The sequence below is a fragment of the Pteronotus mesoamericanus genome, unplaced genomic scaffold (assembly GCF_021234165.1).
Source record: "Pteronotus mesoamericanus isolate MK-2021 breed Mesoamerican mustached bat unplaced genomic scaffold, CSHL_Meso_final scaffold_167, whole genome shotgun sequence".
NCBI classification, from domain to species: domain Eukaryota; kingdom Metazoa; phylum Chordata; class Mammalia; order Chiroptera; family Mormoopidae; genus Pteronotus; species Pteronotus mesoamericanus.
In genome coordinates, this window is record NW_026555308.1 from 1,989,033 (window position 1) to 2,046,623 (window position 57,591).

General features: G+C 51.8%; 5 protein-coding genes across 8 annotated transcripts; 3 read left to right on the plus strand and 2 right to left on the minus strand.

Moving 5' to 3' along the window:
- The first annotated feature begins 231 nt into the window (after positions 1–231).
- On the plus strand, positions 232–23,576 carry FLYWCH1 (FLYWCH-type zinc finger 1). 3 transcript variants are annotated; one of them, XM_054589464.1, is made up of 13 exons: positions 232–376; positions 7,594–7,697; positions 7,805–7,922; positions 9,776–9,920; positions 10,846–11,017; positions 11,415–11,850; positions 12,114–12,572; positions 13,518–13,949; positions 14,082–14,345; positions 17,628–17,891; positions 18,892–19,164; positions 20,056–20,128; positions 22,471–23,576. In XM_054589464.1, exons 6-13 carry the CDS (start codon positions 11,517–11,519, stop codon positions 22,508–22,510), a joined length of 2,139 nt encoding a protein of 712 aa, XP_054445439.1. In that variant the 5' UTR covers positions 232–376; positions 7,594–7,697; positions 7,805–7,922; positions 9,776–9,920; positions 10,846–11,017; positions 11,415–11,516; the 3' UTR covers positions 22,511–23,576. The 3 variants fall into 3 exon arrangements, with proteins under 3 accessions (XP_054445439.1, XP_054445442.1, XP_054445440.1); XM_054589465.1 differs by lacking the exons at positions 232–376; positions 9,776–9,920 and having other exon boundaries at positions 6,844–7,697; XM_054589467.1 differs by lacking the exons at positions 7,594–7,697; positions 7,805–7,922; positions 9,776–9,920.
- A 2,752-nt stretch (positions 23,577–26,328) lies between these two features.
- Positions 26,329–29,702, plus strand: KREMEN2 (kringle containing transmembrane protein 2). Its single transcript, XM_054589468.1, has 9 exons — positions 26,329–26,425; positions 26,665–26,839; positions 27,532–27,623; positions 27,724–27,848; positions 28,168–28,204; positions 28,561–28,893; positions 28,961–29,086; positions 29,170–29,248; positions 29,492–29,702. The coding sequence occupies exons 1-9, from the start codon at positions 26,329–26,331 to the stop codon at positions 29,700–29,702; spliced, it is 1,275 nt and encodes a 424-aa protein (XP_054445443.1).
- A 1,303-nt stretch (positions 29,703–31,005) lies between these two features.
- PAQR4 (progestin and adipoQ receptor family member 4) lies at positions 31,006–35,863 on the plus strand. Of its 2 annotated transcripts, none has more exons than XM_054589469.1 (3): positions 31,006–31,465; positions 32,806–33,027; positions 33,182–35,863. In XM_054589469.1, exons 1-3 carry the CDS (start codon positions 31,300–31,302, stop codon positions 33,613–33,615), a joined length of 822 nt encoding a protein of 273 aa, XP_054445444.1. In that variant the 5' UTR covers positions 31,006–31,299; the 3' UTR covers positions 33,616–35,863. The 2 variants fall into 2 exon arrangements, with proteins under 2 accessions (XP_054445444.1, XP_054445445.1); XM_054589470.1 differs by having other exon boundaries at positions 31,335–31,465; positions 32,732–33,027.
- Positions 34,619–39,251, minus strand: PKMYT1 (protein kinase, membrane associated tyrosine/threonine 1). Its single transcript, XM_054589472.1, has 6 exons — positions 38,615–39,251; positions 37,139–37,632; positions 36,330–36,436; positions 35,776–36,193; positions 34,811–34,888; positions 34,619–34,730 (listed from the first exon to the last, which is right to left on the minus strand). The coding sequence occupies exons 1-6, from the start codon at positions 38,963–38,965 to the stop codon at positions 34,619–34,621; spliced, it is 1,560 nt and encodes a 519-aa protein (XP_054445447.1). The 5' UTR covers positions 38,966–39,251.
- Positions 39,252–43,111: 3,860 nt separating this feature from the next.
- Positions 43,112–43,330, minus strand: LOC129083626 (iron-sulfur cluster assembly 2 homolog, mitochondrial-like). Its single transcript, XM_054589471.1, has one exon. It carries the CDS (start codon positions 43,297–43,299, stop codon positions 43,117–43,119), a length of 183 nt encoding a protein of 60 aa, XP_054445446.1. The 5' UTR covers positions 43,300–43,330; the 3' UTR covers positions 43,112–43,116.
- Between the last annotated feature and the right edge of the window lie 14,261 nt (positions 43,331–57,591).

Here is a 57,591-nt window from a genome sequence, read left to right on the forward strand (position 1 = left end):
GCATTCCCCGCCTCTTTTGCGAGCCCTAGCCCCACCTCCCCGCGCCAATTGGTTGGGCTGCTAGCTCTGCGCCGCGCAGCGAAGACCCGGAGAAGCGGATTTCGTCCCCCAAAGTGGGCTCTGCTGCGCTTGAAAACCAGGAGCTCGCTTAGGCGTTCCCAAAGGCCGGCTCCCCCGAGGGGTGGCGCCCGGGCACGGGGCTCGCTCCCGAGTGTTGTGTGGGGGCGGGGATCCGGAGATCGCGTTGCAGTGGCCTGAGGGGCCTGGGCCGCAAGGTCGACGCCTGTGGCTGCAGTGGCCGAGGCCAAAGGACCTGCCGCAGCTCGGTCGCCGGGGAGGGAGGGCCCCGCCGCAGTCGCCTTCTGGCCGGTGCCCGGTGAGGACGGGTCCCAGCGGGTCGGGGAGGGTTCCAGTTCCCATGACGTGGACACGACTCTGCCGGCGGTCCCAACGGTTGCTGATGCTGGGAGAAGGGGGGTTCCCATGCTCTGGGTTCTGGCGCTGAGGCCGCCCCCTTGTCCTTCACCCGGGATTCACCACCTCACCCCTCCTTACCCCACCCACCCCACTGTGGGACTGATCCCTGACATCCCAAATGAGGGAGCCCCACATTCGCCTGTTTTACCCGGCGGTGTCCACTCCACCACATACTGCCTCCACCCTGGCACCCATCTTTGCAGCTCTGGAGGTACCAGTGACCTTGCACTTTTTGCTGTTCTTACATACGTCCTTCCACTTCTGACTATGTGGATTGTCCTCTGTGGCTTTCAAACTTTTTTTTTTTCAACTTACACTGAGAAATATATTTTACATGCAAATCCTGTGCTTGTAGATGCAGAATAATGAAAGATAACTTTAAATAATAGTGAGACATTACCATAACTTCACATTCTGTTCTAGTCTAGCCTAGACTAGCCTATTCTATTCTGTTCTTTCCATTTCAAAAGACTATTGCTAAACCATGGAATTGATTTCAGGACCCAGTCGGTGTGACCATAGTTCAAAACGCTTGCTTCAGCCATCAGTTTTTCGCTTCCTTTACTCCTTGCCTTTGGTGGATGCTGAGCTTCAACAATCAGAGACATGTAACCTTCAAAAGGGTATATTTTTATTATTTTGACATTTCTGTGTTTCAGGCCCAAGACCGTTTCCAGGACTTGATTTGAATTTTCTGGTTTGATTTGGTCAGATTTCTCTTGTTCCTTGTCCAAAATCCCATAGTCAGACTGGAGGAAGAGAAAGTCTGTAAGACTGGAGCTAGATTGTGGAGGTGTGTGTGTAGCTTTTATAACAGAGACAGAGATGGTTTTTATTGGAGAGAGATGATTAAAGTTGAACTTTAGGAAGATTAACCTGTCAGCACTGAGCTGCGTAGGGACAATTGGAAGGACCGACTTAGAGGGGAAGACCATGAAGGACATGGGGGGATTGTTCCATGTGCAGTGGAAGGCGTGGAAGATGGCTGGATCTGGAGTAAAAAGAATGAGATTTGAGGACACATTAGGCCTGGTAAGGGAGGAGTAAAAATAGCTAAGATTCTGATGGGGAACTGGGGATTTAGGATGGGCAGTACCCTTGGCTGTAATCTCTCTTTCTATAGTGCATCTCAGGGGACATTAACAATGTTGGTCATCAGGATTTTGGGGATGCTTCTGGCATCTAGCAGGTAGAGGCCATGGATGATGCTAAACATCCTTCATTGCACAGGACATCCCCCACAACAAAGAATTATCTGGTGCAAAGTGCCAGTGGTGCTGAGTTTGCGAAGCCCTGCTGTAGAATAGTAGTTCTGAATCTTGATCACTGCCACCGTCAAGCTCTCCCAAGAATAATGCCTGTATACACACTCAGAGCCTGGTGCGTATATAGAAGGATTCACAGGCTGGTCAGTGTGCATCTTTAGCCCACATAGCTCATTAATGGGGGAGGATAGCGGATCATCCAGGAGCTTTTTTAATTTCTTTTTTTATTTATTGATTTTAGGGAGGAAGGGAGAGAGAAAAAAAATCAATTAGTTGTTCCACTTATTTACGTACTCGTTGGTTGATTCTTTAAAAAAAAAGATTTTATTTATTTATTTATTTTTAGAGGAGGGAAGGGAGGGGGAGAGAGAGAGAAACATCAATGTGTGGTTGCATCTCATGCGCCCCCCTGCTGGGGACCTGGCCTGCAACCCAGGCATATGACCTACACTGGGAATCGAACTGGCAAACCCTTTGGATCGCAGGCTGGTGCTCAATCCGCTGAGCCACACCAGCCACGGCCATTTGTTGATTCTTGCATGTGCCCTCACCTGGGATTGAACCCAACCTTGGTGTTGCTCAGCAAGGGAGGATGCTCTAACCAACTGAACTACCCCGCCAGGGCTCATCTGGGAGCTTTTTCAAACATTAGGACCTCTCCTCCCCTGCATTCTTTAGGACCCCGGTTGGGTCATAGAGAAGGAACTCCTTGTTTTTGTGTAGTGATTTACAGTTTGTAGAAGAATTTCACATGTATCTCAATTGTCACTTTTCCTGTTTCAATGGTGAAACCAGCCCAGAGAAGTGATGGGATTTGCCCCAGGTCTCCCACCTAGCAAGCCAAAGCTAAGGACCTAGGGGTTGGCACCTGATGGTGGTGGTTGTCCCTTTCTTTGTGAAGGAAATTTTGTTGATCCACCATCAGTTGCTGAGCCAGGCTCTGCCTTCCAAGATCTTACTGATTAGGGCTTGGACTCAGGGATGTCTCCTGGGTGTTAGGCTTACACTGAGTCCTTTGTAACCACCAGAAGACAGCATTATCAGAGCAGACTGTTTGAATACTGCTCTTGGATTGCTCTGTACTTCAGTTTTGGGGGAGGGGAAGAGAGTATAAAAGAGTGAGCAACCAAAACTGTGAAGCTCTTGAACTTTCCTTTTACATCTGGCTGACTTAAAAACACTCCAGGTACTCAAGAAATCTGTATTGAGTCAAAATTAAATGTTACAAAATAAACACATTAGGACCCAAGAATTTACCTCAAAACAATGACCATCCAAAATAAAATATTTAAATCCACCTAGAATAAATATACATATGTATAACAAATAACAGTTTCATATGATAATACTCACTTTTATTACATGCAGTAGAGATTGGTATAGCTGAAGCAATTTTTTAAATTGTGACTGGAACCCAAAGATGGTAGAACAATGACCAGGACGATTTGAAAAGCAGAGCCTTAGACCAAAACGAAATAAAACTCATCATTTCATACAGATATAAAATGAACATGTGTGAAAGCTTTTACTCAATTCATGAACCAAGAAACCAGTAAGATCTTACAATCAGTTTGCGAGAGAGCCCAAGGAAGATTTTAGAAGACTAGATCAAGAATATTGAAATGAATATGCAGATGGAAGCAAAATTGTCTTCTTCCCCAGTCAGAAGAATCATTTACGTGTCTATATTTATTTACACGGGGAGAGAGAATTTATTGTCTATAGACTAAATTATTTTGCATTGTTATCAGTTCTTAGTTCTCATTATTCTCTATAATGTACAGAGTTGTAAAAATAGCTCAAAGGTGCGGAAAGGCTAGATTCATAAAACTTGGAAGGGTATGTTTTAGAAAATGCATAGTTTTCCATTGAAGAACATATTTTCCCTACAGTTTCATAATCTTAATGAAAGATATTTTTTGTCATGAAATAAGGCTTGTCTCATTAGTTTTGGCCTGATTATTTGCCTAGGTGCAGCAAGTGTGTTAATTCACCATGTAGGCTTTCTTGAGTTTGCTTTGCTGGAAGTCTTCATAAGGAATATAATGAATTTTCAAAAGTCTGGTGTTTGCTCTCCTGAGGTATAGAAGAGATGCCCAGTAAACTCCACCAGATTTTACCTGCAGTGCCTATAAACGTCTCAAGTTCCTCTCTGCTTGCGGTCCCCACAACACCCCAAAGTATCTGAAAACTTGTTAAATTGTTAAAGGATCATTTTTAAAAAGATGAAATCATGACACTCCCACTGATAAAAAATAAAGAGATGTTAATGATTTTATTTAACACATTAATGAGGGAACCTGTACAGTGTGACAGATTTAAATGATATAATATATGTAAAACATCTCATGTAGTACCTGGCACAAAGAAAACCTCAGATCCTTCTTAAGTTGGTCACTTAGCTGTGGCCCACCGGTTTCTCAAGGGCATTTATTTCAGTGTGTCTCAAAGCACAGTTCATGGTCCACTAGTACTAAAGCCTCATGGGGTACTTGTTAAAAATCCAGATTCTTGAATCACTCTCCAGAATTTTAGATGTGAAATTCCACCTACATTTTTATCATGTGCCCTGGGTAATTCTTATGGAGACCAGAATTGCACATACAAATGATTAAAATAAAAGCTTCATGAAAACTATACTTAGCTTCATTACATGGATGCCCTCTTTATATTCTATTTCATATTTTTAAAAGAATTTTATTAATAGTTTTTGCAAGTTAGATTTTTTTTTTAGATTTTATTTATTTTTAGAGAGAGGGGAAGGGAGGGAGAAAAAGAGGGAGAGAAATATCCATGGGTCACAACCAACTGGGACCCAGCCTGCAACCCAGGCCTGTGCCCTGAATGGGTATCAAACCAATGACCTTTTGGTTTGCAGGCCAGTACTCAATCCACTGAGCCACACCAGCCAGGGCAAAGAACAGTAGAATTTAATTGATGAGGTTATTTGGAAGATAATGTGAAATAATGCATTGCAAGTCCTTAGTTTAGTGCAGCACATAGCTGCTGTTTGGTAAATATTAAATGTTGTCACAGTCCTTTAGACTCTTGAAGGATATCTGTCAGAATCCCACTGGGAAAACAGAAACTACTGTAAGATTTCAACTGGGAATTTCATTGCTCTTCCTGGTGGTAGAAAAGCTCAGAAGCCCAACGAGAATGGTGAGCACCCCAGAGATTTAAGAGTGGCTAGGAGCTGCACCGCAGCCAGGCCGGGGATCCAGGGTTCCCTGCAAAGCTGCAGCGGACCGCACTGGTGCGGCCATGCCAGGCAGGTAACTGGAGACACCCTCCTTGCTCTTCCCTCCCGTCTCCCACAGTAACTCCCATGAGGCAGATCAGCTGGAAGCCACTATGATAAACCACAAAATAGTTGGTCTGTAGGGATGTGTCAATGCAGCTGACAATTTACTCTGAAGATATGGCTGCAGCTCTATGCATGTTTCCTCTATAACTGGCATTTCTCACTTCAATCCTCTCTCTTTCTGTCCCTTCCACTCAGGAAGTCTCTGAGTCACTTACTTTCTCTGCCAAGTGTCATTGTGTCTATAAGTTTGAAACTTGGGTTTTCAAAACCCTTTTATTTTTAGTTAATTTTAGGCTTTTTAAAAATTGCAAAAATAGTACAAAGAATTCCCCTATACCCATCACCCAGTATTCCTGAATGTCAACATCTTACCTAACAATGTACAGTGATCAAATCCAGGAAATCAACATCAGCATAATACTATGAACCTAAACTATTGACCTTACTCAGATTTCACCCACTTCTCATCTTTTCTGCTCTGGGATCCCACGTTGCATTTAGTTGTCATGTCTCCTCAGTCCCCTGCTGTCTGTGACAGGTACTCAGCCTTTTCTTGTCCTCAATGACCTTGACAGTTTTTAAGTGTCCTGGTCAGTTGTTTTGTAGACTGTCCCTCCATGTGGCTTGTTTGACTAGAATAGGGGTGCATGTTTTGAGCAGAAATATCATGGAGATGCTGTTGTGTCCTCAGTGCCTTTTTTCAAAGAGGTCATTGAGTTAATTTGCCTTTTTACTGGTGAAATTGACCTTGCTCACTTAAGGGGGTGTCTGTGGGATTCCTTCACTGTCAAGTTACTATCTTTCCCTATATAGTTAGTATGTTGTGGGAAATATCTTTGAGGCTATGCAAATACCACAGCAAAGATTTTAATATGCTTGATTTTTATTCATTTCTCTGTTCTGTTGTTTATACTATTTATTTTCTTGTATGACATCGTGTCACATAGGAATGTTCCCTGCTTTTTCTATGAGTTCAGAGTTAAAGAAAAAAAATTACCAAGCAAGAAGATACAGCTTATCTTTAAAGCATTTAATATTTCCCACTGTAAAAAGAGCTTATGCACATTGTAAACAATTTTGAAAAAAACAAAAAAAAAGTATAAGGAAAAAATAAATCACCTTACTACTTTTAACATTTTGAGATATTTCTTCCTAATTATTTAAGGGTTTTTTTGTCATGAGTACATAAAATAAAAGTAGTCAGTAAATAAAAGATATGACCAGAATCAAGAAGAGAGAGAAGAAAAGTGGATGGATAATGTTAGTGTCTGAGTGATAGTGTGGCCTTTTGTTTTTTTTAAACTTAGTTTAGAAAAAATAGTCTTTGTTGAATTTGTTAATGGATTCTGCTTCTTAACTAATAAGTTTTGTAAATACAAACATTTTCAGAATTCTCGAATTATTTTTGTGACACGTTCAAACTCCCAAATTCTTGTTTTGGAAACATTGTGCTGTGCATTTAATTTTTTACCAGGGATGTAGTAGGTTCATTTTTTTAAGGAGCGACATCACCATCTTGTGGCCTTCCAGAGTATTGCTGCCGAGGACTTAGATTGGTGTTCTCATAACCGTTATGGGCCTCTGTTAGTTAGATAATGCCCTGAGACTCCATCTGGTCCCCAGGTGGCAGCTTACCACTTTAACATGCAGTAAAATAGCAAACAGCATGTTGAACACAATGTGTGTGCAACAGAAAATAAAGAGTTATTAAAGGTACAAATACAAGAATATAAACAGCTGTGCATTGGAGTGGCAGGATTTTGGGTGATTTACTAATATTTTGTCCTTAACACTTAAAAAATGTTTTCTTTATAGTTCTTACGATATATTATTAACACCTTACAAAATATCTCAATACATAATTCATACTACCCCTCTCCTTTGACGAGGAAATCGAGCCCAGGAGCGAGAAGCCTGTCTATGGTATAGAACACTGGTTTCTATCCAAGTGACCCTATGGACCTCAGTCATACCTATAAGGATTTTTTCAATAGCATTATTGAGATATGATTTATATACCATACAATTTCCCCATCTAAAGTGTATGTTTCAACGTTTTTATTGTATTCACAGAGTTATACAACCATCACCACAATTAATTTTACATTTTCATTATCCCCAAAAGAACCCCCACAGCCCTTGGCCTCACTCCCTAATCTCCCCCACCCCCACAGTGCTATGCAACCTCTAATCTGCTTTCTGTCTCTGTGAATTTGCCTTTTCTGGACATTTCATATGAATGAATTACACAATATGTGGCCTTTTGTGTCTGTTTTTTTTTCACTGAGCATCCTATTTTCGAGGCTCATCCACATTGTAACATGTGTCAGAACTTCATTCCTATCTTCCTGAATAAATGCCATTGTAGAGCTAGACCACATACAGGCACGAGCAAGTGTTTCAGAGGGAAAGCGTCGTTTATGGACCGATTCTGGATGGTGGCCAAAGAGGAGAGTGGTGTCTGCAGATGACCAGGGTGAGAAGGACGGGGTGTGGGCTATTCTTGCATAATTAAACCATTAAGGGAAGAAGGGGTTTTGTTAGGTTTTGTTTCAGTAAACAAGAGACCTGAAAACCTCGGTGGCCCAAATGCAGAGAACCAGTGGAGGCAGAGACTTTTGGTGACCAGAGAGAACAGGACATGAATGGTAGAGACAGGGCTCCCCTGGGGGGAAGGGAGATGTGCCCAAGGGAAATGGATGAAGACATTTTATTTTCCAAATCAGGATAAAATATGTATGCCTTCTTTATCCAGAAAGTGAGGAGTTGTAAGCGCTTATGAAGATATCTATCCCAAATGGATAAATTGTGAAACAGATGAAATTGTAAAATTCTGAATCATGGAGGGATACCTTTTGCTAATCAGATGTTAGGTAAGTGGGGCATTATTCATATAGTTTGTTACAGGTTGTTTTTGCATGTGTGGTAAAATATACACAAAAATTTGCAACTTAAATAATTTTTAAGCATACAGTTCAGTGTTAAGTATATTCACAGTGTTGTACAACCATCGTCACCATTCACCTTGTCATCAGCCTAAACATTACTCTGTATCCATTACACAACAACTGCGCATGCCCCTCCCCAGCCCATCAACCACCATTTGACCTTCTGTCTCTATGAATTTGATCACTCCAGCTACATCGTATAAGTGGAACCATACAGTATTTATCCTTTTGTGACTAGTTGTTTCATGTTACAGGTTTTTCTTGTTTAATTTTATTATTGTTATTACTTTAGAGAGAGGGGAAGGGAAAGAGAAAGAGGGAGAGAAACATAGATGTGAGAGAGGAACATCTCGTATGTGCCCCAACAGGGGACCGAACCTGCAACCTAGGCATGTGCCCTGAACAGGAATCCAACTGGTGACCTTTCACTTTGAGGGGCGGTGTTCCAACTCACTGAGCCACACCAGTCAGGCCTCATGTTACGTACTTTTTAATACATAATTCTCATTTGCTATCCTTTATACTTAATATGTTTATTTAAGTATATTACTTAATATACTAAATATTTTTCCTTAATATACTTAATATTTTAACGGCCCTTTAAGTGCAATCATCGGAGGGATTTAATATCTGTGTAGCATGGCACCTGGATTTCAAAAGCACTTTGATGTTGGATATTGCAGAACCATTAGTGTTATTTCATTCATCAAAAAGCCAGAACCCACAAGGTTTGGTCACTTGCCAAGAACGGCTGTGTAATGAATGTAAATGATCCCCCTGATCTTAGTGGCTTAAGTAACAGTAGTTTATTATTGATCAGGGTTTCATGGGGTGGCTGGACTTTCTCAGGCCTTCTTGTGGCTACATCCAGCTGGAGGGTCTGCTGGGCTGCACAGTGCACGATGGTCTTCATTCCTTGCAGTGCTCCTGTCCCCTGCATGTGGCCTCTCATGCGGCTTCCTTCCCTGTCAGTCTCGGGACCATGTCCCAACAGGGCAAGACTCCAAAGCCCCACAGTGTATTTCTGTTGTGCTCATCAAGTCTCAACAGCAAGGGACCAATCTGGGCAGGAGGCCAGGCCAGATTGAAGACCATAGTGTGAAGGGGCCTGCATCCTTTACAGGAGACTTTGGGGTCATTACACAATCTACACTTTAAGGCCCTTCAGTGGTTGAGAATAGGACCTGTCAATCAAATCCAAATTCTAGCCCATTGAGGTACCCAGAACTTCCCAGAGGGTGGTCAGCCATAGTTCAACGTCCCGTTATACTGGAACATTTTCCAGTACATGGGTCGTGACTTTAAACAGCAGTTTTAGTTGGGAGGCTTGCAGTGTCTCCTGACTCGGTTGTGCACAGTTTCACGGGAATTTTGGGTTTTTGCCATGCTGACCCGTGTTGGTCATGGTTGGTCCTGCCAACCCCAGCTGAGCTGGAGAAGGCTGGGCGTCAGCATCTGATGTCTGAGGCCCAGGGGGTTGGTTTGTGTTGGGGGTGTGGTGGCGGGGGTTGGGGGACAGTCCCTGCAGCCTCCACTCCTGTCAGCTGAGTGGCGGGACCGACTGCCTGGTAGTGTAGGAACAGTGCATGCTGGCTGAGCAGTGACCACAGCTTTTGGGTGGCCCGAGTGGTCTGAAAGGCCTCTGTGGAAGGGAAGGCCGGCTTCTCTATGCTTTTTCTTCCTGTTGGTGGAAGTCACGGGGAAGAAAGGAGCACGGGCAACTCGTGGGGGCGCGGGGAAGGCACAGCATAGGGGACCCACCATTTTCTTTTGTCCAGGGACCTCGGAGAGCCTGGAAGCCAGCGAGGCAGATTTGCTAGTGGAGGGACATGTGCTGGAGGCCAATCAACGTGAGAAGCCAGGTGGCCTGTATTTGGGGCCTCAACTGTAACCCTTTCCTGCCAGAGGGACCCTGCCTTGGAGGTGCAGGAGGTGTCTGCTGCTGCCAGCATTGTCCCCGGGGTCCCCGCCCGCCTCCTCCGGTTGCGGTGGAAAGGGCAGGGCCGAGAAAGACAGTGCGAGAACCAGGGATTAGCTAGTCCAGGAGCTGGACTGGGGTGAGGGGGGCATGGCACAGGAGGTCAGGCGGGGACTCCCAACCAGAGGTCTCAGTACCTGGAATATGTATTTCCCTGGCTCTCCCCCTTCAGGACTGGGCTTTGCTGCTGCCTGAGGCTGGAGGAGCATGTAGGGCAGGGACTGCTGGGGATGCTGTGGGATATGCAGAAACCCTGGGGCCCAGCGCTTGGGCTAACCAGGCCTTGGGGAGCTAAATGTGGGCACCAGCCTGGGGAACTGCTAAGTAGGAATGGGGAACCAGGAGGAATTGGAACTGCAGAACTTGGGATGGAGGTGACAGGTCACAGTGAAGAAACTGAAATATGAGGGGAAGCAGCTGTCTTGTTTCTGGGCTTTTAGTGAGAGATGGGAAAGACCTCACAATTCACCCACTGCCCATCCCCCAAGAAGACAAGAAGACAGAAAGTCCATTCCACACTGATGCCTTGGGCCAAGTCTCCATTACACCTTGGCCCCCGTACATCATTCTTTCTGCTTCTCCAGGCCAGGGAGCCCTCAGTGACCACAGATTCTCTGGACAACTCCATACCCTGTCCCCGCCTATCCCAGCCAGCACCAGCTCAGGCACGAGGTTGCTGCCTTCATGGAGCCCCGGCACCTCCCGAGCTCTGGGTGGCCCCAGGCCTCCTGCCTGGGCCGGGGACGGGATCTAGTTGTGAGTCCAGAGAGTCCTACCCTCCCAGGGCCAGGAGCTCTGGTCTGCAGAGTGTCAGGGTGAAAAGAGGCTGGGAATTCTGGAAGGGCCAATGACCTGAGCTCACGTCCCCAGGGCTTGTCTCGGATGCTTGGTGCTCAGGAACACCAGTGACGTAGCCTGGACAAGGTACGCCGGGTGTCGTGTGAAGCTGGGCTCCGGATCTTCCCCAGCTGGACTCCCAGCTCTGCTGCTTCATGGCTGATAGTGGCCCTGGCACGGCTCAGTGTCCTCATCTGTAAACGGGGTCAGTAAGAATGGTAAACGTTTACCACACGGGGGCTGAAAGGTTAAATGGAAAAACCTGTGAAACACTTCGCCCCGTGTTTCACACGGGCCTCGATTTGCGGGCCTCGATTTGTAGGAACTCGGTTATCAGCATCTCAGTCCCCCAGCAGCCCCCTCCCCGCGCCAAGAGCCCTGTGTTTGGCACATTTCACATGGCGGGGGGGGGAGTGAGGTTTGGATGGGGGAGGCGACACACTCACTGCTGCCCAGAGAGGAACTGGCCGAGCAGAAGCAGGGGCCCAGGCTTCTCCGTTCAGGTCCCTGCCCACCCTGGTGCCCCATCTGCCCGATCGGCACCCCAGCTCCGCTCCCCTGAGCCCCAGGCTTCACTAATGGGGGGCTGTATCCTCTCTTAGGACAGAGCCCCTGGACTGCCGGTTCCCTTGCCAGGGAGGAGGAGTAGAAATCCACCCACGGGGGCCTCAGCGCGGCCTGGGGGACAGGCTGTCGGTCCCAGAATGCCCCTGCCTGAGCCCAGCGAGCAGGAGAGTGAGAGTGTGAAGGCCGGTCAGGAGCTGTCCCCTGAGTCCCCTGAGACTGGCACAGATGTTGTCCCCACAGCCCCTGTGAAATCCAAAGAGTTCTCCAATCTGGTTCTGCTAATGGCCTCCACTGAGAACGGGGATGGGGTGGGCTCTCTGCCCAAGGAAGTACACTGCGTCATGTCACTGGAGATGTCTGGCCCCAACACCCTGGCCAGGACCCTCCAGATCCTGCCAGGAGAGGAGCAGGGAGGGCCAGCCCAGCCAAGCCCCCAGGCCCTTGAGCAGAAATACAGCAAGGCAGACACAGGTGAGTTCCGGGCCTGCCACCCCTGGCCCTGCATGCTCAGACTTGGGCCCTCGTGAATACCCGCCCTCTTTCCAGTGCAGTGACTTTGGATGTCCCATCCCCGCTCTGAGCCGAGCCTCCTTGTCTCTAATTACAAACCTATCCCAGGCTGGTGTGACAATCCTCATCCCTGTCCACTTCTTTCTCTCATCCCTCTGGTCCATGTCCCTGGCCTCCTGTTTGCTCCATATCCGCTAACCCAGCCCTCTCCTTGGTCTCGGCAGCCCCCAAGCCCCTGGAGTTCCTGAGGACCCCATTTGGGGGCCGCCTCCTGGTGCTCGAGTCCTTCCTGTACAAGCAGGAGAAGGCTGTGGGGGACAAGGTGTACTGGAAGTGCCGAGAGCACACTGAGCTGGGCTGCCGGGGCCGGGCCATCACCCGTGGCCCTCGGGCCACAGTCATGCGGGGCCACTGCCACTCCCCCGACGAGAAGGGCCTGGAGGCACGGCGCCAGAGGCAGAAGCTGCCCAGCCCAGCCCTGCCGGAAGGCTTGGGGAGTCCTGAGGTCCCCCGAGGCCAGGTGGAGGAGCCACTCAAAGGAGCGGGCCCATGGCTGTGCCCTGAGGAGCCAGAGCCTGCGCCTGGGCTGGTGCCAAGCAAGCCTGCCCCACAGGAGGATGAAGGGCTGCGAGCCCTGTCGGTTCTGAGCTTGCCCTTCAAGAAACGCCGGACACTGGGGACCGGTGAGTGCGTTTCGGCTGCACGTTCCCCAAACAGGGATCAAGCCCACATCCCAGGCATGTGCCCTAACCAGGAATCAGGCCAGCAACTTTTTGGTTATAGGACGATGCTCCAGCCAACTGAGCTACATTGTCCAGGGCCCTTCTAGAATTTTCTGATACAGCAGAGTCTGGTATGGGGCTCAGAAACGTGAGTTTTAATATCTCCATGTAATTCTACCAACCCATGGAGTTTGGGAAGGTTGGCCTGGTGGGAGAATTTTGAACTTTGGGTCCCAGGTTCAAGTTCCAGCCCAACCTCATAGAGCTGGGTAGCCTTAGAACATTTGCTGAATTTCTGCAATTTTGGGAGCTTTGCCCTAAGAAGGGTGATAGCCTAAATGTCAGGGAGGTTAGATGTTTGACATGTGGGAACTGCTCAGCACTGGCCCAGCATGTGGTAGCACTGAGTAAGATGTAGACAGAATTTTTGTGCAGCTTTTATGACCCGTAACTGGGAGGTGGGCTTTGTCCCAAAGGCTGGGTGCCTCCTGACCTGGAAAGGATTCGAGGACTCAAGGATTAACAGATTAAAGGCAGCTGCTGTGCTGGGTACCTGGGGCAGGATGAGGGAGAAGGACTTGTTTTACATTGTGTATCTTGGTACCACCTGTATTGTATGACACATGAGAGTATTACTCAAAAATTAGATAGCGTTTTCAAACAAACTGAAGAAAGGATAGGCTGGGGTGACTGAGCATATAAGGTGTGGTCCTTTCAGGTGTATGATCTTGGACGTGGCCTCTCTGACCACCAGAGGGAAACTGCAAACACCACTTGGGTTGCTGGATGGGGGAGGGGGAGTCAGTGGGGCGCATTTGGACCAAGCACACCTGGCCGCACATTCCGCTTGCCCCACTGCCCAGCCTCCTCCCCTTCTGCCAGTGTGACTGCCAGTTCCTCCTCCAGGAGAGCGCCCGTCCTTGGAGTTCCTGAGGACCTGTTATGGGGGTAGCTTCCTGGTGCACAAGTCATTCCTATACAAGCGAGAGAAAGCTGTGGGAGATAAGGTGTACTGGACGTGCCGAGACCACACTCTGCATGGCTGCCGTAGCCGGGCCATCACCCAGGGCCAGCGAGTGACCATGATGCGTGGCCACTGCCACCCACCTGACATGGAGGGCCTACAGGCCCGGCGGCAGCAGGAGAAGGCCATGAAGACGCTGCAGGCCAGACCAGGTGGCCCCGGGGGCCAAGTGGACAAGCTGCTCCAAGGTGTGGATAGCCTGCTCTACCGCAGGGGGCCCGGCGCCACGACTGTCACCAGGCCCCGTCCCAGAAAGCACACGAAGCCCCAGGCCCTGCAGGGATCCCCTGCCGACGACCAGGACAAGAGCCTGGGTGAGTCCTCCTTACCCACTGGCCAGAGATGGGCCCCCCTCAAGTCTTACTACCTGAGGGCCTGGGAGGTGGAATGGGGTGGCATCAAGCCTGGCCCAGTCTTTACTGACCACCTTCCCCATTTTTCCTAAGGAGGCCCCGAGTTCTTGAGGACCCCTCTGGGGGGCAGCTTCCTGGTGCACGAGTCCTTCCTCTACAGGCGGGAAAAGGCTGCCGGCGAGAAGGTGTACTGGACGTGCCGAGACCAGGCGCGCATGGGCTGCCGCAGCCGGGCCATCACCCAGGGCCAGCGGGTGACTGTGATGCGAGGCCACTGCCACCCACCTGACCTGGTGGGTCTGGAGGCCCTGAGGCAGCGGGAGAAACGCCCTGGTGCGGCCCAGCGGGGAATTTCAGGTAAGACGGATGGGCGGCAGGCCTGGGAAAAGGCAGAAGGCCCAGGCAGCCTTTCCTGCTTGACCCTCCCTGTCCCCTAGCAAGCACCCTCCTGTTCCTTGCTAAGAGCACCCTGGAAGAAGTTACAGCCCTCTCCTTGCTCTTCCCTTTCCTCACCTCCACTCCTCGACAATCACCTCACTACATTCCCCGACTGGGCTCGACCAGACTCAGGGTGACTCAGGGTAGTCCTGCTTACCCAGGTGGTTGTCCTCACCGTCCTGCTCAGACCAGCCGAGCTACCCTGAAATCTCTACAGCATCTGATCACCCCAGGCTCCCTTTTCTCTTCTTTCTCCTTTTTTTTTCCCCCTTAAGAATTTATAGGATGTATAAAGGAAGCTAATTGCACATGGCCAGTTCCTCATTTTTACAGAGTGGATAATACTTTTTTACAGAGTGAGTGGATGATACAGTGCCTAGAAACAGCATATCCTACAGACCTAGTGGTTAAAGAGCGGAAGGTGATATTTTCATGTAATTAATCAACTACTTCTTCCTCCAGCTTTTCTCCATCAATATCTATCATCAGCCCTAAGGAGCCATTGATGAGAGTCACAGCCCCTCTCTTTTCATCTTTGTCTACCTGGTCAGCCCCACAGGGCTTGGTGTTTGGACTCTCACGGTCACAATAATGTAAATGTTCCTGTCCTCATCTTGCTAAGAAGAGCAACTTTGGCCCAGTTCTTTATTCATGTCCGAGAGACATCTGCCTCTCCATCAGGGGTTGCCAGTTATATAATTTTCTGAGTCAACTGAGCCACCTTTGGAGTCTTTTTGGCCCTAAAGTTCTCTGAAGCTCACGATCTCTGATTGTATTTTTTTCTTTCTTTTTAAGATTGTATTTATTTATTTTTAGAAAGATGGAAAGGGAGGGAAAAAGAGAGGGAGAGAAACATCAATGTGTGGTTGCCTCTCACAAGCCCCCTACTGGAGACCTTGCCCCCAACCCAGGTGTGTGCCCTGACTGGGAATCGAACTAGGAACCCTTTGGTTCACAGGCTGGCACTCAATCTACTGTGCCACACCAGCCAGGGCTGATTGTATTTCTTTCTGACTCTCTTTTTATTCCATTTCCTTGTAACTTCTGTGTACATGGAAACAAAGCTACACTGCACATGGCAGCCCTGCCCCATTCTCACCCCCATTTCCCGCCCCAAATAACCACTCTGAGCTCTTTCTCTTGTTTCTTAGCGTATCTGCTGCCCTATTTCTTGAAATGTGCTTCTACCACTATGACTGCTTTTTAAACCTCTTGTTAGCTTCCGATGAAAGAAAGTATTGGTTTAAAAAAGAGAAAATAAGGATTCAGCTGTTACCTGCTGCCGCCATCCTTTCAATGCAGTTACTGCCGTTTTTGTTTTTGCTTTATTATATAAACCTGTTCGTGCTTAGCTGGGAATGCACTGCTATTGTTTCCTCCTCACACAGCTCTCCGTTTTCTAGGCAGTTCAGCAGCCACTTTATTTGTCGGCCTAGTGTTCTGCCGTGCCCATCACTTCTCTTCTTCATACATGACTTCCCTCCCTCATCCAGCGGCAGGCAGCTCCCGTTTTTTTGCTCCAGTCGGACTGGGGTCCTGCCTCACCATCTCCCTCGGGCCCCCTAGCTGGACCCTCATCTCTAGGTCTCTCTTACTCTTGCTTGGTTTACCCCCTTGACATTTGAAGTCCCTCCCCTGGTCACTACCCTTGCAAGAGTTCCTGGGGGCCATACTGTTCAGGCCGTGCATGTTTTAGGTGTCTTGATGGAGAGCATGGCTGTCTGAGGAACTCCAGATTATATAAATCCTTCTGTGGTTGTATGGTCTCTGTTCTTCAATGACCCAGTTTTCTGAGAACTGATCCTGTGCAAGTAGTAATGGGTTTTGGTTTGAAGTTTTAGGGTTGTGCCTCCATCTCTGGGCTGATCAGTATCCACAGCAAGAACTTCCCACAGTGGTCTTTGACTGGCTGTGGGCATTCTGGGAGTTGGGCAGGGAAAATAAGTGAGAAGTGTCACGCTCCAGCTGCACACTTCCACTTCCTCCTTCCCCACTCTGAAGACTCTTTCTTCCCCAGGCTCAGACACCCTTATATCATTGCTTTTCATATAACTCACACCCAGGCCCCCTGTGTAGCACTGCCCTAGGCCCCACCTTCTGAGAGACCTCAGACCTCCCAGACCTGCCCACTGGACTCCACTGTTCTCAGTGGCTTCCCCTCCAGGCTGGCTTGCCAAGTCTGTAACCACACGGCCTTGCCCCCGCCCCCCAACACCCCAGCCTTTCCCATTCTGTCAGCATCTCTGCTCTGCTGCTCTCTCTCCTCCCCTCTCCAGATTTCTGGCCTGGTGCTCTGTGCCTTCGTTCCTCAGCAGACGTTTTCACTGGGTGTGGTGCCAGAAGAACAAAAATATGCCCTGAGGTCCACTAGCTCCATTCCACACCCAGATACCCTCACCCAACCCCCACCTTCTCCAGGGTGTTCTCACACACACACCGCCCCCCGCCCCCCATGGCTTCTGCTGTTCCCTGCTGTGGCGAGACAGGTTTTCCAGTTTGTCTCCAGCTCTTCTATGTGTTCCCTCGATGCAGGGAAGGGAGTCCTTTGGGCAGAAGGGCTCAGCCATCTCCCTCTCAGTGCATTCAAGACATGGCTCACACTGTTTCTTACCTCCTCCTGCTGCCCTCAGGTCAAATCCCCACCCAGCCTGGCTCCTTGGAGAGTCGACTCTTCTATAGCCCATCTCGCAGCTGCATTGGAGGCAGAAGGCACCGCACACAATGCTCATATCACTGCTGATTACTTGTTCCCCAGAGGAGCTGTCCACTTATTCCTCCAGCTCGGCAGGGACCACACGGCCCGGTGTGCATCCCATTGCAGGCACCTGGGATAAGCGAGTGGATGTAGCAAAAATACCCCCTTCCTGTAGCACATAAGATGAGGGGACAGCCCTCTGCCTTCCGGGTCCTCTACCTCACCAGTCTCCCATCTCCCCTCCCTGCCAGGCTCTGTAAAGGAGCCCCCAGGAACTGAGGCTAAGCTGGATTTGATGCTTGTAGTGGGTGGGTGGCTGTGTCCTGGGCTCTAGGGCCTTCTTGCTGTGAGGAGGTGGGTGCAAAAGGGATAGGGCTTGTGGAAGTCACTCGAGGAGCCAAGCTTCTCTGGCTCTGAGAGTAGGGCGGCCACCACTTCATTGCTCTGCTCCAAGGCCTGGGCTCTGGGCTTTCCCTCCCATAACTGCTTCCCCTGTTTCTCCCCAGGAGGCCCTGAGTTCCTGAGGACCCCTCTGGGGGGCAGCTTCCTGGTGCACGAGTCCTTCCTCTACAGGCGGGAAAAGGCTGCCGGCGAGAAGGTGTACTGGACGTGCCGAGACCAGGCGCGCATGGGCTGCCGCAGCCGGGCCATCACCCAGGGCCAGCGGGTGATGGTAATGCGCAGGCACTGCCACCCGCCGGACCTGGGGGGCCTGGAGGCCCTGAGGCAGCGCGAGCAGTTCCCCAGCCCAGCCCAGAGGGAAGGTTCAGGTGTGGGTAGGCGCTGGGCTCTGGTCCTTCCTGCTGGCCTGGCTACCCCTGGGGCCAGTTCCAAAACACAGGCTGAAGGCTGCCTGCTAGGACCTTCCATACGTGGCCCATGTCCAGTGGGGTCCAGCCAGGCTCGTCAGTATGCCCGTGTGGGCTGAGAGTTTCCTGAGGGCAGAGGCTGCATCTGGGCTCCTCACTCACGGTGCTGGTCCCAGGCCAGGACGGGCTGTCAGTGGGAGAAACCCACTCAGGCCATTGGAGAAAAAGGGGGAGGGCCAGGGTGGCATTACTGGCAGGTACAGGAAGTGCTTGGCACCCATTTATGAGGCAATGAGCCTGGACCTTGGGGGCCCTTTGTCTCCGCTCTCTGGGTCTCTCTTAGGTCTGTTTTCCTCTGTCTCTTCTCTCCCTTCCCCTGCCACTCTCCCTACAGTTGTGTCTGGCCACCCCAACCCCAACATTGCATGACCTTTCAGTTAAGGTTCTTAAAAGTCTCATGAGAGAGAGAGTTGATTGGTTGCCAACTGGCCAAGGGGAAGGTGGACAGGGAGCTGGGAGGCCCCTGGTACACATGGTTCAGACCAGCCATGGGCCTCTCAGAATGTTCCAGCTCAGCCCCTGACCTGGGGTGCCTGCCAGGAAGTGTAGAGTCACAGCCAAGTCAGGAGAGGCTGGCAGGAAACTCAGGGTTTGGATGGCTGCAGAGCCAACCTCCCCAGGCAGCTCTAGAGCCCTTAGAGACAGTCAGTCTCCACTTGAGGTTGTCAGGGCAAGGGGCCCTGGGCTGATGACCTGAGCTTCAGTCCCCAGGGCCCTGAGGCACAGACAGGGGTAGTGACCAGAGTGAATCCTACTGGGGTGGGGGTGAGGGTGACAGTTTTCCTGTTGGAGGAGGCTGGTGGGAAAAAGGCAACAGGCTCCAGCTCTAGCACCTAGGCTCCTTCCCCTGCTTGCAAGGCCTGACCCAGACACTCCACTCACAGCATTGTGTTCCTTCCAGGAATCCTCCAGCCTCTGGAGTTCCTGAGGACTTCCCTCGGGGGGAGGTTCCTGGTACACGAGTCCTTCCTCTACAGGAAGGAGAAGGCCGCTGGCGAGAAGGTGTATTGGATGTGCCGGGACCAGGCCCGGCTGGGCTGCCGCAGCCGGGCCATCACCCAGGGCCAGCAGGTGACTGTGATGCGCGGCCACTGCCACCTGCCTGACCTGGTGGGCCTGGAGGCCCTGAGGCAGCGGGAGCAGCTTCCCAATGCAGCCCAGCAGGAGGACCCAGGTACAGACAGGGATGTGGGGCAAAGGAGGGGTACAAGAGCCTGTGGGATCTAGGTCTCCATCAGCCCAAGGTTCAGATACCCCAGGGGATAGGCACTATCTGGGGACCTTTGTGCCCTGGCCTTTCTGTCTTTCTAGAACCTTCTGTCTGTCCTCTCAACTGGCTTCTCCTGAACCTGAAAACACACCTAAATCTGTCACATCCTTAAAAACAAACTACCATTTTCTCTATCTTTTATTCTAAGAGGTCTTAACTTTTTAATGATTGTAGTCTCTTTTAAAAATCTAATAAAAAAATATAGACCACCCAGAACAATTGTACTAATGTGTGTGCCCATGCACATGCAAACACTCATGTAAATTTTGCAAATAATTAACTGTGTTGAACTGGAAAGGTTTCTCTTCACGTAAACAGAATATAAAACCAGTCTTTAGAAAGCAGTGTGTGTCTTATATGAATGCATGTAAATATTAAGAGCCCTATCTTATAAAATACAGAAATGAATCCAAGTTGTATAAAACAACCAAAAGAAACTTGATTTCTGCTTAAAACATAAAAGATGATTTCCAAGAGAAAGCCACTGTTTGGTTTAAATAGGAAGTAGGAGGTGCAGAGGGCCTTTGACATGGTAAAGGGCAGATAATCTTCGATATCTGGTTGATTCCCGATATTTTTGATGACAACGGCAGCAGACTGACTCTTGAGATCTCCTATAACTTACTTTACCAGGCACAGGTAGTTTGGGGCTTTCAATGACTCCCTAAATCAGCATGATTCGACCTGGTTTTCTTTATCCTTAGGCCTTGAGGTCTTCATTATAAGGTATGTGTCATTAGCTCTAGCCACTTCAACAAGAATTATTAATCCAGGTTTTCCATTTTTTTTCTTCAGAAAAGATAAAACTCCTGCCTACAGTTCAACTGTGCTTCAAGACTTGTTCTCCTGAAAGCCAGCAGATTAATGGGTAATCATATTAGTTATCTAATGCTGTGTCACAGATTATCACAAAATTTAATGACTTAAAATGACAAATATTTACTGGCTCACACAGTTTCTGTAGGTTAAGATTTCAGGAGTGGTCGGGCTGGGTGCTTCTGAATCAGAGTCTCTCATAAAGTTAAAGAAAAGATGTCAGCCGGGGCTGGAGTCCTCTTAAGGCTTGAGTGGGGCTAGAGGAACTAGTTCCAAAATGGTCCATTCACTTACATGACTGTGGGCTGGAAGACTCAGTGTCTTACCATACAGACCCTTCCATAAGGCTGCTTGAGTGTCCTTAAACATGACAGTTATCTTTCCCCAAAATGAGTGAAACAGCAGAGCAAGAAAAAAACTGCCAAAAATAGCAGAGTCCATATTCTTCTCAAGCACATTCTCTAGAAAATGATAGGACATTCTCTAGAATAGACCATATCTGAGCCATAAAACAAGACTCCATAAACTTAAGAGGACTGAAATCATATGAAGTATTTTATCTGACCACCATGGAATAAAGCCAGAAATCAGTAACGGAAAGAAATTTGGAAAACTCACAAATATGTGAAAATTAAACAACACACTTCTAAATAATCAATGACTCTAAGAAATCACAAGGATAATTAAAAAACACTTCAAAATGAACAAAATGGAGACACAGCATACCAAACTTCTGGGATGCAGCCAACCAGTGCTTAGAGGGAAATTTATAACTGTAAATACTTATATTAAAAAGATCTCAAACCTATGACTTAAACTTACATGTTAAGACACTAGAAAAAGAACAAAGTAAAATAAAGTAGAAGGAAGGAAATCATAAAGGTAAAGATAGAAATTAATGAAATGAAGAAGAGAAAATTAACAAAACCAAAAGTTGTTTCTTTGAAAGGATAAAAAAATTGACAGACATTTAGTTAAATTGACCCAAGTATATATATAATAAGAAGGAGAAAAATATCAGTGTGTGGTTGCCTCTCACATGCCCCCTACTGGGAATCTGGCCTGGAACCCAGGCATGTGCCCTGACTGGGAATCGAACTGGCAACTCTTTGGTTTGCAGGCCAGCACTCAATCCACTGAGTCACACCAGCCAGGGCATATATATTTTTTAAATATAGAGAAAACTCAAATTGTTAAAGTCATGAATGAAAGATGGGACATCACCACCTACCTCATAGGAAAGAAAAATGATGATAAGGGAATACTATGAACAATGGCATGCCAACAAATTAGATAACTTAGATGAAATGAAAAAAATTTCTAGAAAGACAAGCTCAAGGAGAAATAGAGCCCTGACTGGTGTGGCTCACTTTGGTGTTGTCCTGAAAAAGCAAAAGGTTGCCAGTTTGATTCCCAGTCAGGGCACATTCCTGGGTTGTGGGTTCAGTCCCCGGTCTAGGCACATACAAGAGACCACCAATTAATGTTTCCCTCCCTCTTTTTCTCCCTCCTTTCCCCACTTTCTAGAAAAAAAAAAAAATAATAAATAAATAAATAAATAAATTTTTAAAAATAAGAAGAAATAGAAAATCTTGTTATAGACCTATAACAAGAGTTGCATTAGTAGTTTTAAATTTTCCCACAAAGAAAAGCCCAGACCCAGATGAATAACTTCATTGGTGACCTCTAAAAACATTTTGAATAATGAACAGCAATTCTTCACAAACTCTTCCGGAAAATAGAAGAGGAGAGAGAGGACTTTGGGGGTTGTGAAAATGTTCTAAAAGTAATTGTTGTGATGGATGCACAACCCCATGAATATACTAAAACCATCAAATTCTATGCTTTAAGTGGGTGAACTATATGGTATGTGAATTATATCTCAATAAAGCTATTTAGAAAAATAAAAGGAAAAAAGCCATGATGGCTTTATGACCACTGTCACACCACTTAACTCTTGCTTTACTCTGGTCATTAGAAACCAGTCATGACACCCAAGGGAGAGGAATTACACTCTTCCACTTGGAGTCAAAAATATCAAGGAATTAGCAAACATTTTCTAAACCTATCACAGTAACAGAGAATTTTGTTTTCTGACAAAGAAACTTAAAAAGGCTTGGCAACTTCCAAAGCAGTACATGGAACTTTGTAGACATGTTGGTGTTTCCTCCCAGGACATTCTAGTAAAAGTCAAGAATTCCCAAGTTTTATGGCAATGGAGCAATCTCATGTTTGAAAGGAATTGATATGATGTTGTATATATGTGTGTATAAAAATGTTCTAGCTGATGGTTTTCTCTAGGGAAAACTTATTGCAGGAATCCTTAACTTTCTCTTTTACCTATTTCTGCTATTTTTGTATTTTTATGATGAATATGTGTTTCTTTGTAATCAGAAAAGTCAAAGCTATAAAACCCAACAGTGATTCTCAGTGAGGCCATCTCCTCTCCAACTCAGAGGAACCTCATGTGTCGCCAGCTTCAAGGATGCTCCACGTCTACGTGGGACCCCAGCATTTCCCACCCACTTAGCTTCTGCTGGACAAAAGCTCTTTTTCACTCTTTGAAAGCATCAACAGCCTTCACACTTCCTCAAGAGGCCTTCCAAGAGGAATGCTCTGATGTTTCCTTTGCACAGGGAAAGAAAAGTGCCAGGAGCCGGCAGCTGGCAGGTGTGCATGATGTGGGGAAGGCCTGAGCTCTGCAAGGTCTGAAGAAGCATCTTTTGACAAAGTCACTCTTCCCTGTCTGCCACCCCAAGCCACAAATACCCATCTGTTTTCAGAGCACGAGACTTTGCCAAGGACTTCCGAGTTGGGTGTGGCCCTGCTTGGGCCAAGGAACATTTGGGGAACTTCTGCTTTTTGGAGCTGAGCTGAGCTGCCCTACCTAGCTCCAGCCACTCAGGTGTTTTCTAGACAGGGGCCAGGTGGCCCTTTGTGCCCCCTGGCCGCCTGCTGCTGGGGTGCAGTGATCACTTACAGTAATAGAGCAGGCCAAACAAGAGGCCCCATTGCACACACTGCCCAACTTTCTTTCCCTCACTGTTTTCCAGCTTAAACCCAGTGTCCATGATCCCCACAGCAGGTGTTCCTGGCAGTGGGAGCCAGCCTGGATGTCTGCAGAAAGCCAGCATGGACCACATTTTACCTAGCTGAGGCCAGAAGTGTCCCGGGTAGCCCACGTTTGTCTCACGCAGGAGGAGAGGCAGACGTGGATGGCAGCGGAGGTGCAGTTCTTTCTCCAGCCTGGTAATGCAGCAGAGAGCTACCCTAGCAGGTCCAGGGACACAGGCTGATGTCCCCCTGGCAACTCCAGAGGCTGCTGCTTGCTAACAAGCCTTGTCTTCAACAGTGAGGCTACTTTCCCTCATTCTATAATTGCAGAGGGAGCACACCCAGCAGGCTCTTTCTCTCCTGGCAAGCTGGCCATGGAGCTTGCCTACCCGCTATAGGACAGTGACATCTTGGGTGCCCCTCACTGTCCCTCTGCTTGTTCCTTTCCCTCAATAAACCTTATTTTATATCTCACTATGTAGACCTAGTGTGTGTGTCCACATCCCCTTTGCAACAACAGCTGGCCATCACAAAGCCACACACTCCAGATGTCTCAGTGGCACATGGTGGGAAAATGGAACTTGGCTTAGTTCCCTGAGGATGGAGAACCTGACACAGGCCATTGTCCCATCAGTTGTCAGTGTCCACCAGTGCCACCCTCCCCAGTTCTTTTTTTTTTTTCTTTAAGTTAAAGCTTTATTGAGATATAGTCCACATACCATACAACTTACCCAATAGGTTATAGCAGATGTAATTAGTTAGGATGAGGTCATCCTGGAGAAGAGAGAGCCCTAATCCAGTATGAGTGGCATCCTTATAAAAGGGGGGAATTTGGACACAGACATGCACACAGGAAGAAGATGGAGGCAGAGATCTGGGTCGTTGACACTTCTGCCAAGGAATGGCAATGATGGCCACCAAACCACCAAACCCAATCCAGAGGCATGGAACAGATTGTGCCTCACGGCTCTCAGAAGGGGCCATCCCTGACTGTGAAACAATACATTTTTGTTATTTAATTCCCCGGTCTAAGGGTCCCCTCAGCAGAAGGCAAGGACCCTGGCTTCCTTAGTTGGAGGTTCCATGAGCCACCGAGGACTGGAGCTTGCAGTGGGGACACTGCCCTTCCTCTCAGTGCCTGCATCCTGGAACTGAGCACCCCCTCCCTCTCTACCAACACCCCCTTTGCAGGAGTCTGAGGCAGTGGGGAGTAGGGAATGGAAGTGTTGTGGACTCAAAATACAGTCCTTTTTGGTCCAAACCCCCTCTAGGGAAGGGGCCAGTTCCTCCTCTATTCCCCACAGTGACCCCCATTGTGCACGTGGGATCCTGGTTGTCCCTGTCCCCCACCTTACCCTTTCCTTGGCAGTCTGTGACTCTAGGCTGCAAGGTTGCCCATGCGCCCCCACTGTCCAGACCCTGGCCCAGGCCTGTGGCCCTGGGATGCTCTCCGTGATCCCATGGAGCCTCTGCAGTGATGGTGCTCACTGGCAGAAGGGAGAAGGGGGACCAGTCCATGGGTGGCTACCCAGTTGCCAGTTGAAACTCTCAGTCAGGTCCTCCACACAGCCAGGAAACTGGGAGGTGAGCTTTGGGCCAGCCTGGCTACTGATTGAGCTCCCCCAGGAGGCGACTCCAGCTCCATCCTTGAGTCTCAGCAAGCCCTCCTCCTTCCAATGCTCCTCTGCCCGCCACCCTATCTACCTACCCAAGAGCCTGCATGTGAATTACTAACTATGAGGTCTTTTCTGGCCATCATGGCCAGAAGTACCTTGGCCTTTGTAGAATCCTCCCTACCCCACCTATCTTGGGCAGGGTTGGGGGTTTTGTGCTGTCTTCCCAGGCTGGCCAGCCTAATTTGGGCCTGGTAAGTGGTTAGGCTGGACTGAGGGGCAAGGGATCTGGGCGAAACGGGTCGGTTTTGGGCCTCTGGCCACCACCCATCTTCTCCCTGGGTCCCCTCCCTCGCCCTCCAACACACCTGCGCTGGCCTCCCCCCAAGCCCTGGGGGCAGCCGGCGGGCGGCTCTGGGAGATCAGAGAACTCAGTGGAGTCGGGCCCAGGGGGAGGGGGCGGGGAAATTCCCCCCACGCCTGCCTAGGCCTGTTAACCTCCCCCTTCCTCGCCGGGGGAAGGGGGGTACCGCTGGGGGAATTCCATCGCGCTGCGATGGCTCCGGGGAGCCTGGACTAGGGGTCTTAGGGAGAGAAGGGGGAGGAGAGGGAGGGATAGGCTGGGACCAGGGGCGCAGCTGCCTTCATCCCCAGACACCAGCTGCCTCTGCCTGTCCAGAACTGAGCGTCCACCATTCCCGCCTGTCTCTAGGGTGCGGGGGGGGGGGGGGGGGGGGGCTGGGGTGCAAGGAGTGGCACTCCCTCTGTCAGGCCAGAGGCATCCGGACCTGTGGAGCGAAGGGAATGAGGATCTGAAAGAGGGTTTGTGTGTGAGTGTCTGACAACGAATAGGTGACTGACTGGAAGCGCAGGCGTGCGTGCATTTCATTCAAGATTCCTTGTGAGTAGTGTCGCGGGGGCGTCTGGCCTCGGGAGAGGGTCCTGTATCCCCCGCATTAGGGTCTTTCTTCACACAACGCACTAGAACCTGCGCCGACCCTGAGAAGGTGAGGGGGCGGAGAGGCCCGCACCAGGACTCTGAGGGTCCCGGGGCGAGTGGGAGAGGCGCCTGGACCTGCTGCTTTCGCTCCAGTCTCAGGCGGGGCTTCCCGGCCTCAGGGGTGGGAGGTGGGGAGGAAGGGACTCAAGGGGGAGGGACTCAAGGGGGAGGGGCCCGCAGAAGGACGTGAGGGGGGCAGGAGCCAGCTCATTAGAAACCTGGACTAGGGAAACCCTTAGAACCGGGCTCAGCCGGAGGGGTCAGGTGCGGAGGCCGAGGCAAGACCACGACCACCGAGAAGCAGACATGGAGAAGTTCCTGGCCAGAGATCCCTTGGGAGACCTCCAGTAGGGACGAGACAGAGAGACGCCTTCAGGGGCAGAAACCCAGGGAGGCGAATACCCCCGGAAGATATTTGCCCACCCCAGACTGAGAGAGCTGCCCAGAGTGGGACGAGGATTCACGGGCAAAGGACAACGCCCCCCTTCCCCCATCGCCTCAGGTCTCCTGAAGACCCCGGAGAGACTCTGGGGGTGGAACGGGCCCTGTGTGTCGGCCAGGGCAACCTCTCCTAGGTTGGAGGCAATGGGGACACGCGCCCCTCAGAGCCTCCTCTTTCTCCTACTCTTCCTCCCCACGCTGCCGCTATGGGGGGCCTCCGCGGGGAGCCTGCATAGCCCAGGTGAGTCTTGGCTCAGCGACTGGGCCTTGGTCACTACTCCCTCCTCCGTCTTCGTGCCTAAGAACCGAGTCCCAAGCCTGGGGACGGGGCAAGGCAGGTGGCAGGAGCAATTGAGCAGCCCCAGGGTCCTGCGAGCACCAGGGGAACTAGCTGGGAGACGGGAAGGAGTTGGGGTGGGTAGTGGGTGAGGATGTCGGGCGAGGCTCCGAACCTCCGAAGGCCCTGGCATTGCCGTGCAGGCCTATCCGAGTGCTTCCAGGTGAATGGCGCCGACTACCGTGGCCACCAGAACCGCACGGGCCCGCGCGGGGCAGGCCGCCCTTGCCTCTTCTGGAACCAAACGCAGCAGCACAGCTACAGCAGCGCCAGAGACCCCCAAGGTCGCTGGGGGCTGGGAGCACACAACTTCTGTCGGTGAGGGGCGGGGCCAGGGCGTGGTCTATTGGAGGAGGAGCCTTTCGGGCTGGGCCTTGTTGGAGGCGGGACTGGGTGTACCTTTGCGCTCCTGGGCCTGAGGCAGGGGCTCCGGGTGAGAGGAGCAGAGGGCCTGAGGCGGCGGTGGGGGCGGGGTGGGGGGGGGTAGGTCAGGCCTTAGCCGGCGCTGGGGGTGGGGATGGGCACTCAAAACTTTTTCTGACGTGGGTCCGGCCTTAAGTGCCCAACTTCTTCTGTACAATCTCAGGTCAGGCCTGGGCACTCAAAGGGACCCTTGTGGGAGGGGGTCAGAGAGTCATCTATGAAATGAGGGGCCGGTTCAGAGACACAACTGTTGTTTGGAGCAGCAGGGACGAGCTGAGCGGGAGGACACTTCTTTGTTTATAGAAGTCACCACTTTTGCTTTAAAGCAGGGTTCTGAAACAAGGCACAAGGCTGAGGTTCAGGGCGGGTTGGGCGGCAAACACTACAGAGAACACTCAAAGTCTTCCGCTGAATACCTAAAATCAGCCCTGAGGTCCCTTTAATGACTTCCCACTGTCCACTCGCGAGTTGACATGCAGGACAGAGAGTTGCTGTACCACTCTCAGTGGCCATTTTGAGGATAAACCCTGGGATGGCGCCTGGAATTTGCAGGTAGCAGGATCCGGACAACTTCTCCTCGCCCGCAGGAATCCAGATGGTGATGTGCAGCCATGGTGCTACGTTGCCGAGACGGAGGAGGGCATCTATTGGCGCTACTGTGACATTCCCACATGTCACAGTGAGTGGGCCCAGCTGGACAAGGGTGGGAGCGTTGGGCTACCTGAGTGGAGTTTACTTTTGGAAGCACCGGACGGGCACTGACTCCCCTTCCCCCTCAGTGCCCGGGTATCTGGGCTGCTTCGTGGACTCAGGGGCACCCCCTGCCCTCAGCGGCCCCAGTGGCACCTCAACGAAACTCACGGTCCAGGTGTGCCTTCGCTTCTGCCGCATGAAGGGCTACCAGGTACTGCCCACAGGCCCAGACCAGTGACCCCTGACCCTGACCAAAATCGGGACTGAAAACAACTCCCAACTCTGACGCCAAACCTTGGCACTGATTTCTGAACCTCCAGTCCGATTCCCACTTCCAAGCCCGACCCCTGGCTCCCACTCCCCCATCCTTACCCCAGACCCTGCCCTTGGCGTCACGCTGTCTATGTTCCCAGCTGGCGGGTGTGGAAGCTGGCTACGCCTGCTTCTGTGGCTCTGAAAGCGACCTGGCCCGGGGACGCCCGGCCCCGGCCACCGACTGTGACCAGATCTGCTTTGGCCATCCGGGCCAGCTGTGTGGCGGCGATGGGCGCCTGGGCATCTACGAAGGTAAGGCAAGGACAGAGATGAGCGGCCTGGGTGAGGGGGCGAAATGTGGGAAATGTGGGAAATACGGGAAGGAGAGGCTGTGGCTATGGGCGGGGCCTGTGAAGGGATTGGGTTGAGGGCAAGGCCCGCGGAGGGGACTGGGCTGAACCTGGGAGCCAAGGGCAGGGTCTGGAGTTGAGAGCAGGATTTGAGGAGGCGGTCAATGTTAACTTACAGAAGAAGGGGCCGGAGGAAACTGTTGGGTCAGCCTGGGTGGGCGGCCTAGCTGGAAAGGAGCGGGACTTCTGGGTGGAGCCCCGCCCAGTGCAGGTGGAGCCGGCGGGTCTCGGGGTTCCGACCGTCGACTCCGCCCACAGTGTCAGTGGGCTCCTGTCAGGGGAACTGGACTGCACCTCAGGGCGTCATCTACTCCCCGGACTTCCCGGACGAGTACGGGCCAGACCAGAATTGCAGCTGGGCACTTGGTCCTCCGGGCGCCGCGCTGGAGCTCACCTTCCGCCTCTTCGAGCTAGCTGACCCGCGCGACCGGTTGGAGCTGCGCGACGCGGCCTCGGGCAGCCTGCTCCGCACCTTCGACGGCGCCCGCCCGCCCCCACCCGGGACTCTTCGCTTGAGCACCGCTGCGCTGTTGCTCACCTTCCGCAGCGATGCGCGTGGCCACGCACAGGGTTTCGCGCTCACCTACCGCGGTGAGGTCCCACCCCACCCCCCCTGGGCCAGTCACCCGGCCCCCTTGCCTCACACCCCTCTCCGCAGGTGTGCAAGACAAGGCCGAAAACCTGCTGCTTCCCAAGGGCTCTGCCCAGACCCCTGCAGCGCTCCCGGACGGGACCAATGTGAGCTGCAGCCCCCGGCCTGGGGCTCCGGAGGCCTCGATGGGGGGTGAGCCGGACGCTTGAGGCGGGAGTGAGTTTGGGAAGCAGACTCTTGGAAGCCCTGTTCTCACCGCACCCATGTGCCCACAGCCCGAGTCTTCTCGACAGTGATGGCCGTCTCAGTGTTGCTGCTGCTGCTGCTGCTGCTGCTGTCACTCCTGCGCCAACGGTGTGCGCGCTGGGACACCTAACACCTCGGTGCCCAGGAGTGGGGCAGGGGTGGTGGGGGAGGGGGGTTAGAGAAAATGGTGAGAAGCTGGGGCCCAGGAGGGGAACGGAGCTGGAACTCCTAAGTTCTTGAGGGACAAATACTTAGGTCCACACAGGGAGTCATGCCTGAGATCGCAGGCGAAGCAGGATGCTGGAGGTGAGACTGGTTGGGTGTTCAGCTGACATCTGCTCCCCTCTCTAGGAGTTGTCTGCTGGCTCCAGGAAAAGGGCCCTCAGCGTTGAGGCTTTCCCAGGGCTCCGGGAGAAGCTGGGCTGTGTGGTACCACCGTCCTGGAAGGGTGGCACTGCCCCGCCCCCCTGGGGACCTCCCGGTGGAGGGTCTAGCCTCAAGTTACCGCCCGCTGAGTGCCTCCAGCCAAAGTTCCTTGCGTTCACTCATCTCCGCTCTCTGACTCAAGACTCCCAGGGTCCACTGGATCCTCCAACAGTGGAATGGACACCTGAAAAGTTATGCTGTACTCTACCTTGGCCTTCCATTTTTTAAAGGACATCTTCTGCCTCTGGTCAATTCTCAGAGGCCAGACATCTGACAGGAAGCATCTGGTTCTATTATTGGGAACTTGGCCTGACTCTAGGTGCCCAGATTTGTTGAGGCCAAATGACAAGAGGAATGAGCTCCCCTACTCATAGACCTTGATACAGAGGTCTCTGACTTCAGGGATCTTTGAGCCCCTTTTGGGGTGGTCCTGGACTGCTGCTTTAACTCAAATATAAGAGATCAACAAAAGTGGTCAAAAGACCAGTTGGACTTTAAATAAAGGACCTATTTTGGTGTAGGGCTCTGCAAATTTCTAAGCGGTGGGAAGTTATGTTGAGAACACTGGAGCCAAGAGTTGGGTATGTCCATGCACATTAAGGGTGTTCCATGCAGTTTCTGGAGCAGCCTGAAATGCAGAGGACTGAGGAATCGCCCAGGCCGAAGGATGGGATGGGCTGCATCCGGGGGAAGGGGAGAAAAAGTCCAGGCTAAGCGGTAGAAGGAATGCCTTCCTGGGCCCGCCTTAGTATGAAACCAGGCGGGGACTGACCTTTCTCCCCTGGCTATTTGCCTTCTCTCTTCCCCTCCATTTCCCCAATGTCCTGGGCGGAGCTGAAGGTGCACCTTGTGGGTGATAACAGGGAAAGGGTTTGGTCGAGCTCAAGTTCAAAGAAGCCTAACTCGAGGGCTCCGGGCGTTCAGGCACACTCTTAGGAGCTTGGACATCTCAGTGCGCCTTGCTGCGCTCCGGGGAAGTCTGGCCCGTAGAGAGATCATCCTGGAGTGGGGGCACGCCCGCTCTAGACCTGACCTGTCCAAAAAAACGTTCCGGGCCGGCAGCACCTTGGACAGAGCCCAGACTGCGGGGGTGTTGCTGGGTGGTGAGGTTGTGCCGGGGAGGGTGGGTGCCCAAGGGTGCATTGACCTGGAGGTCGCACGTAATGCCAGGGCACGCACTTCAGGGGGACGCGAGGTGTCAGGGTCACTCTGGCAAAAGCTACTGGGACCCAAAATGTCGGGTCCCAAGTGAACAGCCACTCCATGCAAATAAGACTGGCACCGCAGATATCATGCTAAAAGGGTGAAGGCCTGGGTGGCCCTGGGGCGGGGCCTCCCCACCAGCCGTAGCCATTGGCCCTTGCAGCCTCTACGCTGGTGGGATGGCGGGGGTGGCCAGCTGGGGCGGAGTCTTGCGTTCCCTCCCTCGTCCGGCCGCACCCGTCCTCAGGGCTCCAGAGACCACTGGCCCGCTGCCGCCTCCTTGAACTGTTCCTATGGTGCGCCTGCCCAGGCGGAGCTGGGCGCACTGCAGCCCGGCGGGCTGACGCAGGGGCGCGGGACCCGCGCTTGCGCAGCGGAGTGAGAGCGGAGACACCCCAGGCCAGCGTGTGCGCTTGCTGTGCTCTGGACCGTGGGCAGGCGCTGGGATGAGCCTCCTGCTGCTGCTGCCCCACTGAGGAGGCCGGGTAGGGTGTAAGAGGAGGGCGGCCCGCCCGCAGCCGGGCCGGGCCATGGCGTTCCTGGCTGGGCCGCGCCTGCTGGATTGGGCCAGCTCTCCGCCACACCTGCAGTTCAACAAGTTCGTGTTGACCGGTTACCGTCCAGCCAGCAGCGGCTCGGGCTGTCTGCGCAGCCTCTTCTACCTGCACAACGAGCTGGGCAACATCTACACGCACGGTGAGCTGCACCCCATATCCCATATGAGCGGCAGCCCTGCCTGCGCCGGGCGGGGGGGCCCAAGGCCGAGGAGCAGGCCAAGGAGCGCTTCAGCGACCAGGTCCTGGGCTGCCCCTGTCCTGGCACAGCCAGGAGCCGCGGTGACAAAGCTGCCATTGTCCCGGACGGCACTGACTGCTTCCGCTACCCTGGCAGGGCCCCCGGGGCAGGAGAGGGAAACAGAGTGGGGGACCGTGTCTGCTTAATCCCTCTGAGCCCCGGGGAGCCTGATGTCCTGCCCCTTCATAATCCCTGCCCCCTGTGCACTTTCCCCGCCAGCACCCCTCCCAGACCTGGGTGAGAAGGGGTCCAGGAGGAAAAGTCAGGCGCCGGCCCCTCCCCTCACGGCCGCCCTGCCAACCCTTTCCGGAACAACACGGTTTTGGGACTCCGCCTGGTGGTGACACCTCCATAGGCGCGGGGCCCCTCCTTTGAGGCCCCACGGAGCTGCGCTGACCAAGAGAGGGGGCCCTGAGTGGGCTGGGCCTAGCCTTGGTACCTACCCCATTCAAGGACTGTGACCTGGCCAGACCCTGCCGATAATGGGCAGCCAGAGGCCCAAGCCTGCTGTGCCCACCTTTGACCTCTGTGAGGCAATGCCAGAGTGCCAGCAGGGAGGGGTAGAACACCTGGGATGGGAGGAATGGAGCTCCCAGAGGAGGTGCCTGGGGAGAAGATGGAACAAGCTCTTTTCCAACCCCTTTTTCCTGCCTGGCCTAGCCCATTTTAGAAGACAGAAGGGCCCAAAGCCTTCATTTGTCTGGTTACTTATGGAGAGGAGAGACGGGGGGTGTGGAGGGGTGGGGGGGTGTTCAGAGGAACAAGCCAAGTGGCCCTGGGATCTGGTATCATTGCCCACACATCCTTTTCAGAACTCAGTTCAAGTCACACCGCCTTCTGGCTTCTGCTGACACATGGAGGCCAGGTTGGGGGGTTTGAGGTCCCTTGCTTTCAGGGAGTTGATGTGGCTGCAGGGGTGAGAGCAGCTTGGGAGTTAAGACTGCCTGGGCTCTCTTCTACTTGCTGGAGTCACCTGGGACAGGTTACTCAGTTCCTTCACCTGTGAAGTGGGGATATGCTCTCTTCTACTTCCAGAACTATTGAGTTCTGCTGAGTAAGTAAAGTTCCTGAAAGCCCAGGGTCTGCCTCTGTCCCAGGTCTGGCAATAGTTGTCTATCACTGTTGTCAAAACCTGTCTTGCTCTCATTCCTCTCATGTTGTCTCTAGACTGTGGACTCCTGAGGACATGACCTGTCCTCCATGCTGAAGTTGTGTGATGGATAACTGTCTCCCTCCCCCAGGGCTGGCCCTGCTGGGCTTCCTGGTGCTGCTGCCAATGACCATGCCCTGGGGTCAGCTGGGCAAGGATGGCTGGTTGGGGGGCACACACTGTGTGGCCTGCCTGGCACCACCTGCAGGCTCTGTGCTCTACCATCTCTTCATGTGCCACCAAGGGGGCAGCCCTGTGTACACTCGGCTCCTTGCCCTGGATATGTGTGGGGTCTGCCTTGTCAACACCCTCGGTGAGCCAAAGGATGGTGGGGGGTGGGGGCTACAAGGATGGAAGCTGTGGGGCAAGTTGGGAGGGGGCAGCCGGGGACACTCACATGAATCCTGGGTAGAAAGGGCAGACAGACCCCTAGACTGATGTGCCCTCTCCTGCTCTCTCCTCTGCAGGAGCCCTGCCCATCATCCACTGCACACTGGCCTGCAGGCCCTGGCTTCGCCCAGCTGCCCTGGTGGGCTACACCATGCTGTCAGGTGTGGCTGGTTGGAGGGCCCTTACTGCCCCCTCCACCAGTGCCCGACTCCGAGCTTTTGGTTGGCAGGCTGGTGCCCGCCTCCTGGTGTTTGGAGCTCGGGGAGTGGGGCTGGGCTCTGGAGCTCCAGGCTCCCTGCCCTGCTACCTGCGCATGGATGCCCTAGCACTGCTTGGGGGGCTAGTGAACGTGGCCCGTCTGCCAGAGCGCTGGGGACCAGGCCGCTTCGACTACTGGGGCAACTCGCACCAGATCATGCACCTGCTCAGTGTGGGCTCCATCCTTCAGCTGCACGCTGGTGTCGTGCCTGACCTGCTCTGGGCCGCCCACCACGCCTGCCCCCCAGACTGAGCCACCACCCACACAACATGCCAGCCTGCCCAGTCTTCTAGGGCTAACAGCAACAGGCTTCCCTCCTCCTGCTGGTTTGCAAGGGGCTGGCTCCCTGGATGCTTCCTAGCCCTTGTCTGTTCACCTATTCTCCCCCATGGAGCCTCTTCTCCTCTACACCTTTGAGCTCCAGCATCCTTTCCTGCCTTCTTCCAGGGTACTGTCTTCCTGTGCAGGCTAGAAGGAAACTAGTCCTTCTCAGGGCCTCGGCTTACCCTCTGTGACATATGAGGGTTGGGCCAGAGGGACTCTGGGGTCAAGTCCTGCTTGCTCTGACAGCTGGAGTCCTGCCAGCCCAGGGCCAAAGCCCCACCCTGCCCCTCCTCAGACCCTCACATAAGGTACCATATGGGTGATTGGCCGGGCCACCAGCCCATGATTCCTGACCTCCAGCTTTCAGCCCTGCACACCAGCCTTCCTAGCAACCTGAGGCTCACCTACCCTTTTTCCCTTTTGTCCAGACTGTGGAGTGGGGAGTTTGGGCAACAGGACTATCCCCTGACCCCAGGAATAAGGGGCAGGAGGACTGCTGCTGCTTTTTCCAGGCAACTGGCCCAGATGTAAAGAGCTGAGTGGCCCTGGACTGGGCCCCACGTGGCTGGGGGCCCACCCTCCACATTGAATGTCATGCGCTGATAACTCAACCTGCCCACCAGGGACATACCTGCTCAGGAAATCTGTTCCATACAGCATGGGGCTCCCAGCTGCAATCTGCTGGCCTGAGGCCCTGCTTCAGGGCTCAGCCTCAACCCATCCCAGAGCCTTCAGACCCTGGGTGATGTCAATAAAATGGGCAGAAAGCCCTGTGTTGCCATGCAAAAAAGCTTGGGTGCTCCCAAGATTCAGATATGTTTTATTAGACGTGGCCAGGCAGAAGAGACCACTGGAGTTCGCAGAGGGACCCCAGCCTCCAGGAGGATGGGGCAAGGGATTCAAAGGTTAAAAGCACCAGGGCTGTCTGGGCTCAGGTGGGGCCCACTGAGTCCTCAAACAGGCTGAGGAGGTTCCGAGGCTCAAAGGAGGGGAAGGAGCCCTGCGGGGGTTCAGAGTCAATGTCACTTAGGTCCAGGGCATCCCTGGAGGGAAAGAAGGGAGAGAAATGACACTCAAGATTCAGAAGACTCGCCTCCTTATCTTTGACCCTAGGCCCACTCACCTCAGTGTGTGCCTGCTCTGGGGGGTGGAGGTGCTCCTGGCAGCCCTGGCCAGGATGGCCTCTGGAGAGAGCGAGGGCCTGCACAGGGCGAGAGAGACAAGCAGGGTGTCAAGCAGTGGCGAGTGTATGGCGAGGGGGCCCTGGGAAGAGCAAGATCAACCCTGTCCCTGTGCAGGCTCCTGCTGAACACAGGCAGGGGCCACAGTTGGGGACAAGGGAAGTAGAGTGCCCTTTCAAAGAATCATTTTCTACTTCTAAATCAACTTCTAACGTCTACCTGATCACACTCAAAGGCCACCTCTGTCCCTTTTCAGAACACATGGACTTCGAATGAGTTCACTTTGAAGTGAACCTGTGCTAAATGCAGCTTATTTGGTACTTCATGTCAGCTATAAAGTGTCCCTATGACAATGGGGTGACATTTTCATAAGGGGTTAATGGTGTGATTCCTCCTGAGAACTGTCTGCCCTCAGGATGTGGTTTTTCCTTTGCCACAGGTTAATTACAGCCCCTTACTTGGCTACCCAGTACCTTGGACTAAGGAATTCCTCCCAGGTTGGGGGCTCGCCAGATTCTGTAAACGTTGTCCCCCAAAAAGGACAGTGCCCTGTTCTTGGGCACTGGCAGCCCCTATTGGGGTTGGTGCTGCACTGCCTCCCTCTCCCATTGGGGGCTGTGGCCCTCCAGCTGCTCCCTAGTGTGGCAGCGCCCTAAGCATGAAGTTGCCAGTTCTGCACAGTGGCCATTCCACTCAATAAGCTTAGAATAAGCAACTGCATTCAAACCAGGCCAGGCTGCACTCCCATCAGCCTTGGTGCCCTCCCCAGGGTATGATGGGGGCCAGGTTTGTGGGAGGGGTCCCTGTCCACCACTAATTCCAGGGAAGCCTGGCTTCTGTATGGGGTTTGGCCATGGTAACAGCCCATCTCCCCACCCCCACTCATCAGTCCTGAGCTCTCACCCACCCTATGCTGTCGTCATCCCAGTTGCTGGAGTGACTGCTGTCCAGGAGGAAGCTGCAGGGCGGTGAGCCAGGCGGGGTGGCTGGAGGGCCTGGGGGCTGCAGCCAGCTGGCAGGGCGAGCCAGCCCATGCCAGAGCCAGCATAGCAGTGCAAGCAGGGCCTGTGGGGACAGGGAGCCGAGGGAGGCTAGGCAGACCCCAGAGCCAGGGAGCGGAATAGAACAGCCTGTCACTTTCACCAGGCTTACCTGCCACAGGGCCCACCCTCGACTCAGGGTTTCAGCAGCCATGTACCACAGGACATTCCAGGGCCGTGGCTGCCTGAGCATAGGCAGGGCCAGCAGGGCCTCGGCTGTGGGCCGAAGCTTGGGATCAGGCTCCAGCATCATCATGAGGACAGATCGCAGCTCAGAAGACAGGCCTGTCCATGGGGCAGGGCCTTGTCAAGGGTGACTGGGCCCTGAACCCAGCAGTCCCTCAGAGCCTGCCATTCTCTTCCACTTGAGTCTGGTCTCCCTGTGGCACAATGTCCCTTCCCATCCTTGCCCCCTACTCACCCGCAGTGAATTCTGGGGGCAAGTAGCCCTGCCGCAGCTGTTGCCAGCCCTCTCCACCATGAGGCAGCTCTATGTTGCAGGCCACTTCCAGGATGGTGAGACCCAGACTGGGGGGCAGAGGGTAGGGATGGAGAAAGACACAGAAGTTAGGCAAGGCTGGCCTGGAGCCAGATCCCAGAGTCCCAGGATGCCCCTGAGAAGAGGGTGGGGAAGGGCTGCTGTCTTCCACCATGAGCCAGGGAGATGGAGGAGGGACTGGGGGCTCTGAGAAGGCCCCAGCAGAGTCAATGATGGGAACATATTGTGAAGGATGGACCCAGTGCCCAGCACAGCCCAACATGACTGTAGAGTCCTCCTGGCACCTCCACCTGACAGGCACTATGGTTATTAGTGTTAATATTAGGGTCCTGTGGATATAGCTGGATAGACTGCTAGAGGTAGAGCAACAGTCACTGGCATGGACCATGGATCCCAGAGCCTGGTCCAGTCCAAACTTCACTACCTACTAACTGGACTTTGAACAAGTTTTTTAACCCCCCTGTACCCATTCCCCTGTAAATGGAGTAGTAATAGTCCCTCTGTGGAGATGTGGTAAAGAGATGGGTGAATCTAGTAAGGCAGCTCCTGATGGTTCACTGTCTAGCCTGACTCTGTAGAACCCCTTCAATTAGAGGGTGGGGCCTTCACCCTCTCAGGGTACTGTCTCCCAGCTAGAGGCCAAATTTCCCTAACTTTGGGCTACGATGGCATTTCCCTCCCTCTGCTACTGTACCCCATCCAGGAAGAGCCTTCCACGGCCCAGCCTTTACCTGAACACATCGGCTGCTGTCCCGTAGGAGCCCTGCAGCAGCTCAGGGGCCATGTAGCGGGGATCTCCCTCCTGGGCCTCACCAGCTCCAGATGCATTTAGCTCCACCAGCAGCCCAAAGTCACCCAGTTTGCAGTGGCCCCGGGGCCCCAGGAAGATGTTGGCAGGCTTGATGTCAAGGTGGACCAGGCCTTGGCCATGCAGGTGGGCCACAGCAAGGAGGGTATCCCGCAAGTAGCCCCAGACCTGGGTCTCAGGCAGGCCAGTGCCCCAGGCCTCACAGTGCTGCTGTAGGCTGGGACCACACAGCTCTGTCTGCAGGTACAGTATGCCACCCTCCTCCCAGGCTCGCTCCAGTCGCACACAGCGTGGGTGCTGCCCCACCTTCTCATGGCCGCTGACCTCAGCCAGCTTTCGGGCCCGGTCCTTGGGGCCCCGGAATGGTGACATAGAGCGCTTTATTGCATAGAGCTGGCCGTCTTCCTTGGAGCGCACCTGGAAGGAAGATAGTACCCACAGGTGGGGTGGGGGGGTGGCCCAACCATTTAGCAGAACAATCCAGCAGATTCTATTAAGATTTTACATGTGCAGAAGGTGCAGTATGGTATCTACCTTAGAGGGACCCCTGTACATGCAATCGCAAGACCAGATGCTGGTTCACTGGCAGGCCAACAAGGAAGAGACAAGGCAGACATCTAAGTACTAACTCAGAGGGTCGCTCAGATTATTGTGAAGTGAAACAAGCTGGCTACAGAACAATACAGGCAGTGTGATCCACTGTGTAGATTATTAATGGGCTTATCTCTATATGGTCAAGTCTGGAGATGCAGAGAAAGTTCTGGAAGGAAGAATGCCCACCTGAGAACCTCAGTGGTTTCCTCTGGGAAGAATTAATCTAGGGTGGAGGGGCTGGTTTATAAGGGAGATAAATGGTAATGGGAAAAAAATATAATAAAAAGAAAAGTAATCTAGGAGCCCATGTTGTTTGTAGTGCTTGTATAAGGAAAACTACCATTTAAAAGGATATAGAAATTATTGGAAAATATATTTTCAGAAAAGAAAAGGTGGCATACAGGGCATAGCCTAAGTGTCTGCGGCCTAGGGGATGGCAGGGGGCAGGGTATGTACTGAACTCTGGGGGCTGGCTCTGGGGGCAGGGCAGAGCTCGCCAAGAACCCCAGCATGGCTGGCTCCACCAGCATGGGTGGGAGGAGATGGTAGCCAGGGTGGCAGGAGCCACTACCAGGTGTGCCAGACTCTCAAAAAGGTAAGAGTGTGCACTGAAGGTGCTGTCAAAGAGACCTGTGGGGGGGTTATAAGAAAACAGCCAAGTCAAGTACTGACGAGGGCCACCTGTCAGCCCAGGACAGGTGAAGAGATGGAGAGCAAGCTTCCCAGGATACTATCCTATCCAGGCAGTGGTAGGTAGGCAAGGGGGCCCCTCGAAATAGGCCCATAGAGTTGCCACTCCACTTACCTTGAAGACCTCTCCAAAAGAGCCATGGCCCAGGCGGCCAAGCCTCTGGAAACTCTGCTGAAAAAAGGACTCCGGCCGGCTTGGATCATAACTTGGGCTCTGCAGTGTCTCAGAGGCTTTGCCTTGAAATGACACACTCCGGGGCTGGGGCTGGTGCCAGCCTGGGGTCCGAGGAGGGAAGAGGCGACTAATGGGGATGCTGCCCTTGGCAGGGGGCCTGGGAGGAAGGGTCCGGCTAAGCCCCCTGGGCCTCTTGAGGGAAAAGCCAGGTTCTGCATGGCGAAAGTAGGCTGGGACTGGGACAGGGGTGCCACTCAGGGGCGGAGGGGTGCCCTCTGTGGGCACAGGCATGACCAGCACAGTAGGCCCTAAGAGGTAGAGTACAGAACAGTGTGTCCACTCAAATGGCTCCTTATCCTGTGGCCCCAGAGAGGCTGTGAAAGAAAGCCACGGCTACTCTGCACACATGTTCTGCTTTGAACATGGAGACCGTCAGGACACGAGCACCTGCCAGAAAAAGGCAAAGAACAAATATTTACAAACCCGCACATATGTGTCTGTACCTGGAGGTCACAGAAACACACTGAAATGCATGGGGCCTTGGCCCAGAGGCTCCCACAGTCTAGCAGAGGTCAAAACAAGGCAGGTTTTGGAGCCATACTGTATGTGCACACAATCCCCTCCTTGTCACAGCTGCTATTTGACATTAACATATGCAATCTCTTCCAAGACTGTAAGGGGGAGATATTCACACAGACCCACACCCCCTTACCTCTAATTCCAAAGTGGAAAAAGAAGGTCTGATTTCAAAAGTTTCTTGCTTTCTTTTTCATAGTTGTGATGCTAAAACTCATGTAGTAGAGTTTCACTTTCAGCTCTGTGTTGCGGAGGCCAAATTCCAGCTGAGTGGAGCAGAGAAGGCTCCCTCCTTCCACCAGCCCCTACTGATAAGGTGGAAGCTCTGCCTTAGGTCTAGTAGGCTATGAATACTGCAGCCCAATCACTCAAACTCCAGCTCATTATTTCAAAGGAGGTTCTACACTGGGAAAGACAAGCTGAGAAGGCCAGAGGCTGCTGCCTTCACCCTAAGGCAGCAGTGTCACTCAGGGAGATGGGTATAACTGTCCCTTCCCCTAGCTCCAGAGCTGCAGCTCAGAGATTTTGCCTAAGGAGAGACAGGGTAAAACAGTTTATAGCTCAGCTAGTATAGGTGTATCACCCCTATACACTAAGGTTGTGGGTTTGATCCCTGGTCAGGGCACATAACAGAAATCAACCAATGAATGCACAAAGAAGTGAACAACAAATCAATCAAATACAAATATTTTTAAATTAAAAAACCAAAAATCAGAGAGCTCTGAAGCTCTCTCTCTGTCACGTCCCTGCCCCAAAGACCTGACTTTATTTCAAAGAGAATATGGGAAGTTCAAGTTTAAAGGTGCTCTCAAAAATCAATTGAGCCCTGGCTGGTGTGGCTCAGTGGATTGAGCACCAACCTGTGAACCAAAGGGTCGCTGGTTCAATTCCCAGTCAGAGCACATGCCTGGGTTGCGGGCCGGGTCCCTGGCTGTGGGCATCTGAGAGGCAGCCAACTGATGTTTCTCTCTCACACTGATGTATTTCTCCCTCTCTTATTCCCTCCCTTCCCCTCTCTCTGAAAATAAATAAAATCTTTTTAAAAAATATTAATTGAGGTTTAGGTTCTGGAGGGGTAGCTCTGGTGGTTGGAATGTCATCCCCACATACCAAGGTTGCAGGTTTGATTCCTGGTCAGGGCACGCAAGAATCACCCAATGGGGGCAAAGGGGGAAAAACTGGGACAACTGTAATAGCATAAACAATAAAAATTTTTTGAGCCCTGGCTGGTGTGGCTCAGTGGATTTAGTGCCAGCCTGTGAACAAAAGGGTCACTAGTTCAGTTACCAGTCTAGGGCACATGTCTGGATTGCAGGCCAGGTCCCCAGTATGGGGTGCACAAGAGGCAAACACACATTAATGTTTCTCTTCCTCTCTTTTTCCGTCCCTTCCCCTCTCTAAAAATAAATAAAATCTTTAAATTTTTTTCAAGTTAAAAAAACAATCAACAAATGCATAAATAAGTAAAACAACTAATCAATATTTCTCTCTCCCTGCTTCCTCTCTAAAAATCAATCAATAGATACAAAGTTTTTTTAAAAAATCAATTGAGTTTTGGGTGGTAAGCAAATAGAAGGTGGCTGGATTCCACTATCACAAAAATCTAAACCATGGGCCAGCTAGTTTACCAGAGACAATCAGGGAAAGAGATAGCTAAGAAGAGCCTTCCTGGGGTCAGAACAAAGTTCAAACACTGAATTAAAAAGCTACCATGGTAAAGGAGCCCACATTTAATTAGATCAGTCTACAGAACAATTGATACTCCAGGGCAAAAACAATAGAGAAGACAGCCAGAAATTCAGGTAGCCTAACTGATGGATATGATCAGGGAAAGCATAAAGAAAGCCCTCCAAAATTCTTGGTGTCCCAGGTTGACTGTGCACATCCCAGGTTGACTATGGACATGTGTCAGGCTGGACTCTCTAAGGAGCAATGTCAGAGACTTCATATTGCAGAAAGAGATGTTGCTACAATGGCCCATCCAGTCACTAAACAAATAGATACAGCAAAAACAAAACAAAACAAAACACAAAAATCAAAAAACAATCTCTCACACATACACTCACACAAAAGCCCTGGTTGGGTGGATCAGTTGGCTGGAGCATCATCCCAATGTGCTGGTGTTGAAGGTTTGATCCCCAGTTGGGGCACATGTGATAGTCAAGCAATGAGTACATGAATGGGTAGAACAGCAAATAGAGATTTCTTTCTCTCTCTCTCTCTCTCTCTCTCTCCCTCCCTCCCTTCCTCTCTTTAAAAATCAATTAAAAATTTTTTTTAAAAAATCACAAGCCCCAGAGGGGTTGGTGAGGAACCAATATGCACAGTGGCTAAAATGTATTATCTAAAACATCCATGACCTGAAGGCCCTGGCTGGTAGCTCAGCTGGTTAAAGAACTGTCCAATATGCCAAGGTTACAGGTGTGATCTCTGGTCAGGGCACATACAAAAAGCAACCAACGAGTGCACAAATAAGTGAAACAACAAGTGATTGTTTCTCTCTCCTGCTTCCTCTCTCTCTCAAATCAATTTTTAAAAATGTCCAGTTTTCAAAAATAAATTACAAATTGTGCAAAGACACGGGGGTGGAGGGAAGGCAACAGAAACTGCCTTTAAGAGGGACCAGATGTCAGATGTAATAGACAAAGACTTCACAGTAGCCATTGTAAACATGTTCAATGAACAAAAGAAAACCATGCTTAAAGTAAAGGAAGCACAATGACATCTCACCAAATAGAGAATATTAATAATAAGGTAGAAATTATTAAAAGAATCAAATGGCAATTGTGGAGCTGAAAAGTGCAATAACTGAAATGAAAATTCACTGGAGAGGTTAAACAGTGGATTTGAACTGGCAGAAGAAATAATTAGTAAACTTGAAGACAGATTGAAAGAAATTATACAATCTGAAGAACACAGAGAAAAAAGAATGACAGGAACAGAATCTGAGAGAAATGTATGACACCAATAAGTGTATCAACATAAGCATAATGAGTGCACCAGAAGAAGAGAAGGAGCAGGAAAAATATGCTAAGAAGTAATGGATAAAAACTTTCCAAATGTAATTTAGAAAAACACATAGCAAAGAAGCTCAATAAACTTCAAGTAGGATAAAAGCAAAGATCCACAAACACATACTAAAAGTGCTGAAAACCAAACAAGGAGAAAATCTTGAGAGCAGCAAGAGAAAAATGACTCATCACTTACAAAGCTCTCCATAAGATTAACTGCTGACTTCTCGTCAGAAACAATGTAGGTCAGAAGGCAACAGGATAAGATGCTCAAAGTGTGAGGGGAGAATTTGTCAACCAAGAATCCTATATCCAACAAGTTATTTTTCTTTTTTTCTTTTTCTTTAAAATGAAGCTTTTATACATAGCTATACAAGCAGTTCTGAAGGCCAGAGAAGTAACTCAACTTTTAGAACCTTGGAGGCTCTACAGATTATACTGGGCTTCAACTAGTTATTAAATATTAGGTAATAGCAACTAGAGCCTTGGCCTTAAAATTGTACAGGGGAAATTAAGTCAAGAGTAAAAGCTTCACATTCTGAAAATAAGAGAAACACAACACTCCTGGATTGTGGGAAATAAAATTAAGAGAGGAACATGATTGGAAGGAAACCACTAAAATTCTACTCATCCCAGGTTCCTCAAATTGGTACCAATGGTGGCAATCTCTGGGTCACCTGTCATCTAATCAAAGTTTGACAGAGAAGGATGACCCACAGGAGCAGCCTTTCTGTGCTTGAGGATTATTCAACACTTGAAATGAGCTTCAGATCAGTTCTTGGCCAAAGTCCACCTGGGCCCCTTTCACGAAGGCCAAGCTATCAGAGTCAACCACTACTCTTGCCCCCACCCTGTTCAAATACCCTGGATGCAGCTCTCCGTGAGATGGATCTGCCCTTCACCAGCCTTGGGGCTGGAGGATGCTGCTTCCCAAAGCGCCTGAGGTCTGACAGAGGCCTCACGGAGCCTGCTACTCCACCAGGGGGTGACTGCTCTCAGTGCCACCACCTTTAGGGATACACCCCAGGAGGCTGCCATCTTCCTCCACCAACAACAAACTATTTTTCAAAAATAAAGGCAAAATAAAAACATTCCCAGATAAACAAAAACAGAAAGAATTCATTGCCAAAAGATCCGCTTTACAAGAAAAACTAAAGAAAATTCTTTAGCATATGATCCCAAACAATGATTCTAACCTACGTGAAAAAACAAAGAGCACTAGTAAAGGTAATTATGAAATATAAAAAAAGTATACATGCATATTTCTTCTTTCTTCTCTTAAATAATTTTAAAAAGCAACTGTATAAAATGATACGTATATAATTGCATTGTTGGGCATATAACATAAAGATATTTGACATACTTGCACATAACCGCACAAAGGTGGTAGGTGGGAACAATACTATTGGACTAGAAAATGATACCAGATGGTAACTCAGACCTACAGGAACAAATGAAGAGAACCAGATGCAGTAAATAAGGTCACTATAACAAATGTTATGCATATATACTTTCTTTCTTTTCTTCCCTCAGATTTTTAAAAAATTATATTTTATTGATTATGCTATTACAGTTGTCCTGATTTTTCCCCCTTTGCCCCCTTCCATCCAGCACCCCCGACTCCCTCAGGCACTCCCCACACCATTGTTCATGTCCATGGCTCATGCATAGACATCCTTTGGCTTCTCCATTTCCTATACTGTACTTTACATCCCCATAGCTATTCTGTAACTACTTATTTGTACTTCTTAATACTGTTGCCTATTCACCCATTCCCCTACACCCCCCCCATCTAGCAACCATCAAAATGCTCTCTGTATCCATGATTCCATCTCCATGCTTCTTTTTGCTTTGTTTTTTTAGATTCAATTGTTGATAGATATGTATTTATTGCCTATTTTACTGTTTATAGTTTTGATCTTCTTCTTTTGCTTAAGTCCCTTTAACATTACATATAATAATAGCTTGGTGATGATGAACTCCTTTAGTTTTTTTTCTTGTCTGTGAAGCTCTTTATCTGCCCTTTGAGTCTAATTTTTTTTAATTTAATTTTTTTATTTTTTAGTGAGAGGGGAAGTGAGGGAGAAAATGAGGGAAAGAAACATTGATGTGAGAGAGAAACATCAATTGTTTGCCTTCTGCACATTCCCTGACCCAGGACCGAACCCACAACCCAGGTATGTGCTCCACCTGGGAGTTGAACTGGTGACTTTTAGCTTTATGGGACAATGCCCAACCAAATGAGCCACACAGGCCGGAGTTCCCTCAGCTTCTTTAGGAAATTGAAGACAACCTAAATACATGGTGGGGCAAAAGTAGGTTTGCAGTATTGAGTAGGTGAAACAGAGTTTATTCTTGTACTATTTATTAGTTATTGTATTCTTTTCCATACAACTGTAAACCTGCTTTTGCTTCACCCCATTAATGAAAAGATATTACATGTTCATAGATCCAAAGATTTAACATGGATAAAATGACAACACTCTCCAAATTAATCTACAGATTCAACACAATCTCTATCAGAATCCCAGCTGGATTTTTTTTGCAGAAATTAACAAGCTGATCCTAAAATTCCTATGGAAATTCACCAGACCCAGAATAGTCGAAAACAATCAGAATGAAATTGGAGAACTCATACTTTCTGATTTCAAAACTTACTACAAAGCCACAGTAATAAAAATGTGGTATTTGCATAAGGATATATAGATCAATTGAATAGAATTGAGCATTCAGAAATGAACCCTCATATTTATAGTCAATTGATTGTGAAAAGGGTGCCAAAACAATTCAGTGGGAAAGAACAATCTTCTCAACAAATGGAACAACTGGGTATTTACATGTAAAACTCATGTGGCAGAAAAATCTGGTCAGAACTGGTATGCATATTCATATATTTCTCAACAGAAATAGTAATGTGTTTGATTATTGGATGATGTCTCAGACTCACTGGTGGTGTTTCATATAAATGTCACATGCACCCTATTAGCTTTCTAAAATCTGACGCATTTTGAATTCTCAAACACACCTGGCTTCAAGGGTTTGTGGACCTGTAAATTAACCTCAGGGAAGGCTCAGCCTAGTGTCTGGCATGCAGATTCCTCAATAAATGCTGTTAAAGGACACACAAAATTACAGAAGCCCCATGTGTATAAGTGGCTTTGTATGTTGGGGCACACAAGGCTTTTTGTGTTGCTATAATGTTCTAACTGAAACAAACAAACAAACAAACAAAAAACAAAAGGGGGGGAGTTTAATTTTGAGAGGAAGCCACAGTGTATCAAAAGATGCCATACCCAAGAAGAGGTGAGTCAGTAACTGAAACAAGGGGGGCAGTCATCTAAAGTGTGCCCTCCAGTCCCTGGAAGAGTGAGGACTGAGGGAGGGACCCTCATGGGTACCTGCCTGGAAGACTCACCCTACATATTGCAATGACCCTTCCTCTGCTTCTTTTACCTCAGGAATCCTACTCCAGGGTTTCTCAAAGTTAAGAGCTGGGATGTCAGAATCCCTCAGGGCACTGGTTAGAAGTACAGCCCCCAGACCCAGTCCTGTCACATTTGGAGATACTGGCCACCTACATCTTAAACCAGTTCTCAAACCATCCCCAAGTCACTTACATTCTATTACCACTGGCCTGGCCAAACAGCTTTGGGGGTGTGGCAGGGTAAGCAGAAAGAGCAAGGTGAATCCAGGGTGGTCCTGAGCAGAGGCAGAGCCAGGGTGACCTCTACAGCTTCTACAGGCCTCACCCTCTCACTGCACAGGACACATATACTACCCTCGGTCTACCGCTCGGAATTGTGAATTCCTACAGGGCGAAGCAACAGCAGATTGACCTCCACGGGCGTGGGGAAACAAACCCTGGAGAACCGAATGGAGTAGAACAGCTGTTTAGGGAGGGGCTATAGATAGAATGTGGGTGGGGCTTTTCCTGGGGAAGGACAGTAACGGGGGTGGAGGCAGTCGCTGTGGTTCCCAAATGAAAGGCGAAAGGGAGGCAGTGGAAGGACTGGTGAGCAGCAAGGTCAGTCACCCCCCGCGGCTAGAGGGAAAGTGGGCGGGGTCGCCCGGGGCAGGAGTAGCTCACAGAAAGGTTAGCTGAGGGACAGGGCGGGACCCAGCCCGACAGGGAGGGAGGACGTCCAAGGGATAAAAAGGGAGGGGGATGAAGCTGAGCAGCGGAGGAGCTCTCGGAGGGCAGGGAGTGCCAGGAGCGAGGGGAAGAAGAGAGAAGAGGTGAGGGCGGTCCGGCCGGAGAACCCTCAGGGCTGGGTCGGGGCTCACCAGGAGCGGGTGGGCGGGGCGCAGCTCCGCGAGGTCCCAGATTCCGGGTCAGCAGAGGCCGCGGGGAACCGTCGTGGCGGTCAGAAGGGCCAGGGTCTGCCGTCGACAGCTCTCTACGACCAGGCGAGAGGAGCCTCTGGAAGGGGAACGGCCCGTGAACGCCCGCGGAGCCAACTCGCGCCAAAAATTCCAAACCGGCCTCGAGTCCCCGCCCAAGAACGCCTCTTAGTCCGCCCCCTCACCGATGCAGCCCGTCAAAGGCGCCCAGTCTTCTAGAGCTCTGCCCCTCACGTCCCTGCGTGCACGTCGCCAACTCCGCCCCTCGGGTTCCTCCTGCTACGCGTTCTTATTGCGCAGGTGCAAAGTGTACTTGGCGCGGGTCGGGGGAGGGGCAGAAGTAGCCACGCCTTGCTGCCCTGTGGCTGAGGCTTTGCAACGGGTGTGAACTGTACGTTAGGTTCCTTCCGCCTGTCTTCCGGGACGCCGGCTGACCTCCAGATCCCGGTCTCATCACCCGTGATTCTCGCTGGCTTAGTTCTCTCTTCTATGAAAGGAGCGGCCACCGCGTTTTGCCCCAGAGGTGTAACCTCAGGAGGCGGTCGCCTCAGGGCAGGACGGAAGTCCCCGCGAGTTCTGGGATCCCGGCGGGGCGGAGTTCCCTGGGTTCGCTGGTTACTCTCAACTCCACCACATACACACATCCGTCGTGCACCACACCGTGGATGCGGTGGGGATGCCAGACAGACATTGCTTGGACCTGCGGAAGGCGCGACTTTGGTTTTGGGAACCAGAAAATGCTAACTCAGGAAGCCCTCCAGACAGCTAGGCTGGAGCCTCTGTGCTGCCAGGCCTCAGCCAGCTCGGCGGCAGCCCTTCTCATTCATTGGATTTGAGACGTGAGCTCAGCTCACACCTCCCTCAGCTCCTTCTGGGCTGAATGACCTTGGAAACGCACCTGGGCCTTTCTGAGCTTCGGATTAGTCTCCTTTCTAAAAATTGATCTGATGAAGCTTTCCTCAAGGAGCTAGAGTTTCAAGTGGAATGATCCCCTTTAAACTGCTTAGCAGGAGGCTGGCGCAGAGCAAGTGCTGATTCCTAACATTAGTGCAGCTGAGGTTTCTCCTTCACTGAGCTGACCTTTTATCCACCCAGAAGGGTGGGGGGAAGTCACTCATCCAGGCCACCCTCCCTAGAATGCTCTGCATCTCATCACATATCCTTTCCTGCTTCCTTTTCTTCTTATTGCAACTATATGAAATTCTATCCTATTTATTGGTTTACTTGTTGACCACCTGTCCCTTAAGTTTCTGAAAGGTCATGTACTGCAGGGCTCCCAACCCATTGCAGTGCCTGCCCTTCAGCAGACATTCTCCAGTGCACAGATCAGCCTGGCATCCCAAGTTAGGTCCAGAACTTCTCTGGAAGACTCAGCCCCCTCCCCTTTCTTTGCACTGCTCCTTTGCATTAGCATTTCTGGCAGCCACAGTGCCCATGACTCATCCTGGATCCTTATTAAAGGACCCAGGCTTGTCCCCAGGAGGCCTCGGCGGGAGCAGGTATGCCCCTCTCCAGCTGCCATCCCTCCTGCCAACCCCATCTTCGGGAGTCCTGGACTCAGGGCTCTTTCCAACTGCCCGCTCCTGAAAGTCTAACTCACAATGACTTAAAAATAGTTTTGAATTAAAAGTATGCTTCCAATGGACATTTTATTGTGTAGAAGAGCTATAATGTAAAGTACACATAGCAGGTAAGAGCATGGGCCATAGAGTCAGGGAGACTGGGGCTCCTTTTCTGCCACACAGAAGCTGCACAATCATGGGCAAGTTGCTTTATATCTCTGAACCTGTCTCCACATTTGTAAAATGGAGATAATAATAATAGTTCCTACCTCTTTGGGGAGTATGAGCATTAAACGAGAAAATGCACATGAAGTGCTTAGTACAGGGGGTAGAACACAGAAGGAGCTTACTCATTGTTTAATAGCAGGGACACTCCCTTATTTGCAGTGTTTCACAGTTTTCAAAGCAACCACCTGGGCCAAAAGGAGGAATCTGGAAGAAACGGGTCAGGACTCCCACACCCACCCCAGGGTTAGAGGGATAGAGGCATGGGCCCACAGGATTTGAGACCAAAGCGTTTGGCTGGGGCTCTGTCCAAGAGAAAGCCCCCAACCCCTGCCCAGGAGTGTGATTCCTAGCTATACATCCACATAAAGCTGGCTTGAGCCTCACATATGCCCATGTGTCCCCATCACCACAACACCACCTGCCCCACTCAGACTCTCCCTAGGAAGTCCTTCAATTTGGCCACACAACAGGATAAGGTGGAGTAAGAAAGGCAAGTAAAAGGCCACAAATGCAAATACAGCTACCTAGCAGGAAAGAGGAGATTGTGGTGGGTGCTTTTGGGGAGCCTGCTGTGTTTTACTTCTTGACCTCTGTGCCAGCTGTACAGGTGTTTGCTTTCTAGGCATTTATTATAATGTACATTTCCATCTTATGCATACTTCAGAATGTACACCATATTTCACACTGGTATCAAATGGAGGTCAAATATCTGCTCAAGCTTCCCAGCTAGATAGAGCAGATACTTAACTCAGAGTGTATGCCATATTTCACATGGTTTTAATAAACTGACAGGTGCGTAACAAGAAGGAGTTAACACAGGTCAGCTTTGCACAGTGCAAATGCCTGGGGAAGCCAGGCAAGGTGTCACAGAGGCTCCAAATCAGGGATGGGGCTGAAGAGCTGCCACATAGAGGGTCGAGAGGGTGACCTGAGGGGCCTTTAGCACAACTGCAGGTTCAGAATGCATCTGTCCTGTAGGCACCTGGCCACGCTTCTAGCTATTCTCCCTATCCCACCCTGGCAGGTAGGTAGTGGGGCCATGAGCAGGTGGCTGCCGGTCTATTAACACAGCCCATGTAATTTTATTTCATTTTATTTTTGTTTAATCTTCACCTGAGGATATGTTTGTTGATTTGAGACACATACACACGCACGCACACACCTATGTGAGACATCAATCAGTTGCCTCCCATATGTGCCTCGACTAGGGATCGAACCCACAACCTAGGTATGTGCCCTGACCAAGAATCAAACCCACAACCTTTTGGTGCATAGGATGATGCTCCAACCAACTGAGCCACCTGGCCAGAGCAGCTGTGTCATTTTAGGCGACTGACTTCTTGGACCTCCATCTTGCACTTTAAAAAAAAAAAATTATTTATTGATTTTAGAGAGGGGAAGCAGGAGAGAAACATTCATTTATTATTCCACTTATTTATGCATTCATTGATTGATTCTTGGATGTGCCCTCACTGGGGATCAAACCCACAACCTTGGCTCATTGGGAAGATGCTCTAAACCAACTAACTGAGCTACCAGGCCAGGGCTGTCTTGCACTAGCTGTCACCTTGTCCTGGGCCTCTAGCTCTGGCCTTCAGAGTTGCTCCTCTATTCAGAACCTGGGCCATGTCTCCTCAAGCCTGGGAGCAAAGGGTAGTCCAGGCCTGGGTTCCACCAGAAGCTCTGTCCGCCCCGAAGTGATCCATATGCTCTTAGGCCCACCTTGCCTGTTTGGGCCTGGGGATCAGCTGAGAGGACCAGCTGTGCTGGGGGTAGGGGCGGTGGCAAATGCAGAGGTTGCGGGTGCCCAACTGAACCCATTCCTGGTCCTGAGCAGTGTTAAGCTGGCCCAAGGTCCCTGGCTGACTAGCATTTCCCACAGGCCCATGCCAGCTCCCAGGCAGCCTGGCAGTGGTGGTGGGCACTGGCATTACCTCTGGAAGTGGCCAAGCAGGCACCCAGCCTTTACCTCCCACATGGCTCTTCCTGTTTTCCCCGCCTGCCTCCTCCTGAGTGACGCTTCCCTAGTACCCTGTGGGGTGAGCCCAGTGTCTGTGTGTCTGGGTCTATGTAGGGGGCCCTCGGCTCTAAAGCAGACACCTTGGACCCAGACTGGTGTAGGGCAGGCAAAGAGCTATGCAGTGTCTGGAATAACTGGGCCTGTTGCTGTCAGAAGTGTGTGGAGTAGCAAAGAGTGAAGGACTGTGGACTGGAGTTGGGGGTGTAGACTGCCTGGCTACAAATTTCAGCCCTGTTACTTAGGAGGTATTCAATCTAAGCCAAGTCCCTTCTACTCTGCCCTTGTTTTCCCATCTGTAAAATGGAGTATCAAGTAGCTCCTCCAATAGCCCTGACACCGTGGTACTATTAGTGTCATCAGTTTAGAGGAGAGCGAACAGACTCAGGGAGGTCAGATACCTGCTCAAGCTCCCCAGCTAAATACAGCAGATAATTAACCTGATTTGAATCTGAATGCAGCACCCACCCTGGTAACCATGAGGCCATTCAGCTTCCCTCCAGGAGGAGACCAGGGAGCCAGTACCTGTCGCCATGGGTAGGAGTAAGTGGCAGGCAGGCAATCCCTCCCTGGGAAGCCTGAGTGAGTTGTCCCAGCCGTCCCAGGTTCTCTTGGATGGTTTGGGGCTAGGAGCCACACCTGAGCCACTCCCAGCAGCCAGTGGAAGGTCCAGCCTCCTCCAGGACTCCAGGTTACAACCTCTGCCAGGCAGGGCAGGAGGTGGGCTTGTGAAGTGCTGTGTCAGGACACTGGACTGAGGGGACCCAGCAAGAGCCTTGTGTGAAGATGGGTCTGTTGGAGGAGGTGGGTGCCATGGGCATGGTTGTGTGTGTGTGTGTGTGTGTGTGTGTGTGTGTGTGCGCGCGCGCGCACGCGCGCTCAGGTGAATGTAATCCCTGAGTGTGGTCCCTCGTGTGTGGGGAGAGAGAACCACAAAAGTGTAGCCCAAGGGTGAGTGGTAGGGAGGGAAGGTGCAGGCACAGTCCTGTTCTGGGGGACTATAGGTGAGGGGGTACCTGGAAAAATACCTGCATTCCACTGGTGGCTGGGGCTGTCCCCACAGCTGTTGTGGGCTCAAAGGCCTCACGTAAGAAGCAAAACCCGCTGCCTCCTGCCCACTCCTCACTGTAGCTGCTCTCCAGGCTACCGCCCTGCCCGCCTGCCTCATTTGGCAAGCTGGGCTCCTTAGCCTTAGGTGCCAGCGGGGGCTGACCAGGCAGGGAGCAGGCCAGCAGATAGACAGGGTGTGGGGCCTTGTGGACTAGTGTCCAGGGGGTCTGAGTCATTGCTGTTCCCAGCCAGCCCAGTGGGGTCCACAGACTCGCTGGAGGAGGTTAAGGGCTGGTGTCCAGACCCTCGACTCCTGGCATTTCCCAGGCCTGCCTCCCCTGTCCTCTCATTCTCCCAGCAAGCCCCCTTCATCTGGCTTGACTCCATCTGCCCTCCCCCTAGGAATGAAGAGTGGTTACTAGCCCCCCACCAGGTACCCTTCTTGCAATTCTGCCCCCACCACATGCTGAGCAGTGGCCCCCCAAGAGTCTGTCCCACAAAATTAGAGTCAGTGCTGCTGTTGTATTTCAGCAAGAGATGGAGGTGAAGCTGGGAGGGCCTCCTGCAGTGGGTGAGCCCTAGCAGAGCCTTCAAGAAATAGTGAGGGCCCTCAGACAGGATGATTATGGGGTGATCCATCCCTGTAATCACCATTCCTTAGGGAAGGAAGGCTCAGGCCCACTCTTGCAAGTCCAGCCTCAGTTGAGTACAAAAGGCCATCTCCCAGTGTCGCACCTTCGGTCTTCATGGTTAGATGGGATAACATTGGCTCTCTTCTTGTGGGCAGGTCTACTTGTCAGCTACAGTGCGCTACATTGTTACCTGGCCCTAGGTGTTTGAAATACTCTGTGGCCTTCTGCTCTCTCCATGTAACACAGTAACTCATTGTGAGTCTCCCCTGTCAGCCACACCCACATTTTTGGGCCTGGCCCCTACCTCTCCCCAGCTGTGTTTGGGCTGGGGGGCTGGGCCTGGGGTGCCCCCAGTGCCTGCCTGTCCCTCAACAACCGTTGTAGTAACATCTGAGTTGTCAGGCCTGGCGCCAGGGCCACAGTCCCTAACAGGGGTGGAGGAACCCTGGGGGCCAGGTGGGGGCCTTTCCCGGCTGTCAGCACCCATGATGGATGAGGGGTGGGGCAGGGAGAAGGCCAGGAGCTGGACTTCTGCTGCAGAGGGGAGGTGGGGGCTGGCCCCTTGGGCCTGCCAACAGAGCCTCTGCCACTCACAGCAGGGGGTCTGGGTAATGGCCCCCACCTAGCAGAGGTGTTTAAAGGCTCAAAGGGTATGTGCCTTCCATTCTGCCAGGCATCATGGGCACCTGGGCATTCCCTGCAGCCCTCCTCCTACTCTGCCTGACTTCTGAAAGCCTACAAGGCGGTGAGGGCAGGTGGCAGGCAGCTGCAGGGTCTGGGCAGCTGGGGTTGGGGCTGGGGGTACAGGCAGATCATTGGGTCAGAGGCTGGAGCTCCAGAGAGAGGGATGACTTGGTATCTGAAATCCAGGCTGGGTAGGGTTTTGGGGGGCTGGGGTATAGATACCTTGGTCCTGTCCCTCTCCCTGGGGCCCCCATTCTGAGTTAGAACCCCCCTGTTCCCCAGGGCTGCCTTCATTGTCTCCTGGCCTAGGGCAAGGTAAGTGGACCCTCCTGGCACTGGGGTCCAGGAAGAGGACCTAGTCTCTTCTCCCAGGGGTCTGGGAGCTCTCTGGGGGACAGCCCAAGTGTTCCCCAGCTCTGCGATTCAGATGTGAGGCCCAGGAGAGCACTGAGTCCCTCTGTCTAGCAATCAGTCTTGTCCATGGTCAGCTCAAGTGTGGGGAGCACAGACCTGCACCCAGAGTGAGGTGGAGCAGATATTCTCCTGCCCAGATGAGGGGCCTGGAGCTGAGTATTGGGTGGGAGAGGGTTGGGTTGTGACAGGAATGAGGAAGTACATCTCTGGAAGCCAGAGATCAAAGGCTTGGAGATGGGACAGGATGGGAAGAGAGGAGGTTGGAGTGTAGGGAGGGGAGGAAGGGGCTGAGTGTTACAGAAGGGTCTTCACTCCAGCGACCTGTGCTGTCCTAATGGTGGGAGAAGGGGCTCCCTCCAGAGACCTGATGCATCTAAGCTGCTGGAGAGAAAGACTAGGGGACAGGGGTGAGGAAGCTGAAATTTCCAGGAAAGGAGGGGTCCGAAACCAGTAAGGATGCAGGGGAAAGGTCCACACATCCCTGAGGAAGAGAGAGTAGGAGACCTGCTCCCAGGGACACAGCTCCCTCCCCCTCTCCCCGCTGCCTCCAGTCTGCTTACCTCATTCTGTCCTTGCTCTTCCTGTGAACAGAGAGAAAACTGAGGCCTGGGGTGGGGTGGGGTGCACTCTTGCTCTGCAAAGTGGGAGAGAGAGCATCCAGATTCGGCCGTCTTTGCCCCTTCCTAAGTTACCCGCCTTCTCCCTGACCCTGCAGTCTTAGGGAGCCCAAATGGCTACCGATCAGGTAAAGTTGGCTGAGGGGTGGGGGCAGCTCTGTGTCCTTTGAATGAGGGCAGAGCACCCTATCTCCTGGCCCCTCTGCCTCTCTTAGGCTCAAAACATCATTCCCATCCCCAGGCTACGGCCCCCCAGTGGCCTGGGAGCAGGTAAGGGGTGGGCAAATGGGATTTGTTGTGGGGGGCAGCCATCTCAGAAATACCTGGGGTCAGTGCTGACACCACTCGGGCAGAGAAGCCTACCTGAGACTCTTTCCTGCAGGCCTCCTCTTTTCCCTCCTGCACATACTTCCTCCCCTGCCCCCTAAGAATCCGTCAAGATTGTTCTGGTGTCTTCCAACCCATGTACCCTTCCCTTCACTGAATGTCCCCTAGGCCAGTTGTGAGCAGGCCTTGTGCTGAGGTGGGTGGGTCCTGGGTCCCTCACCTGCTCCCTGGGTCTCCCCCAGTCTTCCAAAGGGGTGTTAAACTCCAGAAGCCAGATGAGTCCTGCCCAGCCCTAGTTCGTTTTTTTTTTTTTTTGCACGCGCGCTTGTGCACACTCCCTCTCTCTCTCTCTCTCTCTCTCTCTCTCTCTCTCTCTCCCCCCCCGCCCCCTCCCTCTCTCCCTACCCCCCCTCTCCATCTTTCTCTCACACTCCTCACCTCTATCTGTCCTGCCGGGACTTGGGAACAGAAATGGCCCGGGAGTCCAGCCAGATGACAATGATGGGGTCTGGGGCTGGTCCTCTCCCTACTCGCTCCTAGGCCTTAGAGGGAAGGGGCAGGGTTGGGGAATGATTCTGGAGAAAGCGGGTAGATTGGCAGCCTTCAGGTTTGCTGTTTCTGGCTAGGTCGGAGGGTCCTGCACACCCACACCAGCTAGGACCCCAAACCTCCCCTCTTCATTCCTCCCTCTCACCATGGGCCCTCCAGCTCAGAATGGCTACAGAACAGATAGAAGTGGGCTCAGAGAGAGGAGGTGGAAGGATTGGGGTCAGTATTCCAGGGGCATCCCTGAAATGGGAGCTCCTGAGACCCTCACTTGACCCATTTCCTTCTCAGGCATTGGAGGGGGTATAAAACCCCATAAGCCAGGTGAGACCCCTCCCTGCCTATCTTCCCCCATCATGCCATTACTCTCCCATTACTCTCTACTCCTCCCTGATCTCCTTTTGCCCCCTCTCCCTAGGATTTGGGAATGGGAACGGGCTAGCAGCAGGGGCCTTCCCAGGTGTGGCAGCCCAGCCAGGTGAGGTGGAGGAAGAGGGATGGGTATGGTATGACATGTTGGGGATAGGGCTGGGTCGGCATTAGGAGGCGCTTCTCCCAGATTCCTCCAGGGCAGAACTGGTAACGCATTGGAAGCAGAGGGAAAGACCATATAAGGGTTCCTGTTATCTGGTTTGAGGATATCACCCCCATCTTAGCTGGGATTCCAAATGGCCCCTGCCCCACACCTCAGTTTACCATGACTCTGGAGCCCTAGGAAGAAACTGGATCCCCGGCATCCCCTCACCTACTTTATCGCTCTCTCCAGGCTTTGGAGGGGGTGTGAAACCCCAGAAGCCAGGTGAGACCCTGCTCTCCATGCCCATCTCTCTGTCCGCCTCACCATCTGTCTGCCTCCCTTTGAAGCCCCAGCCCCCTCATCCTCCTTATTCTTCCCTCTGCTCTGTCTTCCCAGGATATGGAAATGGGCTGGGAGCCCAGCCAGGTGAGGACACCTGGGGCACCACCCTGGAGTTCAGGGAGGAAGAAGATTGCGGGCTGGAATCAGGGGACCAGTAGGGGAGAGAGTTGGGTTCTTGGGGGAGGGAGGGAGACTCAGCCTCTCTGTCCCTCCCCAGGCCTGGGTGGGGAAATGAAGCCTCCAAAGCCAGGTAAGTAGAGAGAGTGCCCCCATTCTGGCACATTCCTTGCTTATTTCCATCCCAGTTCCTCTGTGTGCCAAAAATCTGGGCTTACAGCCCCTGCCTCTGTATCCTCAGGATTTGTGAGCAGAAATGGTTTAGGAGTCAGCACCTTTCCAAGGGCAGGAGCCCTGCCAGGTGAGGGTGCCGAGGGCAGCGGCTGTAGGAAGGGACAGGCAAGGGAGAGGGGGTTACAGGGTTATGATCTGTATTCTGGTGGAGGTGAGCTGGTGGGAGTCAGTGTCAACCTCTTTCTCCATCTCTTCCTAGGCCTGGGAGGGGGAATGAAACCTCAGAAGCCAGGTGAGTGGAGAGACCCACGCTCTTACCCTGTCCCAAGCTCTGACACTATGACTCTCTCAGGGACTGCTCCCTTTGTGGGCTGCTGTGGCCACTGCCGTGATTCAGCTGTGGTCTTGGGGAGGGTCTTCCAAATTTCCAGGCCCTTCTCACAACTTACTCCCTGAGAAGAACTGTTGGGGAGGCTGGGGCACGGAGGTCCCAGGATGAGGACAGCACAGCAGGTGTGAGCCCACACTGGCCCAGCTCTGTCCTCTGCCCTCCCTCTCTCTATAGGTCCTGCAGGTCAGAATGGTGGCCAGGGACCACATAGGGGAGGATGGTGAGAGCTGGGGGCATATGCTTGGGTTTGGGTGTATAAGAGAGCTCCAGGTTCCTTTTCCTGGTCCCTATCTCTTACTCAGGAATTGGAGGTGGTGTGAAACCTCAAAAGCCAGGTGAGCCCTACTCTGTCCCTATGTCCCTGTTCCTCTTTTCCATCCATCTCTGTTCACCCCCTGCTGCTTGGCCTCCCCTTAACTCCTTCTTGCTCTGTCTCCCCAGGATTTGTCAATGGGAATAGGATGGGAGCCAGGGCTTTCCCAGGAGTGGAAGCCCAGCCAGGTGAGGACACCTGGGCCAAACAGGTTCAAGGAAGGAAGAAGGGGAAGGAGCTAGGTGATCAGGAGGGCCGAAAATTGATTTCTGTGGAGTAGGGTCCACATATGGCTCAGTGGCACTTGGTCTTTCCGCAGGCTTGGGAGGAGGCATGAAACAGAAACCAGGTGAGCCAGAGACCTGCTCTCCCATCCCTCTTCTTGACTCTATCCCTACCAGCCCCTGTCCTTGTCTGCCCATTCCTCACACAGCTGTTCCTTTCCAGAATCTGGTATTGACAATGGCCTGGGGCCCATTGGCAGAGTGGCTGGGGGAAGGGCTCAGAGAAATTGGCTAGGGTCCCGTGCACCCCTCCCCTACCCCGGTTCCTAGCAGAGGGGCTCATTCATTTCACCTGCCCTGAGTCGGGTCTCAGCTGGGCACAGCAGACATTGTGCTGGTCAACATGGACTGGGGCAACGACTCCCTAGGCTCAGCCCACAAACCCAGAACCACACAGGCCCAATGCCATCTTGAGGACTGTGGACAGGACTATTGGGACGGGACAGGGAGTGGGGGTGGGGAACCCATAGGAGGTGGAAAGTGAGAGGGCAGATCCTGAGGCTGGGAGGGGACCGAAGGCCTGAGGAGTTAAGCAGAAAGTGAAAAACCCTGGCTCCTGGAAGCTGATGTTTATAAGGCTAGACTCCCTGGACTTCCTGGACTCACAGGACAAAGCAGCAAGAGTTAGACTACCTGGAAGTTTCAGGGGCCAGGAACAGAGGGCAACTTGAGGAAGGGTCTGGGGCTCCAGCTCCTCATTGCCTCAGTTTCCCTGGTCCCTTTCCTGTCACAAGTCCTCTCAGTCACCTGTCCCCCTTTATAAATCTAGCCAGG

What these genes read in the sequence shown, in the direction of transcription:
- PKMYT1 (XM_054589472.1), bottom strand. Translation starts at nt 38,965, where the DNA reads ATGCCTGTGCCCACAGAGGGCACCCCTCCGCCCCTGAGTGGCACCCCT. An exon ending in ACAGCAGCCGATGTGTTCAG is followed by an intron (nt 36,437 to 37,138) that starts GTAAAGGCTGGG and finishes TCTGCCCCCCAG; the next exon opens with TCTGGGTCTCACCATCCTGG. An exon ending in GCCCCCAGAATTCACTGCGG is followed by an intron (nt 36,194 to 36,329) that starts GTGAGTAGGGGG and finishes CCCCATGGACAG; the next exon opens with GCCTGTCTTCTGAGCTGCGA.
- FLYWCH1 (XM_054589464.1), top strand. Translation starts at nt 11,517, where the DNA reads ATGCCCCTGCCTGAGCCCAGCGAGCAGGAGAGTGAGAGTGTGAAGGCC. An exon ending in GGCCCAGCGGGGAATTTCAG is followed by an intron (nt 14,346 to 17,627) that starts GTAAGACGGATG and finishes GTTTCTCCCCAG; the next exon opens with GAGGCCCTGAGTTCCTGAGG. An exon ending in GAAAGCCAGCAGATTAATGG is followed by an intron (nt 20,129 to 22,470) that starts GTAATCATATTA and finishes CTTTGTAATCAG; the next exon opens with AAAAGTCAAAGCTATAAAAC.
- KREMEN2 (XM_054589468.1), top strand. Translation starts at nt 26,329, where the DNA reads ATGGGGACACGCGCCCCTCAGAGCCTCCTCTTTCTCCTACTCTTCCTC. An exon ending in GCCGCATGAAGGGCTACCAG is followed by an intron (nt 27,849 to 28,167) that starts GTACTGCCCACA and finishes CATCCGGGCCAG; the next exon opens with CTGTGTGGCGGCGATGGGCG. An exon ending in CTGTCACTCCTGCGCCAACG is followed by an intron (nt 29,249 to 29,491) that starts GTGTGCGCGCTG and finishes TCCCCTCTCTAG; the next exon opens with GAGTTGTCTGCTGGCTCCAG.
- LOC129083626 (XM_054589471.1), bottom strand. Translation starts at nt 43,299, where the DNA reads ATGGCAGCCTCCTGGGGTGTATCCCTAAAGGTGGTGGCACTGAGAGCA.
- PAQR4 (XM_054589469.1), top strand. Translation starts at nt 31,300, where the DNA reads ATGGCGTTCCTGGCTGGGCCGCGCCTGCTGGATTGGGCCAGCTCTCCG. An exon ending in GGGCAACATCTACACGCACG is followed by an intron (nt 31,466 to 32,805) that starts GTGAGCTGCACC and finishes TCCCTCCCCCAG; the next exon opens with GGCTGGCCCTGCTGGGCTTC. An exon ending in CTGCCTTGTCAACACCCTCG is followed by an intron (nt 33,028 to 33,181) that starts GTGAGCCAAAGG and finishes TCTCCTCTGCAG; the next exon opens with GAGCCCTGCCCATCATCCAC.